The sequence below is a fragment of the Salmo trutta genome, chromosome 40, assembly GCF_901001165.1.
Source record: "Salmo trutta chromosome 40, fSalTru1.1, whole genome shotgun sequence".
Lineage (NCBI taxonomy): Eukaryota > Metazoa > Chordata > Actinopteri > Salmoniformes > Salmonidae > Salmo > Salmo trutta.
Window position 1 is genome coordinate 12,407,527 of NC_042996.1, and position 55,820 is coordinate 12,463,346.

General features: G+C 44.3%; 1 protein-coding gene across 1 annotated transcript; it reads left to right on the top strand.

The window, feature by feature from the left end:
• Positions 1 to 7,808: 7,808 nt before the first annotated feature.
• On the top strand, positions 7,809 to 31,206 carry LOC115180637 (leucine-rich repeats and immunoglobulin-like domains protein 3). The gene is made up of 19 exons (XM_029742889.1): positions 7,809 to 8,241; positions 13,098 to 13,169; positions 13,289 to 13,363; positions 20,493 to 20,627; positions 20,809 to 20,952; positions 21,302 to 21,445; positions 21,721 to 21,864; positions 22,769 to 22,912; positions 24,574 to 24,654; positions 24,826 to 24,897; positions 25,499 to 25,570; positions 25,819 to 25,982; positions 26,544 to 26,882; positions 27,770 to 28,051; positions 28,247 to 28,705; positions 28,997 to 29,158; positions 29,347 to 29,484; positions 29,646 to 29,918; positions 30,102 to 31,206. The coding sequence occupies exons 1-19, from the start codon at positions 8,039 to 8,041 to the stop codon at positions 30,365 to 30,367; spliced, it is 3,369 nt and encodes a 1,122-aa protein (XP_029598749.1). The 5' UTR covers positions 7,809 to 8,038; the 3' UTR covers positions 30,368 to 31,206.
• The last annotated feature ends 24,614 nt before the right edge of the window (positions 31,207 to 55,820 follow it).

Below are 55,820 nucleotides of genomic sequence, written 5' to 3' on the forward strand. Positions count from 1 at the left end.
CGCATTAAAATCTGCTAACCATGAGTATGTGACCAATAAAATTAGATTTTGATTTGATTTGATCGACACTGGCCCACACGCTACCGCTAGTCTACCTGCCACCCACTGTAAGATTGAAGGATGTTTTAGTCCTACTAATGCTTTCTCTTTGCCTCACCAGATGCCTGGAACCAGTTTGCCTGTCTGCCAGCCTGACCCCTGCTCTTTGATCAGAGAGCTGGCTGTGCTGAAGGAGAAACTGGGAACCATGGACCAGAAACTGGGAGCTGTGGAGGAGCTGAGGAGTGTGAACAACACTCAAAAGGAAGAACTGAAGACTTTGAAGGAGGGTTTAAAGTGTCTGGTTCTGGGCCTTTGGACCGATCTCCGCCGACATCCATTTACAGTACAAGTGAGTATTCTCCAACGTTGGCAGTGGCTACAACTCTGCTAAAGGTGTCTTCTCAGCCATGGTGAAAGGGGTATTTTTCTTCCGTTACACCAGCGTTTCCCAAACTCCGTCCTGGGGACCGCAAGGGGTGTACGTTTTGTTTTTTGCCCTAGCACTACACAGTTGATTTAAATAATTAACTCATCATCAAGCTTTGATTATTTGAATCAGCTGTTTAGTGCCAGGGCAAAAAACTAAACGTGCATCCCTTCGTGTCCCCAGGACCAAGTTTGGGAAACGCAGCGTTACACCATGTACAACCAAGGAAGTTAACCATCTGTCGTGTCTATGATGAAGAGAGGCTACCTGCGTCTACCTGGTACAGCACCAAAGATTGTGACAATGACAGTAACACAGCAGTAGTGAAGCTGGAGGTGGGAGACAGTGTTTACGTACAGCTATGGGCTACCAGGGTTGTCTTCGATGATACTGGAATCTACAATGGTAATGCAGGTTTTAATCAAACACCTATTAAACGGTCTAACTATCAAAGTTTATTTGTTTGTTCAGCATTTAGCCAGTTGCATTTAGTTTTGGATGTCAGGAGCTTACTACCCTTCACCATATTATTTATTTTCGGTTAATTTTAGATCGTTTTTTCTTGTCATACTGTTAATGTTAAAAGCATTCACTTAATTAAATGAACAATAAAATGGATAATTAAAGGTGTTTTGCTTGAACAAAAAAGTAACATGAATGGGGGCTGGTGTGTAGTTTCTTGAGTCTGTCCTGAGCTGTTGAGGCTGCATTTTTATTTATTTTATTTATTTGTAAACACAAAAATACTAGCTGTCTATTTGCAATTCAAATCAACCCCCTTTTTTCTTCCATGTGTGGCTCAGATCTCCAGTGGGGGTTAATCTGTGCTGTTGGAACAGCTAGTGTTTCTTTATCATTGAGTTTGACTCCACTACTGATTTCTCCTGGTAGGGGAGGTTTCCTCATGTGCGAAGGGCCCAGCAGGAGAGAGATCTTGTCTGACTTGACTGACGCCTCCTGTTTGGCCAAGTGCAGCCGCGACCAACAAACCACCACCATTTCTGGTTTATGGGTAAGCCCCTATATATTGTAAAATGCTCATAATTGCTGTAGCCATTCTTCTGTCTTTATTTGACCAACAAACAAAAAAGGGTTGGACCTTTTCACTTCATATCTGTCAGGAAACATAACAAATTACAGCAGGACAGATTTTATGGATCACCACCATTGAAGACTATTTTCTCATGGTGATGGATACATGTCTACACACTAAAAGTATTAGTCTGAAACATGATAAATGTATAGTCTCCAGCCACTGAGTGTCCCAGAAGCTATTTGTCAGAAAAACAGGCTCATTTCCTGGGACTGAAAATAACGCCTTACCCATTATTCATAAGATGGATGAACTGTCAGTGACCTGAGTCTGTAAAATCAATGTGATTCTATGACCCATTGCATTGTACTGGTGAGTGGGAGAGTGAAACAATTATTAACTTGGAGATAAACAACACCAAGGGAATGTAATTTAAGATAAGCTGCAAACAAAATCAGACACTCCTAGGGGGTCTTCATCCATCTAGGCTATCAATGTTCTTGTTTGAGTTGTCAACATGGAAGTTTGCTGCCTCTGGTCTGGATTTATAACAAATAAAAGTCATGACCGTCAAAAATGTTATATCATTTGGTATGTTTTATTGGAGTAATTATAGGTAATTTGAGACAATCCCTATTACTGGGTTCAGTGGTTATAAGAGGTAGGGCTGCCAGAGCATGGAGAGGTCTACAACCTTAGTCTACATGGTACTATGAAAAACAGTACTCTCATATATGGCAGTAAACAGGACAGATGACCTCTGTGGGACATTTCACACTGACTTGTGGGGACAGTTGTTGTTTGTGGGGACAGACAAGCCTTATGGGGACATTCAAATGAGATACGAAACACAGCCACATCCTGCCTGACAACCGTCACACAGCCCTGTCTGTCATGGTGAGGGACTCACACACAGATGGTTTTGTGATGAATGGTGCGGATGCCGAGCTCCACTGTAAACCTAGCTCTGCTCTTCCCATCTATCTGAGAAGGCATCGGCGATGTGTCATCGTTTTCCTTCAGATGATGTCGCTAGTCATCTTTTAATAACGCTGGATTCCATTCAGACGTTCAGTGTTAACATCGTTGGCAGAGGTTCAGTCAGGGTCCTTTAGCTCTTTATTCAGCTCAGCAGTTTTTCAAGAGGGAAAACTCAGCATCTGGGGAACTCATGTCTCCACTGTTCTTCTCGTTACCTTTTTGAACAATTAATAAGAACCCCAGGCCCTGTCAACAGAAAGGAATGTTATAATATCTGTACATTATAGGAACACCTGTAATTACAAAAGTACAATGATTCATGTTTTGCTTTAGCTTGAGATTAAGAATCAGTGGTAGAGACTTTGTAAGTGCATGAAGAGGTCAACCGTACAGAAGTCAGATGTCTGTGTGTTGAAACTATACTTTCAGTTCCTGTTGATACTATGTTCCAGTCTTACTTCTGCTAGCACATGATAGCAATAGGAGGAAGAAGGATTGGGAAACTAACTGCAAATAACAATAAGCTGAACTCCGCCTAGCAGAGACATCTTTGTATTAGCAACTATTAATTATGAGCTTATATGGTATTGAAGTTAAGGGACATCACCCTGGGCGGGGTGATCCTCAGTAGGGGATAAAAAGAGAAAACACCATATTTGGAACTGAGTGTGTTACTTGCAAATTACTGTAAGTGTATACTCCGGGTTGCAGTCATTATTAAACAAACTAATCTCTTATCAAAGTTTCCTGGGGTCACTTGTGTGCACATAGGGCAGAATTCCCTTACACAACTCTCACACGTGCACACACACGCACACACACACACACACACACACACACACACACACACAAGTAAGAGTGATTACAATGGGTTAGTTTGGACATTGCCACAGGCATTGAGTGTCGTGACCATCATATTGTGAGATGTTGAAATGTCATTAGATGTCTCCCACAGTGTGAGGTATTGATTGAGGCAGGAATTAGGACAGTCTTTCACCAGCAATACTGTCGTCATAATGTGTACTCGCACCCAGTGTCTGTGATTGCCTTATATCCTGCAATCCCAGTGCAGTAGTGACTACATTTGGACAATATCTACTTTTAGTACAGCTGTCCCCCATATCAAACTTCATGACTTGTGTTTACTCACTGCTGTAATAGCACCTGTTTTAGTTGTTGTAAATTACTGAAATACTGCTTTAGAGGACAACTAGATAATTACATATCTATAATCAATAGTGACATGAGGCTGTAGACTTTTAGCATTGAACCATAAAACACGAATACAATGTTCCACTAGCGTTCTTTCAATGTACAGACATTAGCCTACTAGGACCCACAATTTAACAGTAGTACACTTATTTTTAGAGTCCCAAAGTGGACAGGGAGAAGATTGTGGGAATTATGTCCACTACAAACTTGGATCCCCTCTATGCATGCAGAGAAAGTGGTACTATGGCTTTATGGGTTATAGGGTGAGTGAGGGCTTGTTGACAAATTGCTGGGTGATCGACTGGCGACCACAGTCAATGCCCACGGCTGTCATCTCATTAATTATAAGAGGCATGTATCCCTGACCATGAAATATGCATCCGCACACTGCCCTCTTTATGCCACGTCCCAGTCAGCACAAAGTTTATTTTGTTTAGGGGTATCCGACCTGTAATTGGCGAAGGCCACACAACTCAGACCCGAACACAGACCACTTTTGCACCCACTCAACCACCCATCAACAGAAACCTCACACAGTCATGGGGATAGGAGGCTTGTGTGTGTAACCTTGACAGCGGCCACTCTGTTCTGACACTTTCCTGTGGTAGCGAGTCTATGAGCCGAGGAGTCTGGGAAAAGTGATGTTGTTTGTGTGTTTTGGTAGTCAAGACTTTTGAGGTGAGACGAGGTCTCATAAACCTGGTATGTGTCAAGATGTGTGTCTAGATGCTCCACATTCCAATGGCTGGTTTCACTCTCAGAAGCATGATGCATCAGTTTTCAGTTAGAATCTCATTTGCTAAAGATCCATTTTCAATGTGTTACTAAAATGTTTTATTTTCCCATGACTGTTTTTAACTGTGGTTTATTATATTTCCATTGGATGCTATCAACTATTTTCCATGTCCTCCCCAACCCAAATTAAAATTTTATCAAGTGCAACGGTGTCTGACATTTTAGATGGAGTAGACTGCAGGTTTATACAGACACAGTACCTCATTCTGACTCTGGGTAAAGAAACGTGAATAAACAGTGTCTGCCTTCTGTTGCTTGTAGAGAGACCCCTCCCTCCCATGCACACACACAAACACACACACCCGTCAACCCTCCTCAATGTTTTCACTGGCCAACGTTGATACCTGGAGCTAGGCATGCTGGGTAGACATGTTTTAATTCTGTTACTATTCTGAGTATAATGACTGGCACCTAGCCACTTGGAGGGTCCACTGCCAACCTCTGTACGTGCTTCTGAGGACTTCACCAGGTCTTTAACTCATTTATTTTCTTACATTCCAGACACTTGTCTTATTAAACCCCACTTGATGGACCTGTAGTTCTCATGTAAGAGAAAAGTACCTCAAGCTATCCTCTGTGTGGGGTGCGGTGGATGTTCCGTGGCCAGCGAAGCATCCATCATCTAGGCGCCAAACAACTCGGCAGCCAAGAGGAGAAAATATGATTTCACCAAGTAGGGAATGCTTTAGATGGCATGTGTTTTAGCTGAACGAGGGTCTGCTTCAGTGCTTCTCCAGACAGCAGAAACATGTGTGTCTTTGTTGAATGTGTCTCGAATGTTTGTTTGGGAATGTGTCACAATAAATGTCACTCGCATTACACACAGTCAGATTACAAACAAAGTTATGTCTTTGTAATGTGCTTTCTCTCTATCACTGGCAGGTGATTTTCATAAAGGTTTGTGGAGACATGCAAAGACATGTATCGGTTCGTGTTCACCCAGTGGTTTTTATGTTAAAGAGTGTGGGTTGGTTGGTTAAACAACTGCTGTTGTTGCTCTCGTCTCCATGCTCTCAGTCTGAGTGAGACCACTGCAGAGTGGTGAAGCATGAGGAAGCAATCAACTGATCAGGGATTGGACTTCCTAGGGCCTTTAGGGCATTTCACCCACCATCCAGGCCTGGCTGGCCTACACGCTCCCTCCCCCCTCTTTCCCCTAATCCAGCAGGGGTCCCCAGGGACCTAATCAATCACGGCGGTCATGCAGATGCAGAGCCATGCCTTTCCACCCCCAAACTCCCCATGCATTCCCACACTGTGATTGTTCCAGGGTGCTATTACTAAGTCAGACGTTCTAGAAAATGTGCGGTTGTCTGTGGATTTAGTCCAATTCAATGTGTTGGAATGAAGTGTTGAAGACTGTTTTTGCTGCTGGTAAAATAACAGATAACACATAGACACAGAACAACAATACGTTTGCTGTCCTTATTTGAGCATTGGCTATAACAGATAAACAACTACTGGTTCTAGGCTACGAAAGACAAAGGACCGTTTTTTCCAGGTTATTTCATAATTGTTCAATACTGATCTCAAAGAAACTTTTACAGATGATTGAAACCTAGTTGAGTCTCTGATTATATGTTAAAGGGGACCATAATTTTACCTAGTTCGAGTACAATACATTAATTATCATTGACTAATCATTTTTAATGCAACATTTGACTATTGGATTGACTGGTATGATTGGTATGCCAATACTGTCTTAGCTGTGCTTCTCACATTCTAAATTGCCAACACACCATGTTGGTGTTTTAGATGTATATCTTATCTTATTTAAGGTGCATACCTTAATAACTTGCAAAAAGATACTCACTTAAATTGCAGCATTTATTTTGTGCAATTTGACTGCAAAACATTCAGAATATAAGCACCTTACATAATGGCAACCCACACCTCTAATGTGCCTCAGACATAATTATGAATTTGGAGCACAGAGAGCTACACTTATAAAGATAATTAACAGGACAGTCCAATAAGATAGCTCCTAATTTGTTGCTGAAGTTTTAGCACAGAATAAAATAATGAAGTTGCTCTCTGGCTGTACTGTCGGCAATGAGAATTGATTCTCCTGTGCCCCAGTTTGCTTGTGTTCTGATTCTAGAGGCCCAATCTCATTTTCAATTGACCAGGTGACACATTTTGAATACAAATGACAAAGCTAATTGGGGCAACTGGGCCGAAGGACAAGTCTCACACCTTGCTGTTTCAATTATTGATGCAATAAAGCAGTCAAGAGACTGCTTAAAGACAACAATAAACATGCCTCAACTAAATGACCTTCATTGTGAGTTGTAGTGGAAAAACTAATACAATGTCTGTCCAAACAAGAGGTACTTTGGGGGAAAAGGACAGATTGAGCTCGTTTGGGATAGCCAGAGGATGTGCAATTTTCAGACGAAATTGGGGTGAGGTTTTTTTTTGTAATTGGACAAAATGGGGGAGGAAATAGAGTCAGTTATGCTGCAAGCAATCAGGACTTATTAGAAGCATGCATTATTCAGGTTTTTTTGCCTGAAGGATCTCATGGAGTGAACTGCAATTTATGGAAATGGTATCAGACCCTGGTCAAAGTACACCTACAGTATGTCCACAGTCACACCTAATAACACGGGAGATTGAATGATAAGACAAAGAGAAACAACAGAAAAGAGAATTTACAGGAAACTGCTCTTTCACACTCTGCCTATGGGAACGCTCGATACATTGCAATGGCCCATGAAGTGTCATGATGTGTATTTCACATGGCAATAAACAATGAGACGGGAGTTTCTTAAATTCTAATAGTAGTTCCTGTTTGGTTTTTATTCTTACTTACATTTTTATTCTATTTTCTGTTATCTGTGTTATTGTCATTGTATTGTTGGAAAGAGCTCTCAAGGCGAGAATTTCACTGTACTGTTTTACACCTGTTATATTTCACATGGTAATAAGCAAAGATAGGGGAAAGTAATGTAATCATTTGTCAGAGACTACACATTGTCAAGCTTTCGAGAATTTACAACCAGTAATAAGTCATAAAACAAATGACCTTTGGCCAGGGATTCTCAAAAACCTTGGTTTGATCTGTGTTAAGACTGTGTTTGACACACATTAGCAAATATTTATGTGAAACGTCTACATTAGACTACAATAAGCAGTCTGTTTGGGTCATCAACATTATGGTGTAAACAAAGTTGTGTAACATTTGAATAAAATTAAACTGGAACGGTTGTAAAATAGGCCTACTATTTACACACCCCCCCCCCCCCCCCCCCCCGGTGCGCATCACTACAACAACCAATAGAGAGGCGCGCTGTTGGGAGCCTTGAAAGTATTAGCTGCTGCGAGTGCAAGGCAAAAACTATGCTAGTACAGGCTAAAACTTTTACGGAGGTATGGAGAAGTTTGGGTCCCGTAAAAATATTTTACATGTTCGTAGTTTCAAAGGAATACGGTCGAGGAATTGGATTTAAGGACTAACCTCTGACTAAACCGTACAACAACTTTTGCTATATCGGATTTTCTCGCGCTTTTCTCTAAAAGTTGGGGGGAACTTCAGTGTGGCTAAAATGTCCGCATCTATGCAGCCTCTCAACGCTGCGATGTATGCGGTCGTTTTCTTCCTGTTTTCCCGAATAGAACTTATACTTGGATATGATGAAAACACAAGGACGTGTCCGTCTCCATGCACATGTGTTGGAGACCTTTTGGACTGCAGTCGGTTGAAAAGACGTGGAATTCCTGAAAATCTTCCCGAATGGACCGTACAATTGTAAGTCAATTTAGAGAGCGTTTGTTGACTTGCCATTTAATCTTCACTGCCCATAGATACGAACAGGTATCTTAATTACTTTTCACACCTTTGTTTGAAATTAGTCGTTTGATAGATATAGGTTTTTAACATAGTTACAACAAGTGTATAAATGGAATACTTGAATAGATACATTTATGCAGAGAATTAACGTTACGTGATTTGTTACATTGTTGCCAACTTTGTTACGTTGTTGCTTACTGACGATTCGAAGAGAATGAAACCGTTTGGAAACAAAGTTTCTTTCACTTGACATCAACAAGAAAGGGAAATTGGTCATAAGTCCATACTTTCTTTTCCCAAGGACTGATTTGCTGTTTGTCTAGAGAGTATTTCGCAATAACGCACGATAGGCCTCTCCATTTTACAAGGGCCAGAACTGAGTTTTTTGTTGTTGAAATTTAGTAGACTCTCTCGTCCAGAGCGACTTGATACATTTTTGTACTTTTTTCCGTACTGGTCCCCCGTGGGAATCGAACACACAACCCTGGCGTTGCAAGCGCCATGTTCTACCAACTGAGGCATAGAGATATTTACTGAATAGAAGTTGTGTTTGTCACATTTAGAATTGTATTATTGGATTTTTATTTCTATTTATTATGATTTCAAATTCAAATTTCAAATACTCTATTGTTTACCATTCCTTATCAACGTTCGGTGTTATTTAAGATAAAGAAAATTACTCTAAACATCAAGGAAATTGAGATTTTGCACTCGAACAACACTGTAATTTAAATCAAACGTATTTCTTGCAATGTCACACTGCCTACAATTCTCCCATGTGAATACCTATAGGACATGTGAGCCATACTCCTCAGGAACAGCAGAGAAGCTCAGTCTTATGAATAATAAAGCAGGCCGTTTTAGAAGATATAACACGAATGACCTTTGCACATCAATGTCCCATTGTCAGTCTTTCTACACTAGTGAATCATTAGTTGGCCTACGTACTGCATGGAGTTTTTATATTAGGATTATTCCAATCACCCAGTAGGCCCAACAAGACATGCCAACATCAGTAGGCTAGTGAGTTGGTAGTACTGTTTGCTTTTGAGTTTATTGTCACTGCAGTGAGGTACAATCATTTCCCAACGTTATATAGTTCATGGAGACCTTTCATCAGGCTTTTGGGATTTTGGTGCTATTACAATTTCCATGAACGAAGAGCCTAAATTGCCGTCATAAACAATTGATTACAATTCATTTTGACAACTTGTTGAACCTTTTTCAGCATGTAAATATCAGGTGACATCATGATAAGGAGCTAATGCAGAATACATTACACTAGGCCCTAGATGAGACCAACTGCTGAATGACAATTGTTTGCCTTTTGTTTATGAGGTGATACCATCATTGGGCCTTTCCATATTATGTGAGCTCAGTAGATCTACAGGCCCCAGGGCTTTTAAGACAATAAATGCATAATGTCAAATGAAGTCATAGACACTCCAGGCCAATCTCCCATGGTAACGCCTCAAATAGTTGTTTAACATGTATTAATAAGCAGATGTTCATAGGTCTGCCTCCCTGGCTTCCATTCAGACTGCACCATGTTGATGTATCCTCACTACTAGCTTGTGTTTTTTCTAGTTCATATTTCACAACACAGCTAGGCTAGTTATTCCCCTGTTAGAATGTTTGTTTGGCATTTACAAAATGTGTGCTGCCTGCTCTGGAAATTTCACGTTGCCAGAAAACACAGGCACAGCCTCATAACCAAGGCAAGCCGGCCAAAAAGGGAGAAAAAAAGTTCCACACAGGGGAAAAATTCTTTGCACTCCGGCATGCTAATTTATGAGTGTCTCTCCAGCACATCTTAAACGGCTTGGCCCTTTGTTTTCCAGCACCCCGTTATTTCTGCTGAATTAACATCTCCAGAGCCACCGATGGTACTGATTAAGCAGACACTGTTGGATTAGTTCGTACAAACTCTCTGAAAGAGATAGAAAGCGAGGGAAGGAGGGATGGATGGAGGGAGTGAATGTGGGAGGGAGGGAAGGAGGGAGAGGCATTTAGTTTGAGCTTCAAATTTCTCAGTGAGTGAGTGAGGGGTAAAGATTTTACGATTCAAATGTAGACGAGTTTTCGTTTTTTCGGGTTTATAGCCTGGAATGTAGCGTAATATGCATTTGAGGAGGTAAGCTCTCCCAGGAGACTCACTCAACATTGCTGTATTACCAGACCATCCCATCCACAGCCAGTTCACCTATAAAATAACTTTACATTTTCACAGATTTACATGTGCGAGACGGGCTTCAGTGTCTACTGAAAAAAATCCAAGTTAAAGTGTGAGATCAAGCCATTATGTTATGGCACTTCAGAGATAAGGAGAGAAAGCGCTCTGGATTATAACGTGAGAGCTTTAGCTGGTGGGGAAGGGAATGCCTTTTGTCAGCTTGGAAGTCAATTACCTATTTTCCCTTGTGATCTATATTAGTCCAAGTGCTTTCAGAACCACATCAAAGAACCAGCAGGTCTATCTTATCTCATTTACTAAGAGGATGGATAGCTTGGTTTCATTCACTCTTCAGACACGGATAAATGTGTGGCGCACCGTCTAATATATACAGGCCAAAGCATATATAGCTATACTGATTTAATCTGGTCCACTTCTGGACCTGGATTTCTGAAGAAAGTGTAAGTGTCAGAAACCCTCAGGGCTTATCTGGACATTTTTGATACTACACCTCTCCCATATGGCCCGATTAGTGGAACAAAAACATACAGCTGCATGTTGGGAAGGGAAAAAAGTTTCAGAGAGAGAAGTAAAACTCTTGTTGAAGAGTTGAAAAAACGATTTGCTGAAGAATAAAACCAGGGCCAGATCTAGAAAAATGCAACAGGAGTGTTTCGGCTTGGAAACTCGCTTCCTCGGCATTGTGAATAGATTACCAGTTGTTAGGTTTTTCCCTCCCTCCTCTCAGCTCCAGTTGATGGATTCCAGATGGGGGCAAGCCAAAAAAAGGGTCTGGCACCACAATGTTGATCGTGCGCAGCAGCGTCAATAACTCCACAGCTTTATAACACTCTGGGCCAGGCAGGCTTCTCTAGGCCTGTTTTCCACCCCCTCTCACAGCTTTATAACACTCTGGGCCAGGCAGGCTTCTCTAGGCCTGTTTTCCACCCCCTCTCACAGCTTTATAACACTCTGGGCCAGGCAGGCTTCTCTAGGCCTGTTTTCCACCCCCTCTCACAGCTTTATAACACTCTGGGCCAGGCAGGCTTCTCTAGGCATGTTTTCCACCCCCTCTCACAGCTTTATAACACTCTGGGCCAGGCAGGCTTCTCTAGGCATGTTTTCCACCCCCTCTCACAGCTTTATAACACTCTGGGCCAGGCAGGCTTCTCTAGGCCTGTTTTCCACCCCCTCTCACAGCTTTATAACACTCTGGGCCAGGCAGGCTTCTCTGGGCCTGTTTTCCACCCCCTCTCACAGCTTTATAACACTCTGGGCCAGGCAGGCTTCTCTAGGCCTGTTTTCCACCCCCTCTCACAGCTTTATAACACTCTGGGCCAGGCAGGCTTCTCTAGGCATGTTTTCCACCCCCTCTCACAGCTTTATAACACTCTGGGCCAGGCAGGCTTCTCTAGGCATGTTTTCCACCCCCTCTCACAGCTTTATAACACTCTGGGCCAGGCAGGCTTCTCTAGGCCTGTTTTCCACCCCCTCTCACAGCTTTATAACACTCTGGGCCAGGCAGGCTTCTCTAGGCCTGTTTTCCACCCCCTCTCACAGCTTTATAACACTCTGGGCCAGGCAGGCTTCTCTAGGCCTGTTTTCCACCCCCTCCCACAGCTTTATAACACTCTGGGCCAGGCAGGCTTCTCTAGGCCTGTTTTCCACCCCCTCTCACAGCTTTATAACACTCTGGGCCAGGCAGGCTTCTCTAGGCCTGTTTTCCACCCCCTCTCACAGCTTTATAACACTCTGGGCCAGGCAGGCTTCTCTAGGCCTGTTTTCCACCCCCTCTCACAGCTTTATAACACTCTGGGATAGGCAGGCTTCTCTAGGCCTGTTTTCCACCCCCTCTCACAGCTTTATAACACTCTGGGCCAGGCAGGCTTCTCTAGGCATGTTTTCCACCCCCTCTCACAGCTTTATAACACTCTGGGATAGGCAGGCTTCTCTAGGCCTGTTTTCCACCCCCTCTCACAGCTTTATAACACTCTGGGCCAGGCAGGCTTCTCTAGGCCTGTTTTCCACCCCCTCTCACAGCTTTATAACACTCTGGGCCAGGCAGGCTTCTCTAGGCCTGTTTTCCACCCCCTCTCACAGCTTTATAACACTCTGGGCCAGGCAGGCTTCTCTAGGCCTGTTTTCCACCCCCTCTCACAGCTTTATAACACTCTGGGCCAGGCAGGCTTCTCTAGGCCTGTTTTCCACCCCCTCTCACAGCTTTATAACACTCTGGGCCAGGCAGGCTTCTCTAGGCATGTTTTCCACCCCCTCTCAAAAAGGGAAAAAATCTCTCCCTTCCATAACTTATCTGGTTGTCTGTTTTGGCTCGGTGATTCAAGAGCGGATTGAATGCGTGAGCTTGTCTGGCTGGATTTTCTCTCAATGTTTTAAAAAAGGCTGCTATGCCAAAACTAGGCCTATAGCTGGTTAGCTTAAATTTTTTTGCATACAGTGGTTTGTTTTGAAAATTACTCCCGTTGCTTTCCCACATAACTTCAGTTGGAGCTGTATAGGCTAGGCTCACTCAGACAAGTTATGTCTCCTGTTTAAAAACAGAAAGGCCAGTATATGATTGGTTGTGAAGTGAACGGCCCTCCATGTTGTGTAACTTTCCTCTAACAAACGTCTTTCTTTACAGGGACCTGAGCCATAATAAATTGCAGTCGCTCGACAGCACTGTGTTTAGGAAACTGCGGCACCTAAGTGAGATGTAAGTACACTCTGTGTTCTGTACTTCCTAGAGTAAACAACATCAGTCACAAACACTCTCCCTCCACCGCCCCTTCACACCACATGTGACAAACAACCTTTATGCTTGTGTGTTTACAGAAAGCTAAACAACAATGAATTCGAGACGGTACCTGATTTGGGCCCTCATGCGGCAAACATCACCACCCTCATTCTGTAAGTATTACTTTTGAAACACCCCTCCCCCCACCAACCCACCCATCAGAGTTGTCAGTGCTAGTTAACAGTGTAGAGCTGCTATGCCCTGATCCTCCCTCCCACCCACCAACACACCCATCAAAGTTGTCAGTGCTAGTTAACAGTGTAGAGCTGCTATGCCCTGATCCTCCCTCCTACCCACCAACCCACCCATCAGAGTTGTCAGTGCTAGTTAACAGTGTAGAGCTGCTATGCCCTGATCCTCCCTCCTACCCACCAACCCACCCATCAGAGTTGTCAGTGCTAGTTAAGAGTGTAGAGCTGCTATGCCCTGATCCTCCCTCCTACCCACCAACCCACCCATCAGAGTTGTCAGTGCTAGTTAACAGTGTAGAGCTGCTATGCCCTGATCCTCCCTCCTACGCACCAACCCACCCATCAGAGTTGTCAGTGCTAGTTAACAGTGTAGAGCTGCTATGCCCTGATCCTCCCTCCCTCCTACCCACCAACCCATCCATCAGAGTTGTCAGTGCTAGTTAACAGTGTAGAGCTGCTATGCCCTGATCCTCCCTCCTACCCACCAACACACCCATCAGAGTTGTCAGTGCTAGTTAACAGTGTAGAGCTGCTATGCCCTGATCCTCCCTCCTACCCACCAACCCACCCATCAGAGTTGTCAGTGCTAGTTAACAGTGTAGAGCTGCTAAGCCCTGATCCTCCCTCCTACCCACCAACCCACCCATCAGAGTTGTCAGTGCTAGTTAACAGTGTAGAGCTGCTAAGCCCTGATCCTCCCTCCTACCCACCAACCCACCCATCAGAGTTGTCAGTGCTAGTTAACAGTGTAGAGCTGCTAAGCCCTGATCCTCCCTCCTTGGTGGAACCCCTTTTGGCTGAGCTGGTTCCCAGACTGGGTTGTCCCAGGCATGGCAGCCAGTTTGAGACAAGTCAGTCACATGTCTGAAAATAAATGTCATTGTTAAAAATGGAATCGCCAGAGGTGGTTTCAGCGTTTCCATACGTGTTGATCCAGGATCTGTAAGATTAGAGTTCTCTGTCCGTCCATCTCATTTCCATTATAGATAGTCTGTATCTACTTAGGTGCTTCTACACCGGCATTGCTTGCTGTTTGGGGTTTTAGACTGGGTTTCTGTAGAGCACTTTGAGATATCAGCTGATGTGAGAAGGGCTTTATAAATACATTTGATTGATTGATTGTATGAGTAGAGCGGTATTTCATCCATCTGGAGGTTGAGTGTTTGTATACACTCCTAGTAGGATGGCCCCAGAACATGATGGAGCAATGTGGGGCTTTCATGTGTTTTCAAAGACAAATAGACCTGTCAATGTCAGAGGTTTCAAAGGCATTGATTTCGAACTTTTCCCCCGGCACAATGTCTCACAAAATCAATGGATAGGATGTTTTTTTCCCAACAAAGAATGCATCCATCTCAAAAACTAGAAGAGGCATATTCCTCATCAAGCCTGAACTTGACAAGCAGTAACACCAGAGAAAGAAGCCTAAGGGGATTCAGACGTCGGCTATTAGTCAATTTGTCTTCAGGTTTTTAGGTGTATCGCCTATAGGCCACAGATGCGGCTGGCGGTATTACCTGGAACTAAAGCAAAATACAGTACAGCAGGGTATGTTTGATTTCCAATAGGTCTGATTAATTTATGAACCTGTGAACATTATCGTTTAGACAACATTCAGAGGTTTTAGGAGTTGTACAATAGTATTCCCCTCTACTCTCAATTCTCCACTCAAGATGCATATTTGGTTGATGCTTCTTATTAAAACATATAATGCATGAATAGGAGAACAATTCCAATAGATTTCACCATTGAAAGCAATGTTCCAAAGTATGTCAGCCAGCCTAGTTGTCATCCTCAATGTGCATTTGGGAATGATCAATTCATACTTTCTTACCACATCGCGTGTTCATTTTTGTCTGTGATTGCGTGCATAGTATTCCCAGTTGCGTTGCTTAGTGTCTACTCGGCAACTAAAATCTCTGAGGGGGGGATTTAAATACAAAATCCCTCTCCCCCCGTGCTCTCTTTCTTTTTGTTGCTGGTATTGGCATCATTGATGGAGAATATGTGTGTGGTATTTCCTATTAGAAAAAGAGCTGAGTTTTGAGAAGCCCTCAGATGACTTCTTTTTCAGACTGGCGCCTGTAATGAGAAGCAGGGCTGCTGCGTTAGCTGGGGCGGCTCAGGCACACATCAGACACTATATTAAACACTACAGCAGCATCTGACCCAAATGGCTAATAGCACAGTTAACACATCATCACGACTTTGTTCCTGTACATTGTCAGGTTGCAGTAGGACCGCACCAACCACAGTGCTCTAACTGATACATAATACACAACGTCTATCTGAAGGGAAACATGGTTGAACGATGAGAGAAAGAGTTATATTGTTGGTTTCGTACAGTGTTTCCAAACCCTGATCCTCCAGTACCCCCAACAGTACACATTTTTGTTATAGCCCTGTACAAACACACCTGATTCTTGCTAATTGAGGGCTTGATGATTAGTTGACCAGTTGAATCAGGTGTGCTTGTCCAGGGTTACAATAAAAATGTGTACTGTTGGGGGTACTTGAAGACCAGAGTTGGGAAACACTGGTTTAGTAGATATTAGGTTATTACAGTATTGAGTTACAAAGTTACAATGTTTGTTGCCAAGAGCTTTGTAAGCAAGGCATCCAAGTATATCTGTCAGCTTAGTTACCCACAAAGCTAACCCTTTATAAGAAAGAATGAATTGGTAGATAGGCAGAATATGAAGCTCTTTCCAGTTCCAACTCAGTAACCTTTTCCATACACAGAGATTCCATCAAACCGTCTTCTCCAAATACCTAATCAGCCCTGGAATCACCAGATAATTTGTAGAGCCCACCAAACTCAATGAGAGGTGGTTTCACAGAAATCTGGTTAAAGCCCCCATCCCCTACCATAAATTCCTGGGAAATTGTTCAATTAATTAAGATGATCACAACTCAATTACTACCAGCTGCAGGGTTATTGCCGTTTGTTTTTATTCTGGGCTGTTGGGTCAAAGAAGTTGACGAGAGCTGCCTCTATGTCTGCCTGGCTGTTTGAATAAGTGGCATTCGATACCCCGGGGCTTTTTTTTCTTTACTCCCCTCCCAGGCCAGAGAAATGGAGGAAGGGGAAGAAATTCTCCAGTATGTGCGAATGGAAGGAAAAAAAACAGACTGTACTAAATGGAGGAAAAAAAGGGGGTTTCAGGATTATCAAGCCTCCGTTGTTGATTCCATCTTATTGCGTTATTAAAAAGTGAAGTGTTGCTGCCTTTTGGGTAACTTGTTTGCGTATGTGTGTATCTGTTTGACAGCTGCTTCTGCTGTTTAGCTATAATTTATGTGGATTTTCTAAATTCTTTCATTCAAAAAGGAATATTTCTGTTGCAGCGTCAGCTGTCTATAATCGTCTGACACTGTGGTCTTGTTTATATGGGTCATATTTCTTCAGATAAACACATTCGGCGTGTGAAGGCAACACAGTCCAAAAATATGGAGTAGATTAGCTCGAAAACGGACAAATTAGACACAAGTGTAATTCAAACTGAGATGTGCTGCTGTGTGGTCTTGTTTTTTTAATGTTAGCTTTTTTTGACTGATATCAATCAAATTCCTTAGAGTACACTTTAATGAGTCCGGCAGCACATTTCAGCTGATCTAGGAGCTGATCTAGGATCAGCTCAGCATTAATGTAGGGTACACCGCCTCCTATTGAAATAGTTATTAAGTTGCCTACTATACCCAAAGGCTTGGAGTTTCCTCAAGTTGGGACACATGCATGCGCTACCTGATTCATTTAATGAATAAACAAAGCACAGTTTTATAGATGCTTTAAATTTCCCTGGTCATACGTTTCAATGTGTGTCAAAATGAGAAGCTAAAACCTGAAGAGACCCAAACGAGAATGACAGGCAGGTCTTGAAACTATTAACACAACGGTGCATAGTAACCTTATTTGCGAGAAAATTGGTTAAACAAATTTGAAGTGTGTGTCGTCCGAATGGACAATGCCCCCGCTTGTTTGTCCGTGGAGTTGGCCCGACGGGTGGAGATCAACAGATAAGCACATGGAACTCTCCTGTACACAGCATTTAGGTTGGCCTTTCAAAAGCTCTCATTAGATCTCTGGGCAGATGTTGGGGAGTAGAGAGAGATGGAGAGAAACTGTTTTGTTGAATGGACCGTAGCCAAGTTCTCCTTCACGTCCTTCCCTGTAGGCCTCAACTGCACAGTCTCAGTTGATATCACAGTTCTCATCTGCCACAATGTTTAAGGTTAGAGTTGGCTGGGTGTTGAGATTCTGTAGTATGTTGTACTTATAGGTTAATACAACAGGATTCAATGAATTGCTCAGTGGTCTCTGAGATTCAAGCAAGTGAAGCCATAACAGCTTCTGTAGGTCCTCACCTTGCCTATCGCTCTGTCTATCTGGAGAGGGCTGGCCTCTGCTGTGTGTAGTCCATGTTTTGCCAGATGGTCTTGACCACTTCCTTCTAAATAGGGGTCCTCATGAGGGTTATAAAAGGCCGTTGACTTGTGTGGTCTTTGTACTTCCCATGACATGACTCTTGTATGGATTCTTATGCTCCGTATGGGTCATGTCAAGTTTTCAAAGTCACAGAGAGGCTTATTTGTAGCAACAATGTTTTGGTTCAAGTGGGAAGTGTGTCAGGGAGTAAGCATTAACAACATCAGCTTGGGACACCATGTTGTATTTGGGGCTTCTCCGATGGAAGGGCTGCTCGTTCTCCACAACTTAGCTGAGGGTTAGCATCACAAGCAGATAAACGGAATCCTTGATGTATCTGTCCCAGTTGTCTGGTTGTGGAGTCTAGGCTTCAGGGTGATGCTCTACAGCTGGCCAGATGTTTACTGTGGGGGGAAGGGAGAGGGTGTTGGGGTACAAAGACCAGGGACTCATCATCATCACCACCACCACCACATCACACCTCCCTCCAGCTGACAGGCCCCAGGGTCAGTCCGTCTTTTGTAGAGGAACATGGACTGAGCAGCCAGTGTTGACAGTTGCTTTCCAACTGCCCCCTCCCCTCAAAATATCCGGGGCTCCACAAAACTGGAAATACAGGTTCTTTCTATTTTTCTCGCCAGCCTCTCTTTTCCTCTTCTCTCAGCGACCAGTCAGGGGAACATGTAAACCCAGGCCCAGGTGGTGTGTGCCGCTTTTGTTTGGGACCACAGAGGCCGTGGTGCATGGAAAGCCCTTTGCAAATCTGCACACAAAAGGCTGGCTTGTACCCTTTTTACTGCGGGTGGTGTGGTGTGCTGCACAGCACCTAGCTCAGCCTGTGGCTGTTGCCTAAACTGTGTTAAAAAATGAAATAAAACCATTTTTAGGCAGTGACTGAGTGTTTAAGAAGAAAAAAAGGGGATTTAGTTTCAGCCTGCCAGAACCTACCCTCTACCCCCACCCTCAGCCCCACACTCTACCCCACACTCAGCCCCACACTCTATCCCCACACTCTACCCCCACCCTCAGCCCCACACTCTACCCCCACCCTCTACCCCACACTCAGCCCAACACTCTACCCCCACCTTCAGCCCCACACTCTACCCCCACCCTCTACCCCACCCTCAGCCCAACACTCTACCCCCACACTCTACCCCACACTCAGCCCCACACTCTACCCCCACCCTCAGCGTTGAGTCTTGGCCTTGCCGGAGGCTATGCAGAGGGACGTGCTGTGGCAGGTTCTACCCCTACGTGCCCCAGACACCCCATCAGCCTCTCCTCCCTGGGCCTCTATCCATATATCCTCCTGGTACTGCCTTTGTTCCAGGTTGGACTGACTGACAGACACACTCGTCTGTTTTCCTCTGTATGTTTTGGTGGTAAGGCTGCCAAGGGGTGTCACTGTCTCAATGTGGGGAGCCTAGTCATAAGAGAGGTATGGGTGGCAGATTTAAGGAAATGTGTGGAAAATGACTGCTCTGTCCAAGTCAAAGATCCCACTTTCTGAGGCTTTATGATGGACTGAGAAGCTACGTTGCCGCTGTGCTCAATTTCTCGCTTGATTGTATCTTCAGTGCTGTTTTAGTCTCGCTTTGGCCAGGCGTACAGAGGAGCTGAGCCAGTTTGAGACTTTGAGTCTGGCTCTCGACTAGTGCTGGTTTAGTGTGTCCATTTCATTGTTGTTTTCTTATTGGCAGCTTCTTGAAGGGTACTAGTGTTCACATAAACCAGTACTTCTCAGCCATGTCAATGTTCATCCATTTCTCCAGAGGGTTGGATGTTGACGCGTGTATTGCATGCATGCACAGTATAGGGAAAACGCTAACATTCACTTTGGTCAGTATCAGGAAAATGCACCAAAAAATACGTATCATAAAGAAGATAAAACTAAGAACTGATGCATTAATACAAGTTATATTTTTGGGGGGGAGGAGGGTTGTTGTTATGTTAGCCTTGCAATTAATACTGAAACGGGGCCTGCAGTCTGGTGTATTAGAGGGAATTCCTACTCTTTTCCCTCACTCTCCCTTTCCCTCGCTCTCTCTTTCTCTCCCCTTCGAGGCCCATACACAAAGACGGCTCTGTACAGACACTGTTTATAACTAAGCAGTCCCTGCACTGCAATTTAGGAGGCGTGCAGCTCAGGAAATTGCCAGCCTCTGCTGAGGCATGCTTTAACTGAGGGAATGGTATTCATCAGCCAAGTAATTGGCAGGTTATTTTTTTAAATACCTTGTTAGTAATTACCTTATAAACAAAATAACACAGCACTAAACCAAACGGCTGTTTTGACCTGTTGAGATGAGTAGTGACATTGGTTAGCCCAAGTATTGCCCCGTCCTCCCCCCTTTCCTAGACAACCAGGGAACGGTGTTCTTTTTCATGGTTCAGGGAGAGACTCAATGTTGTAGGGAAAATGTCTAATAACATAATAATAATGGGAAAACGGGTAGTGAGGGTCGAAGGGAATAGTCGGGCGAGGTTGGTCATTTATTTAATACCACCCGCTAATTGACTGCTCGGAGTGTTTGTATGTCTGGAAACGTTAGACTGGTGACCCTCGTTGTTAAAATACACAGTATTTTCTACCGTTCATTGGAGCCGTTCTATTTGTGTTTTCAGAGCAAACAACAGAATCACGAAGATCTCTCTGGAGCAGCTGAGGCCCCTGCAACGCCTGGAGACCCTGGACCTCAGCAATAACAGCATAGTGGATATCAAGGCTGACTCCTTCCCTGCGCTTCCTCTCAAGAACCTGTGAGTCCGTCCGTTTGGACTTTTTAACTAAAATGCATGGTTAAACTCCGTCCAAGATACTATATAAGTGTTTGGATCAAATAGTAACATTTTGGTGGAAGTACAACATTCTTTGGTCATTTTTCCTCTTTGGAATGAATTATATGATCAATATCTCATTCTGTATTTTCTTCTCCTCTAGTATCATGAACAACAACCGCGTTTCCACCCTGGAGACGGGCTGTTTTGTCAACCTGTCCAGCACTCTGCAGATCCTCAGGCTCAACCGCAACCGCCTCTCCACCATCCCTGCCAAGATCTTCCAGCTCCCCAACCTCCAGCACCTGTAAGTCACAATTGCACTTTGAGCACTGTTGGGGTTGACCACAAACTATACTATGACCGCTCTTTGAACGTTTGTGTAACGGTCCATGACTTTTCACTACTCTTTGATGGTTCTCTGAATGCTCTGTGAACTTCCTGAAAATGCATTGTGACTGCACTCATTGACAGTGTGTTGACATCTCCAACCACTCTGACCACTCTTCCAACAGTCATTGACATCTTCTTGGCTTCTCTTGGATGAATTAGATTCCTTTTCAGCCTCACTTCTTGAGCTGAGTGAACTCTTAATCCATCCCTGCATATATGATGCTGCGGTTCTCTTACGGTCTGGTTGTGGTCCAACCTTGCAGGGAGCTGAACAGGAATCGGGTGCGCAGGGTGGAGGGCCTGACGTTCCACGGTCTGCACGCGCTGCGCTCGCTGAAGATCCAGAGGAACGGTATCAGCCGCCTGATGGACGGAGCCTTCTGGGGCCTCAGTAACATGGAGGTCCTGTAAGTAACTGTCCTCTGTGACAAGAAAATGTGTCTTCCTTTACTAGTGTACATTGGTGGATTTAACAGCATATGTCTGGTTGCAAGTGTCTGCATACTATCTTTGGATACGTATTTGCAGCCATATGTCTAGACAACGATAGTTGACTATAGCCTATACAGTGTGGTATCAGTCCAGGCTAGCATACGTCTTCATCTCTGTCTGTCTGTGTGTGTCTATATGTCTATATGTTGATGACTGACCTCTGTTTGTATGTCTCTGTGTGTCCCTGCAGGCAGCTGGACTACAACAACCTGACGGAGGTGAGTAAGGGCTGGCTGTACGGCCTGCTGACTCTGCAGCAGCTCCACCTGGGCCACAACGCCATCAGCCGGATCAAGCCCGACGCCTGGGAGTTCTGCCAGAAACTCAGCGAGCTGTGAGTGGCCCTTTTTTTCTTCTTCTTCTTCTCCCTCTCTTTTTCCCTCTCACTTTCTCTCCTACTCACACTGTGAACTCCAAACACCTCTCTCTTTTGCTCTCTCCTTTGCTCTCCCCCACCTTCCTCGCAGTCTCCAACTCTCCAACCCCCCACACACATACACCCTCTCTTCCTCCACCCCTAGTGCCCAGTGCCAACACCAATGCAGGGCTCCTGACAAAATATTACTCCCCCACTTCACCCCCGCCACTATAGCCCCCCTCCTTTAATGCCTCGCCACGTCTATAGGGGAGAAAGGGGGGGATAAAGAGGGAGGGATTTCACAACCAGAGTGTCTGCTGCGACAAGTGGCGGCAGCAACATATTGTTTCCTTTGTTGTTAACTTTGTTTATGGCACTGGCCAATTACTAAGTCCGCCATGTTTTTTTTTTTTACTAGCGACTAGGTTGTTTCTGAAAGGGGAGTTGTTGTTTTTTCCTTTTCTCTCATCAAGTGAGCCTGAGCGTTAAACAAATTAGCAGTTGACTGATCTTTTTTTGCCCGCTCTTTGGTAAATAGCCTTCTTTCTGGTTTGTTGGTTTTTTTCGTCTGATGTTTGCATTTGAGGATTTCTAGTACAAAGTTAATACTTTTTATACTGTCTGCATACGGTTAAACAAAGTAGACCAGCTGTGCAAGGTACAATCTAACTTTCAAAACTTCACTTAAAATAGTCCATACCGAAAGGTTTTTACCTTATTGGTAATTCAGAGACTAATCTGGCTATATTTGGTGCACGTTCCTAGTGATCTGAGGCTAGTTTATCCTCTACATCAACTGTTTCTTTCTACCCCCCCTTTCCATTTGCCCTGGGGGTATGAACTGTGTGATGCTGATGTTCCTTCTCTCTCCACCCGACAGGGACATCTCGTCCAACCACTTGACAAGACTGGAGGAGTCCAGCTTTGTGGGCCTCAGCCTGCTTGACGAACTCCACATCGGGAACAACCGTGTGAGCTTCATCGCAGACGGAGCCTTCCGAGGACTCTCCCACCTACAGATGCTGTAAGTTTGAATAAGGATGACTAAACTCAATTTCAGTGAATTACTTGTCAGAGATGACAGCTCTATTGTATAATGGTGCCGAAGCATTAAATGATTATTTTCAACGTCCCACTGGCAGTGAGTGCATTAGCCATGGTTAATATCACTAATCCTGGTTAGAGTTTTCCCTGATGTTGTTTGAGAAGCCTCAAGGCTCATGAGAGTTTAGGGATGAACTCGATTTAAACTCCTCAGTGACATGGTTATAACAGTCATCAGCCTACACTTAAAAATATATATATATTTTACCCTATTTTCATGATATCCAATTGGTAGTTACAGTCTTCTCCCATTGCTGCAACTACCGTACGGACTCAGCTGCACCAATGTGTCGGAGGAAACACCGTATAGCTGGCAACCGAACTCAGCATGCATGTGCCATGCCTGCCACAAGGAGTCGCTAGAGCGCAATGGGACAAGGACATCCCGGCCGGTCAAACCCTCATGACGCTGGGCCAATTGTGCACTGCCTCATGGGCCTCCCGGTCGCGGCCAGCTGCAACACAGCCTGGGATCAAACCCAGGTCTGTAGTGATGTCTCTGGCGCTGCGATGCAGTGCCTTAGACTGCTGCGCCACTCGGGAGGCCCCATCAGCCTACACGTTATCATTGCTTTGTGTTCTATAAGAGAAGCCCTATCTCACATCTATGAGAGTACATTAGCAGCTAGCTAACTTCTCAGATGCTGCCTGCTTGCGGCATTTCGCTCCCTGTCCCTCTCCACACTCGTTGAGGCGTGATTGGAAATATTCCGCCTTGTTTGTTTTCCGTATGTGGAATAGATGAACGTACTGCCTGTGGTTTCTCCACAGACATAACCTCAACAAGTCAGCAGAGTGAGACTGAGTCCACCGCTCCATCCCCCCATCTCCACACCGGCTCCATAACATTGCCCTGGTCCCTCTCTTAAATGGAACCAAATGTTAACTGTGCGTGAAAGGTCAGCAGAGGGCAGGTATGTAGGTAGGTGGACGGGGAGTTGGGGTGGCTTAGAGGGCTTTACCCCCCAGCCTCTCTCCACAACCTGCTCCTCTACCCCCTCCACCCCTCCTCAACCCCAATAATTTGTAACCAGGCATGCAGAGGAGGAAACTAGCTGTTTGAAAGTATTTAGAGACTTGAGAGAGAAGGAGCGGGGGAAGGGCGAAGACATCCAGCAAATCTCTTTAGCAGACATGATGTACTGCTGTGTGCACATGACATTCAGTTAGGTTAAAAGATATTTAGGATTTTTCAAAACCCTTTGATATATAGTTAAAATGTTATTTACCCCAGCCATAAAACCCATGACTAAAAACGTATAATTTTTCACTAAATTAAGAAGAACCAACGTGTGGGTTTGAGTTCCTCCCTGCTAAACACGCTGCATTGCATGTGAAGCAGTGTTACGCCGCGAGACACGGAGAAACCATCGCAAACATTTAAAAAGCCCCAAAGTTAGCGAGAAACATCCTCCAGTGATGGGACCACTTTGAATACAAAATGTAAAGCCTTTGACTTCTTTCTCGTCCTTCAAACGTAACGCAAAGCCGCACCAAGGTTTGTTAAGACTATAATAAGTGCAGTTGTTTTCTGGGTGTGGATTTTTACAATGTGGTTTATTTTTGTTTCTCTGGAAATAGAGATCTGCAGAACAACGAAATCTCCTGGACCATTGAAGACATGAACGGACCATTTTCTGCTCTGGACAAACTGAGGAAACTGTGAGTAGGTTTGACTTTACCATGGCGTTGTCTTCTAACCTGTTGGTTTCCAGAAGTTAGATTAGAAATGATAAAATGGACCATGAGAACGGATTTTAACTGGAATTATTTTCTTGTTATCATAATTTAAATTGCTGCATTTGAATGAAAACTCAGATATCCTTTTCTCAGGTTCCTTCAAGGAAATCAAATCCGCTCGGTGACCAAGAAGTCATTCTCTGGCCTGGACACGCTGGAGCACCTGTGAGTTGACCTTCAAATCAATATCATCATACGTCTGTCTCAACTGTCCTAAAGCTGTAAACTAAATATGGGAGAATCCATAGCCATGAGAAACAAAGCCTGTTAGTGAGAACCACATGACCTTATTGTTTCTGCTTCTTGTCCACACTTTGATGAAAAACAGAGCTGTCTGGTTTTCACCGTCTCCATATGTGGGGAGACTATTGATCACTAACTGCTTAGGCATGGCGAGAGGAGTGTGTGTGTGCGCCTGTGTGTTCGTGCTTGCATGTGTGCAGGTTTCTGTGTGTACAAGTGTGTGTGTGTATGTGGACAACTGTGTGTGTATTTCTATCTGTGAAACAGCTGCATTTGATTGTAATTAACTTTTTTTTCCCAGTCGTGTCTGAGCTCAAAGGAGCCGAAGTCAGTCAGGCCCCTCTTGATTAACAAAGCACAGTGCTGCCCAGATTTCTATTGTTCTCAAGATCTTTTCTTCCCTCCCTCTCTCTGATGATTGAAGTATTAGCAGTCTTCCTCCAGATAGGCCTAGATGGAGGGGAATGTTTGCCATCTTTCTGTTTAAAGATCCATCCGTTCTCCCCTCTTTCCCCCCCCTTAGAGATTTGAGTAACAATGCGATCATGTCGGTCCAAGGGAACGCCTTTGTGCAGATGAAGAAGCTTGAGGAACTGTAAGTATCTCTAGGTTCAGTCACACTGTATTCATATTCTGCAATGCCAATAGACCAGAGTCACTGTTCTGGACTAACAGAGGAAAGGAAAAATCTTTCATAGACAATTACTTAAAAAGTACCTATACTCATAAAAGTGATTATTTTAAAATGTAACGACTATAAATTTGATTAAGTATTATGGATAATCTTTGTGCTGGGTCTCTCTTGTGATTCCTGGCTCTAATGCATTACCTTCTCCCTCCCAGGCACCTGAACACATCCAGCCTGCTGTGTGACTGCCAGCTCAAGTGGTTTCCTCTGTGGGTGGCGGAGCAGGCCTTCCTGCCCTACGTGAACGCCAGCTGTGCCCATCCCCTGATGCTGAAGGGCAAGAGCGTGTTCACCGTCAAACAGGAGGACTTTGTGTGTGGTGAGTGTGACTGACACACACACACACACACACACACACACACACACACACACACACACACACACACACACACACACACACACACACACACAAGCCTCTTAATGTAGCCCTTGTTAAAAACAGCCATTTAGCCGTGACAGGTTTTCCATTTTATGAACTGACCCAGATTGTTCCATATTTTCCTTCAACTCATGGACACTCTGATGGAGCCAGCGTAGTAATGGGACCATGTGGAAACTCAGTGAGTTAACAGCTTGGCCAGGTGGAGTCAGAGAGAGCAGGGAGAAAATAAATCATTGTTGAGGAATTTCTGGGATCAGTTTCTTTAAGTAATGACTACTATTAGAGCTGAGGTGCTTTGCCTTCAGAGCTTTCAACATTTCCCCAGTCAGGTAGTTTGAATCTTGGCGCATAAAATAGTATCATTTCCATATTTAAGCTGTTTGTGGACCATCACGGTTTAAACAAAAACTGGTTAGCCCCAAAATGAATGTCAATTTGAGTTAGCCCCATTCACATCAAATGGAAACTAATGTTTTTCCCCTCTTGTCTTCCAACCAGACGACTTCCCCAAACCTCAGATCACGGTGCAACCTGAGACCCAGTCGGCCATCAAAAGCACCAACGTCACCTTCGTGTGCTCGGCGGCCAGCTCCAGCGACTCACCCATGACCTTTGCCTGGAAGAAGGACAATGAGGTCCTGAATGACGCTGAAATCCACAACCAGGCACACCTCAGAGCCCAGGGGGGAGGCCAAGGCCGTGAAACAGAGGTTACAGAGTACACCACCACACTGCAGCTACGCAGTGTAGAGTTCACCAGCGAGGGGAAGTACCAGTGTGTCATCTCAAACCACTTTGGTTCCTCCTACTCCACCAAGGCCAAGCTCACTGTCAACAGTAAGTTAAATAACCTACTGGTATTGATTTGACTAGTGAAAGGAATTGTATAATATCTGTACATTATAGGAACACCTGTAATTACAAAAATACAATGATTCATGTTTTGCTTTAGCTTGAGATTAAGAATCAGTGGCAGAGACTTTGTAAGTGCATGAAGAGGTCAACCGTACAGAAGTCGGACTCAGCCGCACCAATGTGTCGGAGGAAAACATCATACAGCTGGCAACCGAACTCAGCGTGCGTGCGCCATGCCTGCCACAAGGAGTCGCTAGAGCGCAATGGGACAAGGACATCCCGGGCCGGCCAAACCCTCACGACGCTGGGCCAATTGTGCGCTGCCTCGTGTGTTGAAACTATACTTTCAGTTCCTGTTGACACTATGTTCCAGTCTTACTTCTGCTAGCACATGATAGCAATAGGAGGAAGAAGGATTGGGAAACTAACTGCAAATAACAATAAGCTGAACTCCGCCTAGCAGAGACATCTTTGTATTAGCAACTATTAATTATGAGCTTATATGGTATTGAAGTTAAGGGACATCACCCTGGGTGGGGTGATCCTCAGTAGGGGGGTGAATACTCCAGATTGCAATCATTATTAAACAAACTAACCTCTGATCACAGAAGTTTCCTGGGGTCACTTGTGTGCACATAGGGCGGAATTCCCTTACACTGGTTATTTCAAGAGTTTTGTCTTTCTTAGTATAACTCTCAGCATGATAAACTATGACGAACCAGTGCACAAGTACACTGCAAGTATCATCTTGGAGTTCCCTAAGAACATATAAGGAATCTCATTATGACTGACATTGCAAAACCTTGTAACTATCATGTTGCTGTGCAGTTAGATGTCAAATAAAATGTCCATCCCTTTTGTCCCTCCAGTGCTTCCGTCCTTCACCAAGATGCCCATGGACCTGAGTATCCGGGCCGGTGCCACGGCCAGACTGGAGTGTGCCGCCGTGGGTCACCCGTCTCCACAGATCGCCTGGCAGAAAGACGGGGGCACGGACTTCCCCGCCGCCCGGGAGCGTCGTATGCACGTGATGCCTGAAGACGATGTGTTCTTCATCGTGGATGTGAAAACAGAGGACATCGGGTTGTACAGCTGCACCGCCCAGAACACTGCCGGAGCCATATCAGCTAACGCTACGCTAATTGTGCTAGGTGAGAATTGTTCTTTCTATTTTCACCAGCTGTCAAAGAACTTTGCATTTGTCTGTGTGTGCCTCTTCATTTTGTCTTAGATCAATTTACTTTCATGGTATTCCATAAGTTTTTCCCCCCACAAATTTACATATAAATCAGGCGTTTTGAGACTGTAAGGCAACTAACTCTCCCCTTTACCCCATTCTCCTCCAGAAACGCCCTCCTTCCTGCGCCCTCTCATGGACCGCACCGTGGCCAAAGGGGAGACTGCAGTCCTCCAGTGTATCGCCGGCGGCAGCCCTTCCCCCAGGCTCAACTGGACCAAAGACGACAGCCCCCTTGTGGTCACAGAGCGCCACTTTTTTGCCGCCGGCAACCAGCTGCTCATAATCGTGGACGCAGCGGAGGGCGACGCCGGGAAGTACACGTGCGAGATGTCCAACACGCTGGGCACCCAGCGGGGCAACGTGCGCCTAGCCGTACTGCCCAACCCCAACTGTGACGTGGGCGTGGGCGCCTCGGGAGGCGTAGGCTCGGACGAGGACGGCTGGACCACGGTGGGCATCGTCATCATAGCGGTGGTGTGCTGCGTGGTGGGCACCTCGCTGGTCTGGGTGGTCATCATCTACCATACGCGTCGGCGCAATGAGGACTGCAGCGTCACCAACACAGGTGAGGAGAGGGTGCCATTTTATTTCATCAGCACGGAACTGGTTTTGATGAGTTCAGTACTGGCATGCCCATGTTGCCTCCTCCTTCAAACAGAAAATTACATTTTTGGGGGAGCTTGAGTTTTGGGCTCCAGCTCCACATATTTTGGCTGGCATGTTGTTAAAACCATACCTTTTACGAATGCTTTGAAATGAATCAGTGACAGACCATTGCCTTGAACAGATTATTATTATTGTATTTCTCTATGAAAACATTTCTGAGAATTTTCCCTCCCTGGTGTTTTCCCTGCAGACGAGACCAACCTGCCTGCAGACATCCCCAGCTACCTGTCCTCTCAGGGCACGCTGGCCGACAGACAAGATGGCTATGTCCCCTCAGAGAGTGGCAGTGGCAACCACCAGTTCATGGCTTCCTCCATGAGTGGATTCTACATGCAGTCTAAAGACATGAATGGTAGGAGAGCAGCTCTTTCATTGGAAATGCATGGGGACTTTTATGTCATGAATATGTGCATTATATCAGCCAACTGTACTCTGAGCATTTTTCTATATGTATTGTTTCACCTGAATACATATTGGAATAGTGTAAGTAATTTGAGGCAAGTACCAATGCGTTACTAATATGTCATGTGACTCGTACAGGTCTGTGTCAGCTGGACACGGGAAGTGAAGCGGACATGGAGGCGGCCATAGATCCCCTGCTCTGCCATTACCAAGGACCCATCAGCTCTCTCCTCAGGAGAGGCAACATGTACGGAGAACCCTCAGAGGCTTTCACAGGTTGCTGCAACAGATATATATTTTTTTAAATTGTAGCCTTTTAAGTATTTTTCCCTAAATGAAACAATAACAATAATGTGTTGCTGTCATACTGATCTCATTTCCCATGGCTCACTGTAACTTTTCTCCCCCCCCCCCCCCCCCCCCCCACCTCCGTTCAGGCTGTGCTATGGACCAGCGGCCCATCTGCATAGATTCCTACAGTGGCAGCCTGACCAGCTCCAAGAGGAGGAACTACTATCCATGTGGCGGGGCCCTACAGGACCCCTTTGACCACGGGAGCCCCAGTGTGCTGATGCAGATGCCCAACAGCAGCAGCTTCCATGGGCCACACCACCTACAGGGCGAGGGCCCCCCATCCATGGACGAGGGAGATGGAAGCGAGTACGGCCGACCTCGGGAGACAAGGCTCTCCTCCTCCAACACATTCATGGGTACGTCTTGAGGAAATTTCTCAGTATGGATTTGGGTCAAGTCAAGCACATTTTAAATCCACTCCAAATAAATTCACTCAATTACTAAGTGATTTATTGAATATTCATTTTCTTGACAACTAGCACAACATGTGAATGTCTCAGGCCTTACCCTGTATCTCCCTCCATCCTTCCCTCTCGCAGGAACGTTTGGGAAAGCCCCCTGGAGGCCTCAAAAGGAGTTCTACCCCGAATTTGGACCACCGCCACTGGCCCTGCACAACAGCATGATGCTACACGAGAATCCCTACGCAGCCCTGGACACAGACTCGGACCACGAGGAAGACAAGAACAGCGTCCAGTCAAAGAATTCTAAATCGGAATCGGAAAAGAGCGGCAATAATATCTATGAAAAACCATATAATCTCAACAGGACTGCTATTTGTCAGCAAGGTCGAGTGAGCACATAGCTGAATATGTGCATTCAAACAATCTGACATTCCTTTTAGTTTTTCTTCACAATGAGGATTACCAAAAAAAATACTACCTCAGTGAATGGACACTTTCTCAATGATGGACACTGCAAATGTGCAACGCTTGAATGTAAAGGGATAATGCATTGTGCCTACAAAATGCTGAAAAATTATATGAGGAGATATTAACAGTGAGGACTGTTCTTTTTTTTAAGAAAGAAAAATGGGAAACATCTTCAATTGAAGATAGATATTGAATATATATACGTTTTTATACAAAGTTTATTATATTTTGTAAATTAAGTGTAAAATAGAATCCATTATTTTTGCTGTCCTTTTTCCTGTAAATGAGTATTTTGTGTTGTGTGAACGACCACGCCTGTTCAGTTATTCTAGCTTTTTTTTTTGCTTTGAGTTAAGCACCCCTTTGCACGTACCTATACATAATAAAACACCATAACATGTGCTGCTACGTACATTAAAAGTACTGTGACTCTTTCCAATCTTTAAATGGCTGGACCATGCACAGACACCACTGTTCTGTAATGGAGGACGAAGAGAATCGAGGTATAAGAGAGTATTGCTGAAGCCGGGGATGAGAAGGGGGGGTTGACATAGAGCATGGCTTTTCCGAGCAGAACCACAGACCGCCAAGGACGGCTTGCGCTTGCCATGAGGCCCCCCACCATGCTGTCCAAATAGAATCCAACAAGTGTATGCTGGGAAAGTGTGTGTGTGTGCGTATACGTTTGGCATTTGCCTGTGTGTGTGGCTCAGTGTAGACTCAGTACCCTGGAGACAATCGATGGAAGGCTAAATTAGTGAAGACATGTCAAGGAAAGGAACAGTCACATGAGGTCTCTGGAACTGTTGGAGCTGGCCTTCTGGTCTGGTCCTGCTTTCTCCCAACCAGCCAGTCACAGGGCTCCCTTCTCCCCCTCTTTGGGCCTTCGTCTCTGGGAAGGAGGGTGGGGGTTGCTGCTCTTGCTGTATCCAGCACATGGAAGCTTTTCACCAGATGAGTCACTCCCCAAGCCTGTCCCCTTCTGGCTTTTTCACATCTTGGGTTTGTTTTTTCAGGCTTCTCCTTTTCAACATGGAGGAAAAAGGTGTGCTTGTCCGCTAGCTGTCGAAACTTGCCCTTGGAAAGTGTCTTGCGGGCTCTCTCACTGCCACACTGGAGATGTGTGTATAAAATGGCTGATTCACTGAGAGGGGATGGTGGTGCCAGTATTTTGAGGTGGGCTTATAGAAAGATGCCTTACTAAGGGGATTCAATTCAGCCGTCCACTTCATCTGCCAATCTTCCAATGTGGAATATATTACAAGAGCTTATAAAGACCTCATTGAGTTATAACACATTTTCTAGAGCTATTCAAATGTGTTGTTTAAACCTTTTGTTTTATGGAATCATATTCAGAGTGGTTTGTTTGAAAACCCATCCATGTCCTTGAGCCTCAGCGACACACCTTGTTATTCACTGAGTGCTTATTGGGGAGTATGCATTCACCCCAGTGTGAAGGAATGAAACAATCTGTTGGAAGTCTTGCCAGCTCTTTGAGGAACTTGGGATAAGCACAAGATGGTGGAACCAGAACCACACACATTTAAACACCTGGAAGACAGCTGCTGAAGCTAGTTTTCAAACCCAAGGCTTCCCGTTGGTTTAGAGAAGCTTGTGGGGTCTAACAAACATGACCCGATACAGATTAGGTGGTGCAGAAAGATGTGATGTTTGATCAACTTGGAGAATTACTAAAGTCTGCAAGCATTCACTTCAAACCTTCCTGAATTTAAGCAGGGTAGAGAATTTATGGCTAGATAATTGATGTTTGATGAACACAAAGAATGCTGAAGTTCATGTTATTAGTCACTAAAACCAAACTTCAGCTCGTGTCTTTTTCATTGATCTAGGATTGTATATGTTGTTCCCATTACTGAGTTAGTTAGCTGCCCATGTAAATAAAAAAAATCATAGTTCATGAACTATCGCCAAGGGTTTCTTTAGGTTAAGATTATACCTTGCTGATTTTCCCACAATGTTGTTCAGATGAGACTTCTCACTAGCAAACATAGTTTTGCACTTAACTATTACTATGTATTACTATAACTACACACCAAACTACTATGCATGTAGCAATTACCTGTGTGGATGTAATTTACCTCCACACATTTGGGTGAGGCCAAAATGGTTTATTTATTCCTCTGGGAAAGTTTTGAAAACAACAGCAATCGAGAAACAATTTGTGCCATAACAAGGCGCTGAGGGGGGTTTAAAAGGTTTACTTGAGAGAAAAAAAGAAATTATTTAGAGCCAGTAAACTCCTGCAGAGACTGCAGCCAGCGAGAACCTTCACGTTTCCAGCCGGGGGAAAAAAGAAAACACTTGCCAGATTGCAGAATAATTTCCCCTCTTTGATTTCGGCTCCAGAGAAACGAGACAGGAAGTCGACTATTCCTCAGACCACAAATGACTGACAGTAGGGGTTAGTGAGTCCCCCCCAACCCCTGGTCCTGGATCAGCTTTTGAGCCCCACACATTGACCCACACCAGTTTACTGGGAGCAATCGAACACTGGTCTTAGATCAGTTCCTTAGGCCAGCATTGGACTCCCCAACCCTGTGAATAAGCCCAGAGAATGAATTTAGCATGCCAGAGCCTTATCTCATTGCCAGACACTCTGAAATTCGTAACTAATTTGTCTTCATTGTTGCCAGATGTGGCGACATGGATACAGATGTTTATGATATTAAATGGCCACGGGCGGCTCGCTGAAATTGTATTATTTTGTTGTGAAGCTCAGAAAATCTGCTGGGGGAATGGTGTCTAACTCTTACTACCTACCTCCACATCCCTATGTTCTGTTTTCAAACTCTGTCGGTGAGAAGTTTTCAGACCGTGCATAGAGAAAATCATGTTTATTCACTGACATGAATAATTATAATTATTCATAATGATTCTCTTAAAAAACATGTTTTCCTTTATCTGCTTCTGAACATGGTGAGACTTACATTCACTGGTCAGTGGAGATTCTTTCTTGTGGATATTCTTTCAAGCCCTTCCAGACGACTAGTTCACAACTTTTTGGTTGATGCAACTTCTGGGGGAAAACAAAATGGTGAGCGCTTGCTTCTTCCACGCATCATGTCATTTCTAAACAACAGTACCACCCCCAAACCAATGCAAATTTGACTTTGTTTGCAAGTTTGTTCATGCAGTCACAGTTTACCCTTCTCAAGTAACTCAAACCCACTGCTGGTTTTGCCTGAAGGACGTTCTTGGTTTTGGCTGATTGTCATTAACCGCATGATAAAACGTTTAGATCTTCCACAAGCGGGGAGCTAGCTGTAGCATCTTGAGAGTTGGCTGGGAACACTGGAGTAGTGGCCAGTGAAAGATACCTCCTGACCAAAGACTTTGACTGTTCTCTCCGCTACCGCACGGCAAGCGGTACCGGAGCACCAAGTCTAGGTCCAAAACCCCCCTTTGTTTTTATACTGCTGCTACTCGCTGTTTATTATCTATGCATAGTCACTTTACTCCTACCTACATGAACAAATTACCTCGACTTACCTGAAAGCCGCACATTAACTCGGTACCCTCTGTATATAGCCTCATTATTGTTATTTTATTGTGTAACTTTTTTAATTGCATTTATTTACTTTAGTTTATTTAGTAAATATTTTCTTAACTATATTTTCCTAAAACTGCAATGTTGGTTATTAAGGGCTTGTAAGTAAGCATTTCACGGTAAGGTACACCTGTTGTATTCGGCGCATATGACAAATACAATTTGATTTGATCAATTATACAGCAGCATACAATACATTTTTGCACTCACCTTGTGCTGTGCTCACTTGAACAGGAAGGTAGCACGACGGTCCTTCTTGTGGGCTCTAGAAAGAGGCCTGAAATCCCGACTTAGAATTCAGAGTTGGATGACCGTTCAACATTATTTTCCGTATTGAAATCTGAGATTTCCTAGATCTGAGTTTCCAGTTGTTTTGAACATGGCAGAAGTTATGTTTGATTGACAGCCAATGTATTCAAACTTTTATGGCTCATGGCGTTACCCACTTTTTCGTGATATCCAATTGGTAGTTACAATTTTGTCTCATCACTGCAACTCCCTTATGGACTCGGAGAAGGCCGAGAGCCAAGCCGTACTGCTTCTTGACCCACTGCTCGCTTAACCCGGAAGCCAGCCGCACAAATGTGTCGAAGGAAACACTGTCGAACTGACGACCAAAGTCGACCGACCGGCCTGCCACAAGGAGTCGCTAGAGCATGATGAGACAAGGACATCCCGGCCGGCCAAACCCTCCCCTAACCCGGACGACGCTGAGCCAATTGTGCACCGTTCCATGGGTCTTCCGGTCACGGCCGGCTGTGACACAAGCTGGGATCGAACCCGGGGCTGCAGTGGCGCCTTGGCACTCATTGTTGAATATGCGATTTCCAACTTGTTGTGTAATGTTTATGTCCAATGGCCGATGAGAACCGATACGTTTTATCTATAATTTCTCTTCATATGACAAGGATTGAAAAGGATTTGCAAGTAGATTGCCGACTTGATGCATGATGATGACTGCTTGTCTAGCTTGCTAGCTAAGATTTTGAAGGTATGATGTTGACATGCTCAGTTCAATCAAAGCTAAGGTAGATATAACGTGATTTGACGTCATTTTATCTGTGGCCAATGACCTTGATGCTTCTTTGATGGGCACTTCTAATGTAAGTCTATGGCAGCACCCAAAGGGCTTGAATTTCGAGCTCTACCCGTAGATTTTGCGGTGATGTAGTGTCCCCATGAGTGACAGAATACTGAGCCAATCACGGTGCAACCAAAGAACATTACCAACCCCTATGCTCCGTATTTTCCGCTGGCACAGAAAGTTGCTGAGACCATGTTTGTATGCGGTTTTATTTACTCAATTATAATTTTTGGTTTTTGCCCCACCTGCCCTGAATGATGCGCCACTGTAAGACAGTAATGATGCTCATAGATTATGCATGTATGAACAAAAAATTTACAAATCGAGCCCAAATTGGGAGGTTTAAAAAATACTTACATAGTCGCCAAAGTTCCGGAACGTCTCTTTAAGTTAACCATCAGTGAATCCCACCCTCTCCGCCACTAAAAAGCTCTCCTTAGGCTCTCCCATCGAACCATAGGGGCTCATATGATTAAAAGCAGATAGAAGCATTTTTAATCTTGCAGATGTTGTAATAAATCACTAGTTGGCCCTGCCTAGGCAACTGGCTGTCTGACAAATGTTCCACAATGACTAAGCCCCCCACCCCACCCTTCCCGTAAAAACTATTTGAAGAAAAAAGTCTGGAATTTCTGCCAGGTTGCTTGTAACTCTTTCGGGACAATTGTAAACTCCCAGCCATGTCAGCACAGGTGAAAACCTGAAGGAACCATAAAGGAAGGAAACAACGCCCACAGTGGCTTTCTCTTTCTCTCACACTGGTTTATTTTCACCATGGAGGCTACAGTTAAACTCCCTTGTCTCCAATGCAGTCTACACTGTGACTAATTCCACACAAAATGATGGCGGCTGAACCAGCCAGGCTGCCTAAGCCTCCATGGATGGTGTTAGCTAATACCCCCACCCCATAAAAAAAGCATTAATGGCTGAGGCGACGGCCAAGGCCATGAATCAGTCCCTTGACGGCTTTGAAAAAGATGCTGTCTCACCATAGCCTCAAAGCCACACTACTGACTACTCCCATCCCATTGCATTTCACACTGATAATGGTGGATTAGGACAGGGTCCCAGAGGATTTTATGTTTATAACCCAGGGGAGAAGACATCTTGCTATGCAGACACAAATACAAGAATAGTGACTACCACAGTACTGTCTACACAACTAATCTACTGTTAATTAGACTAAGATACAGGAAAAGAATATTGTCTTCAGACCTTCAAACTCTAGATGGATTTGAATTCCAGTTCTCCCCATCAATTAAAGCAAGATGTGTCTTATTCATCATTGTTTAACCTTTCTGTGCTTTAGTATACAGTTACATGCCCCCATTATAGTTGACACAAACCCTGCAGGTGAAATATAGTCTAACTAACTCATAGTGGTGTGCCCCCTTTCATTCTTCATTTCCTGACCTTGTAATAGGGGTTTGTGACATTTTGCTCTGAGTGTAGTGGACTGGGGGTGTAATGTAGCGAGGGATAGGGGTGAGAGAAGAATGAGGGAGTACAGCGACGAGAGGCTAAGTGTCAGGATTTATGGAGGTGATGGTGACAGCAACCCACTAGAGTCTCGCCTGCAACGGGGTTACCTCAGGCCCTATTAAGATTTTTGTTTTGGCTTACAGCTGCTTTGAAGACTGACTGCGAGGCGTCCTTTCTTGTTTCATAAGTAGTACGTTTCAGTCAATTTATTTGCGTTGTCAGAGTGAACAGTTATATTAATTCCATGGCATATTCCCCTTGATTAACAAAAGAAGGATTCGTTACTTTGTTTTGTTGGAAAGGGACAGTCATTATCATAGTAAAAACAAGAATAGAACAGTTAGTGTATCAATAAAATAACAGTAGCTAATGGATCTAAACATAGTGTTACAATATTGGTGGTGTCAAACAGTCCAGAAATAATCCCTTAACAAATGGCCAATAAAGAGCTAAATGTTGTGTGTGTTTAGCCTGACTGAAATTATAGCCCTGGATAAACCCAGACTGGTTAAGTGTATGTCTTCGGGGCATCTTTTGTGAGCGGAGAGATAAATGATTATTCATATTTTTTTAAAGAATGGTGACCTTGCCTGTTTAATTTAACTACAGGTGGTTTCTGTCAACACAATCAACGTTCCAGCCTCTTTGCATTCTTTCACTGAATGCAAAGAGCCACTGCAGGGAGCAAACAATGCTCTTTGTGCCCAGTGGGCACTGTAATTGGCAGGCTATCATTATCATATTCATTTGTTTGGGCTCGTCTGATCCCTCTTGAAACTCTGTTTCAAAAGCCTTAAAATTAACTGTGTGAAAAATAGAAATTCTGTGTTAAAATTCTTGTTAAAAGTAATTTTGTTGTGAAGAAACTCATATCGTAAGATGGAGAGGGGGACAGGTGTTTGTAGATTTAAAGGAAGAATAAGGCAAACTTACAAACTTTATTACAACAACAAAAAATGTATTTACCTTTTTGTATTTACAGGTTTAATTTCAGCATAATCAACAGATTTCAGTGTGGCAACACCTGAACAGAAACTGAACCATTATTCAAATCAAATTAAAGTTGATTTGTCACGTGCGCTGAATACAACAGGTGTAGACCTTACAGTGAAATGTTTACTTACAGGCTTTAACCAACAGTGCAAAAAAGGTATTAGGTGAACAATAGATAAGTAGGGAAATAAAACAACAGTAAAAGGACAGCGAAAAAAACTGTAGCGAGGCTATAACAGTAGCGAGGCTATATACAGTAGCGAGGCTATATACAGTAGCGAGGCTATATACAGTAGCGAGGCTATAACAGTAGCGAGGCTACATACAGGCACCGGTTAGTCGGGCTGATTAAGGTAGTATGTACATGTAGATATGGTTAAAGTGATTATGCATATATGATAAACAGTGAGTAGCAGTAGCGTAAAAGAGGGGTTGGCGGGTAGTGTGTGGCGGGACACAATGCAGATAGCCTGGTTAGCCAATGTGCGGGGGCACTGGTTGGTCGGGCCAATTGAGGTAGTATGTACATGAATGTATAGTTAAAGTGACTATGCATATATTATAAATAGAGAGTAGCAGCAGCGTAAAAGAGGGGTTGGGGTGGGGGCACACAATGCAAATAGTCCGGGTAACCATTTGATTACCTGTTCAGGAATCTTATGGCTTGCAGGTAAAAACTGTTGAGAAGCCTTTTTGTCCTAGACTTGGCACTCCGGTACCGCTTGCCAGGCGGTAGTAGAGAGAACAGTTTATGACTGGGGTGGCTGGGGTCTGACAATTTTTAGGGCCTTCCTCTGACACCACCTGGTGTAGAGGTCCTGGATGGCAGGCAGCTTAGCCCCATGTACTGGGCCGTACGCACTACCCTCTGTAGTGCCTTGCGATCGGAGGCCGAGCAATTGCCATACCATGCAGTGATGCAGCCAGTCAGCTGTAGAACCTTTTGAGGATCTGAGGAAATCTTTTAGTTTCCTGAGGAGGAATAGGCTTTGTCATGCCCTCTTCACGACTGTCTTGGTGTGTTTGGACCATTCTAGTTTGTTGGTGATGTGGACACCAAGGAACTTGAAGCTCTCAACCTGCTCCACTACAGCCTCATCGATGAGAATGGGGGCGTGCTCGGTCCTCCTTTTCCTGTAGTCCACAATCATCTCCTTAATCTTCGTTACTTTGAGGGATAGGTTGTTATTCTGGCACCACCCGGCCAGGTCTCTGACCTCCTCCCTGTAGGCTGTCTCGTTGTTGTCGGTGATCAGGCCTACCACTGTTGTGTCGTCTGCAAACTTAATGAAAGTGTTGGAGTCGTGCCTGACCATGCAGTCGTGGGTGAACAGGGAGTACAGGAGGGGACGGAGCACACACCCCTGGGGGGCTCCAGTGTTGAGGATCAGCGGGGCAGATGTGTTGCTACCTACCCTCACCACCTGGGGGCGGCCCGTCAGGAAGTCCAGGATCCAGTTGCAGAGGGAGCTGTTTAGCCCCAGGATCCTTAGCTTAGTGATGAGCTTTGAGGGCACTATGGTGTTGAATGCTGAGCTGTAGTCAATGAATAGCATTCTCACACAGGTGTTCCTTTTGTCCAGGTGGGAAAGGGCAGTGTGGAGTGCAATAGAGATTGCATCATCTGTGGATCTGTTTGGGCGGTATGCAAATTGGAGTGGTTCTAGGGTTTCTGGGATAATGGTGTTAATGTGAGCCCTTACCAGCCTTTCAAAACACTTCATGGCTACAGATGTGAGTGCTAGGGGTCTGTAGTCATTTAGGCAGGTTGCCTTTGTGTTCTGGGCACAGGGACTATGGTGGTCTGCTTGAAACATGTTGGTATTACAGACTCAATCAAGGACATGTATAAAATTTCAGTGAAGACACCTGCCAGTTGGTCAGCACATGCCCGGAGCACATGTCCTGGTAATCCATCTGGCCCCGCAGCCTTGTGAATGTTGACCTCTTTAAAGGTCTTACTCACGTCGGCTATGGAGAGCGTGATCACGCAGTCGTCCGGAACAGCTGATGCGCTCATACATGCCTCAGTGTTGCTTGCCTCGAAGCGAGCATAGAAGTGATTTAGCTTGTCTGGTAGGCTCGTGTCACTGGGCAGCTCGCGGCTGTGCTTCCCTTTGTAATCTGTAATAGTTTGCAAGCCCTGCCACATAAGATGAGCGTCGGAGCCGGTGTAGTATGATTCAATCTTAGCCCTGTATTGACGCTTTGCCTGTTTGATGGTTTGTCGTAGGGCATTGCAGGATTTCTTATAAGCTTCCGGGTTAGAATCCTGCACCTTGAAAGCGGCAGCTCTACCCTTTAGCTCAGTGCGATTGTTGCCTGTAATCCATGGCTTCTGGTTGGGGTATGTACGTACAGTCACTGTGGGGACGATGTCCTCGATGCACTTATTGATAAAGCCAGTGACTGATGTGGTGTACTCCTCAATGCCATTGGAAGAATCCCGGAACATGTTCCAGTCTGTGATAGCAAAACAGTCCTGTAGTTTAGCATCTGCTTCATCTGATCACTTTTTTATAGACCAAGTCACTGGTGCTTCCTGCTTTAATTTTTGCTTGTAAGCAGGAATCAGGAGGATAGAATTGTGGTCGGATTTACCAAATGGAGGGCGAGGGAGAGCTTTGTACACGTCTCTGTGTGTGGAGTACAGGTGATCTATTTACATTTTTTCTCTCCGGTTGCACATTTAACATGTTGATAGAAATTAGGTAGAACTGATTTAAGTTCCCTGCATTAAAGTCTCCGGCCTCTAGGAGCGCTGCCTCTGGGTGAGCGGTTTCCTGTTTGCTAATTTCCTTATACAGCTGACTGAGTGCGGTTTTAGTGCCAGCATCCGTCTGTGGTGGTAAATAAACAGCCACGTAAAGTATAGCTGAAAACTCTATAGGCAAGTTGTGTGGTCTGTAATTTATCACAAGATACTCTATTTCAGGCGAGCAAAATCTAGAGACTTCCTTAGATTTCGTGCACCAGCTGTTGTTTACAAATATGCACAGACCGTCCCCCCTCGTCTTACCAGAGTGCGCTGTTCTATCTTGCCGGTGCAGCGTATATATCCAGCTAACTGAATATCCATGTCATCATTGATCATTCATCATTCAGCCACGATTCCGTGATGCCACGATGATGGCAATGACAGTCTTAGCAAGGCAGGTGAGAACATAACGTTTTGTACAGCTACAGCATGCTATTTGTCAAGCCTGGTAGATTGTGTCATGAGTTAACCGCTTTGGCCTCGGCAACTATGACATTATCGGTCATTGACACAAACCCACACTTCATGGCTTACTTCACTTAGTGAAGGACCTTGGAGGGCACCGGCACAAACATCAATCAATCAAGGGTTCCTCTGTAGATAGAAGATGCCCCTAGGCACTGATAGTTCTTCCACCGCCTTCATATTACAACTTCATATTAAAACAATATATTCAGTATTACAATGTTCCGTATTAAAGCTGTAGAAAACAGCAAAGATGGGGAATAATCTAAAATATGCATGAATATTGCCCTTTTGTGGTGCTTTCACCAGCCACATGAAACTTCTAAGATCATGTGGCTAGTACCCCCCTTAAAAATGTGCGACTGGCCAGAGGGCCAATTCTCTTATCTATAAGGGATAAGAGAATTGCACGCTTGATGATGGAGAGAGGGTCATTCACTCGTGAGAAGGGCCTGATTGGCTTGACCCCAAGGCTATTCCATGTAAGATACCCCCCCCCCCCAATCTATCCATAGTGAAGGGAATAATGCGGCTGAGTCTGCGTTGTTGAAGTGCCATGCTAATTTTCGTCCGATTCAAGAATTTCAGAATTTATTTACAATTACAAGAAACTTAAAGATGAATGCTAACTTGAGGCACATGCTCGAAATTGAGATGGTATCGTACATCAATGCAAATAGGAGATTTGCTCAAAGAGAGGTTGAGACGGGGTTATTAAGTCATAAATTCTTGGAGTAACTGACAGGTGAAATGGAGCAAAACTCGGGGTGCCACACAGTGTCTGATCATGTAGGTGACGGTGACACTCCCACATGAGGTATTGACTGATCTGCCCCTTGACCTGTTGGAGCACCGCCACTTCAGACACTCCAGGGTCAAACATGCTGACACAACAACTCAGGAGAACCTCACCATACGCACACACAAATGTTCAAACCACACACTCTGCAAAAATGGGCAAAGACCTGACCTCAAGGGTCTTTCACTTATTTGCTTCAATTCTTAAATAAAGAGAGCTTTCCTTTAAAGACATTGAAGATGCGGTCCTGGAACTGAGGTGCAGATGAGTCCTTGTCAAGCGATGACATGACATAACTTCAATTCCACCATTGGGAGTCTACCTACCGCACTGCAATGGATGTCCTGGGACAAGTCAATGGATGTGCTTTGAAAAGGTGTGAGTGATGCTCCTCCATAAATGGACGGAAGAGGCCCTTTTGTTGACTATGAGCAAGCAAACACCAAAGGCCTGTAATGTGAAGCCAAGCCCCCTGTCATCAGCTCAAACAACACCTGAATGAGAGGAGGGATGAGGGGGGAGGAAGGGGGAGGAAGGCAGGAGGAGGGCACACAGACATCGACCCCTCACCCCCCAAAATGACTCATTCATTGATTTAAAGTGCTCTATGTAGAAACCAGATCTGATGACAGAAAACAAACAGGGGAAGAGGTTTAGAGTAGCGGGGGTGTTTGGGTTGGTCTTTTACCACGGTAACCAATCCACTGTTTACTGAGAGCCAAAGCCGCCAAATGGCTGCTGTTTTAGAATACTCCAAATGACTCAGCCGAACAGAAGGTGGACCAGGAATGACATTGGGGAGTAATATGGCTACATACAGTGTAGGGAAGATAGCTAGCCAGTACTGTGCTATGGAGATTACCTGAATGTGCCAGAGACTTTTCATTATAGGGAGTACTTCTATATACCCAAATACAGTATTCTAAGTATTCAGCTCCAAGAGTTTCTCTGTGGAACATCAGAGAGCGCTGCAGATATGTTGAGTTCAAGTCTTGGCTGGTATGTTAAGGCAATTATCTTGTGTTTTTCTGGGTTTTGCCAGTGGTTAATGGAAACGATCTGTTCGATCCCTTCACATGCAAAGAATCCACTCTTGGCTCCATGGTGTATTTGTTTGCCTCGTGCTCTAAAGGTGCTGTCTAGGGAGCCCTGATGCGATGCGCTGTGTGTTTTCCAGGCTAATCATGATATGTGCAGTCAATCTGAAAATGTACACACTTGACATATACCATGTGCCTAAAGACTATTGAACTGATAAAATTGTATATGTAAAAATACAGACAGATCTGTGCTGTTGGAGAACTTGCAATAAAGTTATGTAAGAGCCTGTGTGATACCTCATTTGGGTTGTGTATAGTAGGCTACAGTATGCTTTGAGGCTGGTGGTTGACAATAGAAAAAGCCTCCACATCGCAATAAAGCAAACATGTTCAGGCGTGCACTGTTGTAGAAACACGGCTGCTTTTAAAACAACTAAACTGTGTAATATTTATTGTTTGGTTTTGGGTTACAGCACTGAATTATGACACTGGACTTGAGTAGCAACAAGGCCCACAGTGGAGACAGAGAGAGGGGGATTTCCCACATTCCCAGCCCAGACTTGTACATCCCAAATGGCACCCTATTCCCTATGTAGTGCACTACTTTCACCAGTGCCCCAAGGTCCCTGGGACCAGAGCGCTATGGATCCTGGTCAAAAGTAGTGCAGTAAATAGGGAATAGTGTGCCATTTGGCTAGCAGTCTGTTGGTTCTGTTTAAGACATAACACCAACTCCAGTTGATAGATGAAGAGTTTCCATATCAGGTGGATTTGTCCAGAGGGGCTCTCTGTTGATGGATAGGTCTACCTTAGCCAGGGTCTTTTTGAAGCTGATGGCTCTCTCTCACCCCAATATGAAGGAGAAGTACAGTTAAGCCCCTGGAGACGTCTTCTGAGATGTACATCTCCAAGCCCACCCAGAAGGATATTACAATAAATGTTTATTAAGTTACACAACCCTCCTCTCCATAGGTTGACTTTCTGGGTATGGTGCCAAAGTCTTGTACACATTACCCCCTCCTCCCCACATCAATTTAGCACGATCCAAATGGAAATAGAGATTTTTTCATTTTTCTTCTTCAAGACTCTCTCTACAACATGAAGACTGAGGCAGAGGAGCTCAAACGTGCAGTTAATTTTGGTGAGCATCACACTCTTTTCATAACAAAGATTTTCTAATGTTTTCCAGACCACCGAAGGGGGGAAAAGCAGCGGCAGCAAGCACTGTGGTGGCTCCATCAGTGTGTTAGATAATGTCTTGGCACTGCTAGCTTTCTGAAACATAAATAAGATTATTATAAAAGATGGTGGTGGTGATGGCAGAATGAGTCCAGCAGCTCTCTGTCTCTGCTGGCTTGTGCCCCCTGCTGGAAAACTCAATGCACATGTAAAATAACCTTTGATCCGTCAGGCTTTTCTCAGATTGTATTCATATGTGGTGTGAATACCCTGCCGTGATTCCAATTCTGCATTCAGATGAATTCCCTTCAGTCAAAGGCCTCAGTCAGCTTTTGAGTGGGGCTAACCTGTGCCAATGTGTGTGTTCACAGTGAGTGAGAAGTATTGGGAGACATTCAAGTGAAACACAGACCAAGGAATTAAAAGTGGACAGGAGGGAGAGAGAGAGAAAGAAAGAGAGAGAGGTGGAGGGAAGAAGGTAGAGAGAAAGCCTGCAGAGCCCTACATCAATCCTGGCTTGAATTACTATCATTATTGTAATGGCTCTGTAATGTTTTCTCTCCTGGGGCCAGTAATTGTTACCAAACCTGGTGTTCAGAAGTGCAGGTGGACAAATTACTCCCTACAGAAAAAACAGCATTACTTTCCATGGTAGTGGGTGGAACTTGCTTCGCTGCAGTTAAACTAATCATGTCCACAATGGAGGAGGTAGCTGGGGAGAAAACATGCACAGTTTGGTGGTAGAATTGTCTGATTATCTCCCTGAGGAGATCCTGTCCTTGTACTGTTTGTTCCTTTCCATCCCTACTGTTATATCCTACAATCATTCTAGGTTATGTACCCCGTGTGTATGAAACTGTTTTTCAACCTCCCTCCATTGCCCAGCACTATTGTCTTTGATATGCCCCCTCGGTTAGCTAGCAGACACCACAACAGCACTCAGTTCTGAATGCATTTGGGCATGCCGTTCCTTTGTGCAATAAAGGCTGAAAAGTACTGCTAATAGACTTTTGATCAATGTCCTTCCTACTCCCTACTAAAATCAAGTGGGAAGACACATACTCTTGGCGTAAAGTGACATCCCTCATCTGTAGCCTGGTGGGTAGGAGCGTCGAATCCCCAAGCTGACAAGGTAAAAATCTATTGTTCTGCCACTGAGCAATGCAGTTAACCCACTGTTCCCTGGGCGCCATTGACTTGGATGTTGATTAAGGCAGCCCCCTGCACCTCTCCGATTCAGAGGGGTTGGGCTAAATGCGGAAGACACATTTCAGTTGAATGCATTCAGTTGTACAACTGACTAGGTATTTTGCTTCATCCAGACTTCTGTGTACTACAATTAAATCACACATTTATGTGGTCATAGGGAAACAGCCCTACCATTTCCACATAGACATACTACTCATGTTCCAACCATGCACTATACCGGCATGTACTGACGCCTTTAAACCTCCACGCTCCATATAACCCACATGAAAACCTCCCTCTAGCAGCCTCAAACTACCCATGAGTCTTAAAAACCACCATATGGTCCACTACGTCATGTAAATGCTGGACACGTCACAGCTCTCTCCAAAGTCAAGAGCCGAGAACTCTTGGCTCTGTTCCAACGACTTGTTGCACTGCGTTTTCAGACATGAATGTCACTGGGTGGCTTTTTTCCCTTTCTTTTCATGACGAACATCTTTCTTTTCAAACCCAGATGGCCTTTAGTTGGACTCTTCAAAGTCGGCGCAGACGGACACATATCAAAAGGCGAATTCCACGGCTTTCAAAGTGTTGTAATTACCAGAGTGCAAGAGCACATATGTGGGCCATATTGCATCAATCAATCAAAGAAGAACGTCCGAGTTGAATCACTTCGCCACGGTTGCAATGATCATTCTGACACCCACAAAGTGGTTCAAACGTATCTTTTGAGATAAGAAAAGAAAGAGAGGGGAACTATGTTGTATATCTGGCATGAACTGTTTTTGGATTTATAACCAGAAAAGGTGACACTGTTTATTTCTGTGTAGGCCCTATAACCAGATCATATCCACCAAGTTCACAGTTCTTCAGATCAGTGGTCGTGTTGTTATGAACTCGTATGGCCTTGGATAAACAACATGAAAACCTATTGTTATTCACCACGTAGAACAAAAACTAAATGTTCTCTCACTTTTTGTGGCAAATACTGCTTGGGGGGAGAATGCATTCCCAGACTAGCAGCTGACTTCACCACAAGAAAGGGTTTTTAGCTCAAATTAATTTCACTCAAATCACTTTTTCTTCAAGCAACTTGACTCCTATGGTGTTAACTTTGACACAAATCCTGATAATGAGTGTTATATATTGTTTGATTGAAACTCTCATGTACCCCTGGGTAGATAGCAACACACCTCTTGAACATGATCCTATTATTTTGTGTCCAGCAATATTTTGGGTTGATACACCCCACCATTCTATGTGAGAAGAGTCATGTTTCTGGTCAATGACTCACAACCCCATGGCCTGTGCCCTTGTGTACGTACGTTCCTTCAACCCTCTCCTCTCCCCCCCGCTCTCTCCACCCTCTTGTACAGTGCTCTTGTCTGATGGAACGTGCCTCAGAAACCATTTCCATGCACTCTCACAGAGAAAACTTGCAAACAGCTGCATTTTCCGTTAGAAGTGGTTAGAAAGTGTTTTTTTTCTTTTGGAGGCGGAGGGGAGCGAGGGAATAAGGAGAATGGGAGGCAGGGGTGTAGATGAAAGCCAGAGAAGTCTAGAGAGTTTAAATGAGAAAACATGTGGCTGTTGGTCAGCTGCATGGTTCCTGCCTTCCTTTATCAGCAAAACACAGCCTTGTTGAAACATATTAGAATGCAAATGCTATGACAGACAGACAGACACAGATGGACAGATGGATGGGCAGACATGCGAAAAGACATGTAGGTAGTTAGGTAGGTAGGATTGTGAATCCTGACCACCATTCAGGTAGCCAATCTCCGTGAACTGATCCTGGCATATACCATCCAATTGGCCCAGCGTCGTCCAAGTTTGGCCGGTGTAGGACGTCATTGTAAATAATATTTGCCTAGTAAAATAAAGGTTAAAAAACTAATAGGTAGGCAGAAAGCAGAGGAGAATGGTGGGAGGAGCTATTGGAGGGCGGGCTCATTTTAAAGACTGTAATGGAATCAATGGAACGGAGTCAAACATTTGGTTTCCATATGTTTGATGTGTTTGATACCATTCCATATATTCCATTCCAGTGTGTACAATGAGCCCGTCCTTCTAAAGCTCCTCCCACCAGCAACCTCTGGCATGAACATATGCAAGGAGGTACAGTACTAGGTAGCTTGGTATCCGGGGAAGGCCTCTCATAACTTGCTCATGCATCCATTCTCTCTGTTTTTCATTTTACAGCTGGAAGACTTTCTCCACTCTCTTAAACGAACATATTACTTGTTAATGCAGTGTGTTTTGTGCATTGGACTATTCCCAACAGTACCTGGTCTTCTAATTCTCTCCCAATCTAATTGGCTGGTAGAAAATAAACACGATTCACTATTGTCAATTCTGTGAACTTTCTAGAAAATGGAAGTGTCAAACAAGACATTTGCAGGTTGAGAAAGGTCTCCTCTTTGGCATAGATGTAATTCCGTCACCTCTGAATATTCACAATTCCTCAATGCCATTCAGAACCTCTTTGATAGACAGTACGGTTGACCATAATGATTGTATAATTACTGCACTTGGTCATACAATGGAATGACATTTAGGAGGTCTAAGGAACAAAGTCAGTTACTATGGGTAAAGGTGAGAACAGTCATGACACTGTGAATGTCACGCCTGCTCCCGCTCTTCCCCCCTGGCGCTAGAGGTCGACCAGGCTCCCCAGCATTACGCACACCTGCCACCATTATTACGCACACCTGCCTTCCCCCGTCACACGCATCAGCGATTATTGGACTCACCTGGACTTAATCACCTCTGTCATTACCTCCCCTATATCGGTCTGTTCCCCTGCTCTGTTCCCCACTTTAGCATTAATTGTCGTATGCCGTTGTGTTACCCGTGTGCTGACGCTGGTCCATGTCTGCTCATTATTAAATGTTGACTCCCAGTACCTGCTTCTCTACTCCAGCGTCGGCCCTTACAGTGAAAGGTTGTGTTGCTTTGAGGACAAGATGTGAGGACGCTTTACCACTGCAAGTAAAGTGTCACCATAGTAACATTTGGTGGCTTTGAGAAAACTACTGCCAGAACATTTTCAAGACAAAATGAATCTCATCTTTGGTTTGAGAATATCTGTCTGCTCTTATCATAACATGGTTATCCTTTTCACTGGAAATATTTGATTCACTTTCTTCAAGACATGCTATGATGCTATGATTACATACGAATATAGGATCTTAATTTGACCAGTATTGTCGTAGAAAAATAATCCTGCAGCACCAGGATTTGACTGTTTAGTCCTTAATGTTGCTTGATCAGTGGTGAGCTGGACAAAAGTAAGCTACATGAAAAGTACAATACTGTTAATATATACTGAATAAAAATATAAACGCAACATGTAAAGTGTTAGCCCCATGTTTTATGAACTGAAATGAAAGATCCCAGAAATGTGCACAAATTTGTTTACATCCCTGTTAGTGAGTATTTCTCCTCTGCCAAGATAATCCAACCACCTGAAAGGTGTGGCATATCAAGAAGCTGATTAAACAGCATGATCAGCACAAGGTGCACCTGTGTAATGGTGACAATAAAAGGCCACTCTAAAATGTGCAGTTTTTTTCACACAACACAATGCCACAGATGTCTCAAGTTTTGAGGAAGTGTGCATTTGGCATGCTGACTGCAGGAATGTCCACCAGAGGTGTTACCAGATAATTGAATGTTCATTTCTCTACCATAAGCCACCTCCAACACCATTTTAGAGAATTTGTCAGTACGTCCAACTGGCCTCACAACCGCAGACCACGTGTAACCACACCAGCCCAGGACCTCCACACCCGGCCTGTTTACCTGCGGAATCGTCTGAGACCAGCCACCTGGACAGCTGATGAAACTGAGGAGTATTTCAGTCTGTAATAAAGCCCTTTAGTGGAGAAAAACAAATTCTGATTGGCTGGGCCTGGCTCCCCAGTGGGTAGGTCTGGCTCCCAAGTGGGTGGGCCCCTGCCCAATCATGTTAAATCCATAGATTAGGGCCTAATGAATTTATTCCAATTGACTGATTTCGGTATATGAACTGTAACTCATTTTTTAAAATGTATATCATAAAGCTCATCTGTATTTTCTGCAGCGCAGGAAGATTCTCAGCAACAAAAGAGTGATCAAATTAAGATTCTACATCTGTATTTTTTTCACTCTTTCTCCTCAACACCACTGTCTGAGAGTGCACAGAGTTTCTTTCCTACTCGCAAAATAAATAATTAGCATGCATTCATTATGTCACGCTAAGTGTGTATGGTTACACAGCTTCTTGCTTTTTAATTGCTCACTGCCTCGGAGCGACCACAACATTTAATACAAAGGCTGATCAATAACAGTGGGTTGCATTGTAGCACTGGGCTCGTGGCTCGGCTGCCTCGCTCGCCTAGCTGTTACTAATGAGAGTGAGATGCAACGTCGACGTGGGCCAGGTCAAAGACTGGGTCAGAGACGTACCATGGAGGTCCATCCTCCCGGATAATGAACCCCCTGTGGATTGTGGGCCAGCGAAGGTTAACGAACACGCAAAGTGCAATTAGAGACTCGTTTGACCGGGGCACCCTAAAGAGGCTGATGAGGAGTTGATGTGGGTGAGAAGTCTTTCTGCTTTGACGTTGGATCAAAACATTGGATGGTTGTTCTGTTTGGTTGGATGGGAGAGAGAGTTGTGATTGTTTTTGTGTGTTTTTTATGATGTCCTTACTTAGAACTTTATATTCCTTGCGGAACATAGGCCATCGATGAATCGCCTCCATCCCTTCCGGATCCGTACAGAAGAATGGATTTCACATTTTAGTTGAAGATTTTCCATTTTGTTTAAAGTGAGATGTTTTTGGTTTTCCAGATCTTATTTAGATTCGAGAGAGAGAGAGAGAGAGAGAGAGGTCATGAGCAGATGATCTCCCATGTTTTTCAGCATGTTTTAAAAAACATTGATATATTTAGAACTTGGATTTTTTTTGGCAGGGATATATATACAGGATGCTACCATAAACAACATAATCTCCACTACAAATCAAAACTCCAAACCTACAACCTGATTTTGGACAGAATTACCTGGAATGCTTCCTACACCCAATGAATAATATTCCCAAGCTATACAGCAAATGCTCTGGCAAACAAACAAAGAAAACACTGTCCAACCAGGAACTGAGTCAGTAATGCTTAGTCTGAAGCAATTTTTTTTACTTTCAAAAGCCAAGAAGAAAAATACATTACCATGATATATATTTTTTTATATAAGGACTGAATGCTAAGGTTACCAAGCTTGCTAGGACAAAGAGATATAACTTCAATTAGCACTGACGTGTGAAGCGAGAGGTGTCGAAGCCTTTGAGCCCAACAAATGGCAGGCTACCCCACCCAAGTCCAGAGGCCTTGAAGTCCCCTCCTGATGTTCAGGGCCATCCACTTGCATTTTCTACAAGAAATCTGTCTCCATAAATTAAAGCTTCTGTGGGTGTGACACCTACGCCCGTTGCCTGCTGCACTGCTGCTTGGATTCCACCTGGCGATCTGTTCACCGTCTGCCCTGGTTGTCTCCCCCCGAGCCTTTGCTCGACTCCAGCACACAGGCACTGTTGGTGTGAGTGACTCTGACTCTGAAGTCGTTATATATTTTGTTTTTTTCTTGTGCATTTTGCTATTTGCCTCATGACTCCTGCATGCTTTGTTGACTCCGAACTTTCTTTACCCAACTGTGGGACACAATATGTTTGATCCCACACTCGGGACTCTGACTCTCTATTGGTTACACTGACTTTTGGCCTCCCATCCCATTCTAACCATGTACGTTGAGAGTCGGGAAGCAAGTTCAGGGAGTGAATACATTTAATAAATAAATGAAACAAACACGTAACACAAACAGCACACCGACATGAAACAGGAACAGAAACAATGACGACTGGGGAAGAAACCAAAGGGAGTGACATCTATACCTGGAGTCCAGGTGAATGTCATTATGTTGCCTTAACACTGATGATAGGTGTGCACCCTAACGAGCAGCCTGGTGACCGAGGCCAGAGAGGGAGCACACGTGACACTCAGATTATTACCAATCCCACAAGGTATGACTCCAAACACCCAGAAAGGCTACTCTTCTTGATGTTATCCTCACAAATAATCCTGATAGGTATCAGTCTGGTGTTTTCTGTAATGACCTTAGTGATCACTGTTTTACAGTCTGTGTTCGTAATGGCTGCTCATTGAAACAGCCTGTCGTGATCTGTCATAGACGCTTGCAAAAAAACTTTAATGAGCAAGCCTTCCTTCATGAACTGGCCTCTGTAATAGAATCAGCTTGATCCCCTCTGTCGAAGACGCTTGGACCTTCTTTTTTGATATTTTAACAAACACTCTCCCATTAATAAAATGAGAATTATACACAGGTTCACCCCTGGTTCGAACGTGATCTTGCAGAGTTACTCCACCTCAAGAATTGCATTTGGCGAAAGGCTCGGCACACGCATACTCAGGCTGACTGGCTCTCGTTTAGGCAAATGAGAAATAAGTGCACACAAAGTGAGAAAAAGTTAGTTACTTTAAGGAGCAGTTCTCTCTCTGTGGGTCTAACCCCAAGAAGTTCTGGAAAACGATTAAAGACCTGGAGAATAAACCCTCCTCCTCACAGCTGCCCGTGTCCCTTAAAGTTGATGATGTGTTCGTTACTGACAAGAAGCACATGGCTGAGCTCTTTAATCACCACTTCATTAAGTCAGGATTCCTATTTGACTCAGCCATGCCTCCTTGCCTGTCCAACATTTCCTCATCTCCCACCCCTTCTAATGCAACTATCCACGATGCTTCTCCTTCTTTTCCCCCTGCCCCGCTACAAAGTTTCTCCCTGCAGGCAGTCACTGAGTCCGAGGTGCTAAAGGAGCTCCTGAAACTTGACCCAAAATAAACATCTGGGTCAGATGGTTGAGACTCTTTCTTCTTTAAGGTTGCTACCCCTATCATCGCCAAGCCTATCTCCAACCTTTTTAACCTGTCTCTCCTTTCTGGGGAGGTTCCCATTGCTTAGAAGGCAGCCACGGTTCGTCTTTTATTTAAAGGGGGAGATCAAGCTGATCCTAACTGTTATAGGCCTATTTCTATTTTGCCCTGTTTATCAAAAATGTTGGAAAAACGTGGCTTTCTTGATGTCTATAGTATACTCTCTGGTATGCAATCTGGTTTCCACTCAGGTTGTGGATGTATCACTGCAACCTTAAAGGTCCTCAATGATGTCACCATTGCCCTTGATTCTAAGCAATATTGTGCAGCTATTTTTATTGACTTGGCCAAAGCTTTTGATACGGTAGACCATTCCATTCTTGTGGGCCAGCTAAGGACTATTGGTATCTTTGAGGGGTCTTTGGCATGGTTTGCTAACTACCTCTCTCAAAGAGTGCAGTATATAAAGTCAGAACATCTGCTGTCTCAGCCACTGCCTGTCACCAAGGGAGTACCCCAAGGCTCCATCCTAGGCCCCACGCTCTTCTCAATTTACATCAACATCATAGCTCAGGCAGTAGGAATCTCTCTCATCCATTTATATGCAGATGATACAGTCTTATACTCAGCTGTCCCCTCCCCGGATTTTGTGTTAAATGCTCTACAACAAAGCTTTCTTAGTGTCCAACAAGCTTTCTCTACCCTTAACCTTGTTCTGAACATCTCCAAAACAAAGGTCATGTGGTTTGGTAAGAAGAATGCCCCTCTCTCCCACAGGTGTGATTACTACCTCTGAGGGTTTAGAGCTTGAGGTAGTCACCTCAAACAAGTACTTGGGAGTATGGCTAGACAGTACACTGTCCTTCTCTCAGCACATATCAAAGCTGCAGGCTAAAGCTAAATCTAGACTTGGTTTCCTCTATCGTAATTACTCCTCTTTCACCCCAGCTGCCAAACTAACCCTGATTCAGATGACCATCCACCCATGCTAGATTGCGGAGACATAATTTATAAATCGGCAGGTAAGGGTGCTCTCGAGCGGCTAGATGTTCTTTATCATTCTGCCATCAGATTTGACACCAATGCTCCTTATAGGACACATCACTGCACTCTATACTCCTCTGTAAACTGGTCATCTCTGTATACCCGTCGCAAGACCCACTGGTTGATGCTTATTTATAAAACCCTCTTAGGCCTCATTCCCCCCTATCTGAGATATCTACTGCAGCCCTCATCCTCCACATAACACCCGTTCTGCCAGTCACATTCTGTTAAAGGTCCCCAAAGCACACACATCCCTGGGTCGCTCGTCTTTTCAGTTCGCTGCAACTAGCGACTGGAAAGAGCTGCAACAAACACTCAAACTTTATCTCAATCTCTTCATTCAAAGACTCAATCATGGACACTCTTACTGACAGTTGTGGCTGCTTGAATGTTTTATTGTTGTCTCTACTTTCTTGCCCTTTGTGGTGTTGTCTGTGCCCAGTAATGTTTGTACCATGTTTTGTGCTGCTACCATGTTGTTGTCATGTTGTGTTTCTACCATGCTGTGTTGTCATGTGTTGCTGCCTTGCTATGTTGTTGTATTATGTCTCTCTTTATGTAGTGTTGTGTTGTCTATCTTGTCGTGATGTGTGTTTTGTCCTATATTTATATTTTATTTAAAAAATAAATGTTTTAATCCCATCCCCGCAGGAGGCCTTTTTCCTTTTGGTAGGCCGTCATTGTAAATAATAATTTGTTCTTAGCTGACTTGCCTAGTTAAATTAAGGTTAAATAAATAAAAAAATGTAGTGTTGAATGCTATTCTTGCTTTACCAATGATTTATTTCACATCTTCCTCCATCCTCCATCTACCTAGGTAGGTTAATCTGACTACCTCCTCTAGGTGGTATTTCCATGGTTATTGGTGCGTTGTCTTTATTTTTGATCCTCATGACTTTCATTTTCGGGGGGGTTGATTTTAAGTCCAAGCATAGCTGCTATTGTTTCTACAGTATGGGAGTCGTGCTGTATCTGCTGGTGAGTGTGTGCTAATAATGCCAAATCATCAGCAGAGATCCTCTAGCTGCTCGGTCAGGCTCCTCTGAATACAGGTTCAGTTGTTGTTGGTTGTTTGTTTCAAGATCCAGTCGACGCAAAGATGGAAGAGGAAGGGACAGAGCAGGCAGCCCTGCCGAACCCCGGTAAGGACTTTTAACTTTTCTGATGGACTTCCCTCATGAAGGACTTGACACTGCGTTCCTTGATAGGTGTGCTTAATGATATCCTGAATTTGGGTGGGAATCCATAGTGTGACATACGCTTCCTCAGCATCTCTCGGTCCATACTGTGAAACACCTTTTCAAAATCAATAATGTTGACGTAGACAGGAGAGTTCCATTCTATGGATTGCTCGAAGATAATTCTGAGGGTTTTTCATCCACCACTTCTTGTAGTCTCTCTAATCACCTTAGTAGTAGCTAATTAATGTAAACACACTTCTGATCTTAAATTGATCAAATGTTTGACCTTTCATCCAAATAAAACATATTCCTACTGTAACTGTGTGCTGGGCAGTATGTGTTTTACAATCCATTTTCCCTCAACAAAGTGCTGAACATTTTCAGTGAAAGGCATCAAATCTGTTCTTAACTGTGTCCCTGGCTCTGCGGCTCAGCGAAGTCAAGGTAAATCCCTGTTGGTCAGAGTTGTTCGGGTTCACTTCCTTCTCATTGCTGCAGGACCACACACACAGGGGTGTGACAAAGCCCCCAGATTGAGGGGACACTTATCAGGACTTCCAAACGCAGGGGACAACTCAAGGTCACTCTAAATTGGCTCACGAGAGAGATCTGTCCACCACCTCAAGGCAATCTGAGTCCTGCTCCTCCCTTCAATGATGTGTAACTCCCCTGGCCACTCTGTGGCGCAGAGAAGGCTGACCGCTGTCTTGCAAATGGAGCGATAGCTAGAAGAATGGAGTGATTCTCCTCTGTGTCCTTGGAGCAGAGACTGACAAAGAGCTCAACATCATAGAGCGTTTAACCACACCATTCTGTTACGTTATATCAAGTTTGATGGTAGGTTTGGCCTTCATGTTTCAAGATATTTCACATCATAGCCAGTAGAGTAAGCTCTGACCTCAGGCTATCAAAGCCATGGTCATAGTGACTTTCTTGTCTTGCATCTTACTCACAGACACTACACAGCGGGATCAGGGAGAACGTTTTATTCACTGTTTCAGAGTCAAGTGTATGCAAAGGCTCTGCTGCACAAACTTCAAACTAATTGCCTCCCAGTATCAGGGGGATCCCTCCCTCTCTCTCAGAGCAGTGAGACAAAGCAGAACCGTGGGCTGTGGTGGTTACTGGGGTGCAATGCCTCCTCAGTGGAGCTCTGGGACAGTCATGTTGTGCACAGCAGAGGGGAGCAAACACCGATTATCTTTTTCTCAGTTTCTCTCAGTTTCTCAGAATGTTAATCCTTGTGGCATATTAGTCTACATAGTAAATATGGATTACACTCCCCTTCCCCTACTGTAACTCTACCTAATTCTTGCTCCTGTTGTTGATGTCTATATTTGAACATTTGTTAAATATGAAAAGGCATTGAGCAATTTCCCCTTGCCTTGAACGAACTGTGTTGTTTTGTAATTATGTGCTTGAGCGTTGCCTCAAGGTGGAGGAGTGAGGAACATCAAATCTGCCTCCGGATTCATGGAAAGAGAATATTAATGAATTAGCCAATATTAATGACAAAAACACTATGTTTGTGGAGGAAAGTTTGTTGAGGTTATAGGAGTTAGCTGAAAGGATTAATTAATGAGCACATGGCTTACAGAGAGTAAAAGCAGCCCCCCTGCTCTTCCCCCAAGACATTGTCCAATGGTTGTTATGCTAATCACTTAATTAATACCACGCA

Coding starts and splice junctions, on each gene's coding strand:
- LOC115180637 (XM_029742889.1), top strand. CDS start 8,039: ATGTCCGCATCTATGCAGCCTCTCAACGCTGCGATGTATGCGGTCGTT. Junction 24,898..25,498: donor CTGGACACGCTGGAGCACCT/GTGAGTTGACCT, acceptor CCCCCCCCTTAG/AGATTTGAGTAACAATGCGA. Junction 25,571..25,818: donor ATGAAGAAGCTTGAGGAACT/GTAAGTATCTCT, acceptor TCTCCCTCCCAG/GCACCTGAACACATCCAGCC.